Here is a 72,089-nt window from a genome sequence, read left to right on the forward strand (position 1 = left end):
AATAAATAAATAAATTTTACATTCCGATTACGGATTAAACCAAACAAAATTGTTAAATTGTGATTCCGATTCTGATTCCCTATCATTCCGATTCCGATTCCAATTCCGATTCCAAAGTTTAAACCAAACAACCCCTAAAGTCAAAGGATGACCGTTGTCATATCTAAATCAGTTTAAGGTAAAAATTGAGAATGAACACAACGATAAATCAAGGTTATAATATAAACTTAATAAATGAATGAATTAGTTTATATTGGACCGAGTTTAGTTTATTTATATTATGATCGAACTGTAGAAGATAACTAGCAGTTTAGGAGCAGGGTATGCGCCTAGATATCGGGACCTAATATTTTTTAAGTCCTCTAGATTCATGATTCATGAGGTCGGACGTGATTGATGTAACATGTGGATCATTGATTAAGTCTTTTGAGCCTTCCCAAACCAATGCCTTCAATATGAAGTCGTATTGATCAGTTTTGTTATGGTGGCAGCACATGTTATCTTTCCTCGGGCGATTCGGGTTTTGTAAGGGCTGCGTGATAAGTTTATATTCGCCTGATATCAGATGTCCCATCGGGTCTAATTTATCGTTTTGTAGGATGAGAAACTATTGGCTTCAGAAAGCATTGTACTTGTTGATTCCTGATAAGTTGAAGGAGCGGGATTGATATTTGATATTTTAGATTTTTCTGAGAAATGATTGACTGATAATGAGGTTATGCAGGCCCCTAATGGTTGATTTGTTTGTCGCATAGTTTGCTTATAAATGCAACTGTCAGAGCATTTTTATTTTGTGCTTCTGGACATCTTTTGAGTTGATGGCAATTCGACTTTGTTTGCCACGTCTCGTAGTTTCGCCTTTTTCTAGGGCACGCACCAAGGGTTGTTAATGATCTTCAATCATTACTTGTTAATAATGATGGTGCATGTCGATTCATTTATAGTGTAGAAGGAGGAGGGTGTTAGTTGCATTTGTTTGCCTACTTCACCATCTTGTTATTTCTTATTCTTCTTTATGGTGATTTCGCAAGTAATTTTGATTCTTCTAAGGAGCAATCTTTCATATTGATCTCAAGGAGATCGCGGTTATTTCTTGATGATGGGTGTGCATCTCCTCCCTTCCTCTCATTGCCAAGTGAACATTGTTCATCGTGGTTCGTTGGGTATTTATGCCCAACATGTTGAGTTAAAGTGGTGGTTTCCTCTTATGAGTAATGTTATGGATATTCTAGGGAATTTTTCACTTTGTCTATCCTATGCCTTTTCTAGTTCTTTGGTAGAGCTTTTGGCGTTTTCGAAGATTATCCCTTATATGCGTTTTGGAATGAGTGGGGTCGTCTTCCGTTGTTTATGGAAGTCCAAACTAAGGAGTGGGTGGAGGCAAGGAAGGGAGCTGATTGAAGTTGTGCGAGGGATGGTGGCTCAATTTGTTGAGTTTGATCCTGAATGAGAGTGTGCGGGTAAGTTTGGAAAACTAGCCTCCCTTGATCCCATTCGCTTACCATGTCTATAATGACGTCCTTTCCTTCTAACTCTCTTCATGCATCGTGTGCATGATCGAGAGTGAATCTTTGTTGGCGTTCCTTTTGTGTTCTTCTTGTGTCTTTAGCTTTATTTTGTTTGTTCTTTGCTAATGTAAAGAAGTTTTATACTTTGATGAATATAAAGTAGTTGATTCAGTTGTTTCTCTTACCAATTTTTGACTGAACATTCCAAGTTTTTGCTTCGATCTTTGTATTATGATTTTTAATCGAATAAACATAGATGCGAGCTTCAAAGGGTTCAAAGTCATTTTATATGCCTAAGATGGTTTTTGTTAGAGTCTTTTCGATGAAATCCTTGTAGCATGCATATAATTCACCTTTAATATAATGTAAGCGAACTTTAACAACCACACTAAAGCCGAAAGCGAAGATAAAGAAATGATGCAAATTTTACAAATTGTTTTTACTATCTTTGTAGATATGAAGTTGAAATAACAACTTGGAGAGCGTGGACGGTTTTGAGAAGGGCCTTTATTGGTAGAACTTTCTAAATGCATTGGCGTTTTAGGTATGGGAGACTGGCGTGCCATCCAACTCTTTCATCTTATATGTGTGAAAGTTTACACATTCTAGTAATTGGTACGAGCCTTCCCGCCGTGCTCCTAGTTTGTTGTTGCCTTTTTTTTAGATTGTGATGCCCCGATGCTACACATCATGAGGTTTTGCAAGAAGGATTATTATGGTATAGCTTTCTTATCATAGGCGGACTTGATGTTTTTCATGTATGCCTCCATGCGTATGCGTGCTCTTTCTCTCATTTTCTTCAAGGAGATCCAACTCATGCCTCATGTTGGTTTCTTTATTTGCTTTAGAGTAGAAAGTTTGGCTAGGACTACCCGCTCTTATCTCAACTAGGACAAAGGCTTCGGTCCCGTATATGAGTGAGAAAGGCATTTCACCCGCAGTTGTTCAATGTATTATCCTATAGGCCCATAACAATGTGTATAACTGTTTAAGCTAGTATGAGTCGATCCTTTCTAGTATTTTCTTGAGGCATTGTACGATGGTTCGATTTGTGACCTCGGTCATCTGTTTCGTCTAGGGGTGTGAGATAGAGGAAAAATGGACTCTAATCTGTAGGTTCTGAAAACCATACAATCTAATTGTTTACCATTTTCCATGATTATGGTGCGGGGGATGTCGAATCTGAGTCAAAGTAATGTTGGAAGCTGGCTCTAGTTCCACCCATTTGGTAAAATTGTCTATTGTGAAGATTAAATACTTTCTTTAGTGAGATACTTGGACTAGGGCTCCCACTATGTCAATCCTTCATGTGACGAATGACCAAACTAGTTGGATAAGTTTTGTGACTAAGGCCGGGGACCTAGTAACTGGTGCGTAACTTTGGTAGGGCCGCATTTCTTTATGAAATTGGCTGCGTATTGGACCATTTGAGGCTAGTAAAATCCTTAGAGTTTGGCTTTCCTTACTAGGGAATCGCTACCCTCATGGGCTCTAAATATCCCTTCACGGATCTCGTGGATATTGACTCGACTTGTGGATTGCCTTTATCTTCTCGTTACAATCTTCTAGAAGTATGTCTAGGGAGAGATATTGGTATAAAGGGTAGAACCATTTGTTAGTTATGTCAATAACCATAACTTTGGTTTTGTCGATGTTAGGTTGGATTATTTCCTCTATATAGTGGGGCCATTTTTTGAGCCCTCTTCCAATGATGATGCCTTGTCCAGCTTGTCTACTTCAGATTTTTCCTCTGTAGGAATCCTTCATACCTGCAGGTTACGACCTTCTTGCTTTACAAGAGCGATGAGCTCTTTTACCAGCAAAAGCTATTGCTTCATGAAGTGCCCTTTGGCCTTGTAACTGTTTGTTAATTGACTGACTACCAATTTTGAGCCTCTTTTCAGGATAACCTGATCGGGCTTGATAACATTGGTGATCCTTATGCCCAGGAGCAGTGCCTCATATCCGACTACATTATTTGATGCTGGGAAATTAAGCGAAGAAGCGTACCTTAACTTTATTTCGTCGATTCCCTTTACAAAGACCCTAATGCATGCTCCTTCTCGCCCTGAGCTCCCATCTGTGTGTACTTCCTAGATGTCCCCTGGTGTTGGGCCTTCCTTATCGCTTGGAATTTTGACTAGAAAATCTGCCAATGTTTGGCTTTGAAAGCTTTTTATGGCTCATACTAGATGTTGAACTCTATCAATTTTAAGGCACATTATTCCAATCTTCTAGATGGTTATGGTCTTTGCAACACCCTTTGGAGTTGAGAGTCCGTTCGGACGATGATTGCATGACATTGGAAGTAGTGTCTGAGTTTCTGCAATGCTACTACCACTCCATATACCATCTATTCTAATTTGGGATACCTAGTTTTGGTGTCTTAGAGGACTCATCTGGTCTTGTAAACCAAGAATTGTTCCGTACCTTCCTCCAATATGAGGACCATGCCAAATGACTCATCTACCACACATATGTAGAGGTAGAGCATTTCTCTTAGTACTAGGCGGTTGAATAAGTGAGGTGATACCGGGAACTCTTTCAACTTCTCAAAGGATGTTTGGCATTTGATCATCCAGTTCAACTCCTTCGCCTATTTCGGACTTTTGTAAAATGACATGCATCATCACTAAATAGGAAATTAATCACCCTAGGGCGTTTATTTTCCCGTTTAGCTTTTGGATGTCATTTCCCTTCCGAGGAGGTTCCATGTTAATTATTTTTTTTGATTTTTAGGGAGGTTGCCTCTAATCCACTTTGGGAGATTATGAACCCCAAGAACTTCCTAAAGCAAACACTGAATGTACACTGTTTTGGGTTGAGTTTTAAGTCATCCTCTTTCAGAGTTTGGAAGACCATCTCTAGGTTTGCAGCGTGTTGTTCGACTGTTTTTCTCTTTACGATCATGTTGTCAATATAAATTTTAATTTTTTCCCTGATCATGCCCTCAAAAATCATGTTGGCGAGCCTCTAATATGTTGCACCGAGGTTTTTCAGTTTGAAGGGTATAACCTTGTAGTAGTATGTGTATTTGTTGGTTATAAAACTCATTCTTTCCTTATCGATGGGGTTTATAGGTATTTGGTTATACCCTGATGTAGTGTCTAATATAGAGTAGATGACAAACCCCACCGTGGAGTATATGAGCATGTTAATGTAGGGGAACAAGTAGGACTCCTTTGGATAGGCTTTGTTTAAGTGTGTGAAGTCGATGTATAGACTCCATTTTCCTTTCGCCTTCTTGACGAGGACCACATTTGTGAGCTAAGGTGGGTAGATGATTTCCTCGATGTTCCTTCTATCCTGCAACTTCTTTACATCGTCCTAGATTATCACCTGCCTTGGCTTCTGGGTCAATGTTCAGAGAATGAAGCATTACCTTGGGGATATCCCAACTACATCTATTGGGAACTAGGCGAACAAAATGATATTGTCCTTTAATGTTTAGACAATCTCTTCCTTGGTAAGGGAGGAGATTTCTGTCGAGATCTGCATCGACTTGCCTTCTAACAGATAAACATATTTTAGAGTCTCACCATCTATGCCCTTTCTCACTCTTCCTCGATGGGTTTGGCTTTCGATGGATTCATTTCGAGTGAGGCTATGCATGTTTGTTGGGCTATCGATTGATTTCCTTAGGCGATGGCCATACCATCAGCGTGGGGATTTGCCATGCCAAGTGTCAAATGGACCTGAATTAGATAGAAAAGGTCGGCCTACTACCATATTGTATGGTAGATCATCATCTATAACCAAGACCTCATCTTCCTACTTCTAGGTGGGCTGATCATCCCTAATCTTATTTTTCATCACCACACTTCCTAATAGGGGGACTGAGTGTCTGTTGGTTCCTATTAAGGGGGATTTCATAGGGTTAAACAAATTAATTCGAGGCGAAGTGCCTCATATGCCTTCTTCATGATGATGTTGGTTGAGCTTCCAATATCCATTAATGCTCTACGGACCCTGAAGTCCTCGATTCAAACTTCGATTACCAGTGCATCATCGTGTGCCATTTTAGAGGTATTCAGCATCCTACCAAATGAGAAGTCTAACGACGTGTTCGGTTTATCCTTTTCATGAGGCCGTCCTCTTTTAGCTAATGGCCTCAAGTCGGGTTCTCTAGGGATGACATTGATAACACTTCGGGCGGATTTTTCCTTGTTGCTTCTCTCACTTTTACCAGGTGTTGAGTCTCATCCAATTTCTTAAAAAAATGGTCTAGCTTTCCCTGGGTAGATAACTTCTCTACTCCACAATGAGCTTCCTATAATCTTCTATGTCATGCCCTTCACCTTTGCAGAAGTTGCAGCATGCCCTATTATTTTGCGAGGGTGATTTCTTCATCTTGGTAGGATAGGTGATGCATACCATATTCCTCTCTACCCAATACAAGACTTCTTCCCTAGGAGCATGCAGGGAGATCATTGATCTCTTTGAGTGTTATTGTGGCTTTATTTTGTATCGATCTTTATCATTTTAGGTTGTCTGTACGTGCTGGTGGAGACGGCCTTATCTTTCTATAGAGGATTTATTCCATGGGCTTCCCATCTGTAGAAATCCCTTGCCCAAGTCATCAAGTCTTTGAAGGTTCAGAGCATGTTGGTGGTTCACTCTCGGGATAACTCTTTGTAGAGGCAGTTGGCATCCATGATGTCGGCCACTCCTTCCATATTTAGTAGTCTTTCCACGTAGATCTTGAAGGTTTTTTTTTGTGTTGGACCAAGTATTTGAGATCTTGCATGGTTTTCTCTCGGGGATGGACTTTACGAACTGGTCGGTGAAGAGTCTCGACATCTGCTTAAAGCTGGTGATCCTTTCAGTGCCCATCTATTCATATCAGGAGGCAACACCTTTTAGGATGATAGGGAATAGGCAGAACATCACATCGTTCGTTAAGTTGTTAGTATCCATAGCTCCCCTAATTTTTTTTTATGTGAGTAGTTGGGTCTATTGTCCCATCATAATCTTTTAGCAGGAAATATTTAAACCCTTTTGACATGGGCTTGGTTATAATCATACTAAACACTGGTATTTCTACATCTATTATGTCAGAATGTTTCGAGTCAAACCCTACTTCAGTGATTCTACTTTTAAGTTTATCCAATTTTTTTTGGGTTGCCATAACATTGGCCTTGGAATCCTCACATTTTACCAAGAGGTCCTTTCATTAGGAGCCCATCGATCTCGAGTCCATGGTTCAACTACCCTTTCCTCTGTGACAAATCGAGACTCGATAGATCTATATCAGGTTCTTCTTCAGTTTGTATTTAGGGTCCTTATGTTCAGGGTGGGTCGTTTTTTTCTTTTCTTACCCAAGTTCATCTTTCAGAGACTGGTCGCTGGCATTTTTTACCTTTTGTACATGAGGCGTTCAGTTCTGCATCATCTTATAGGGGAGTTTTCTTTTCCCCTTAACTAGCGCATGAATTCCTTATTTGATATCTTGCTGATCCATCTCACTAACGATAGAAACTTCGAACATAGTGGTATCCGACTGAGAAGTTAATAATATTGGGTTTATTCATATAAGTTTCCTTGTAACATATGTCAAAAAAATCAAGGCAAAAAGAATTTTCCATATACTTTGAGTGAGAATGTATATAGTCAATGTTTTGATCTAGTCCACATATGGGGTCTAGTAAGGGACTTTTTACAGAACATTATTATTTTCTCACTATTCTTGATGATTGTAGTAGATGTGTTGGATCTCATTAATGAAAGTTAAGTATGAGGCTAGACCATTGTTTCAAAAGTATTGTTCATATGTGAAAACACAGTTTGAGAAACAAATCAAAGTAGTCAGATCTGATAATCATCTAGAGTTCCATATCCCTGATTTCTATGCAACTTTTGGTGTGCAACAACAAACCACATGTCCTGAAACATCTCAAAAAAATGGGTGGGTAGAAATAAAACATCAGGACATTATGAACATTACCAGAGCTTTACTTTTGTAGATCTCAATGTTAAAGGACTATTAGCTTGCTGCAGTTCCTCAAGCAATTTACCAAATGAACAAAATGTCTACCATTATCCTAAATAACCAAACACCTTACTAGAAGCTACACAATCACAAACCTAAACTCACTCATCTAAAAGTTTTTGGGTGTCTTGCATCACCTTAGACAAAAGAAAAAACAAGTTCACAAATAGAGCTATCAAGTGTGCATTTTTGGGATACCAAACTGGGATAAAGGAATACAAGCTCCTAAATTTGTCTAATAACACTGTATTCTTTTAGTATAAATGATGTGTTCTATGAAACCAATTTTCCTTTTCAAACTACCAACCCACATCAACTATACCCTTTTATAGTGAGGAAGCCCTAGATAGTGTTCTGAATACATTCCTAATCTGTTATCCAAATTAAAGAAATCTTTGTATGGATTAAGACATGCAAGATGAAAATGGAACCTAAAGCTGAGTAGAAGCAAGTAAGATTCAAAAAATCAATGGCAGACCCCTCTTTATTTATCAAAAGCCAAGGAGATACAATTACTACATTTCTCATATGTGTAGATGATGTAATTGTTGTAGGTAATTCAAATGAAAGCATATAAGAGATAAGTCATACTTACATAAGTTGTTCATCATAAAGGACATGGGTGCTCTACATTACTTCTTGGATTTTGGATTTTCTATAGCTGCATCTAATCTTCATATGTGCCAGTGTAATTATATCCTAGAGTTGTTGAGTGATATTGGATACCTTGGCAGTAAACCATCTAAAATACCAGCCATCCTCATTTCAGACCATAACCTTCAGCTCAACCTCCTCTTGACATATCTTCCTATAAGAGACTAATTGGAAGACTATTATATGTTCACACACCTGGTCAGAAATGTTGAAACACCTTTCCACATGATTTTGATTTGACAAAATTATTTAAGTAATGATAAATATATTCTAACACATTAAATTTAAATGCTTTGATTTATTCAACTAATGTGTTTGTTCAATATTGAGTTTAATTGTTTACAAGACATTAAGATTAAAAAGCCCAAAGGTCCATAAAGTGGAAGTCAAGCCCAAGTCAGCACATCAAGACCATTCGGCCCAAGAGTTCAAAACGAAGCCGTATCAAGTAAAACGACGACTCAGCGAAAGAAGGATCGAGAAGCCTTCGAAGCCAAAGCTTCAAGAGGAAGATGCTGAGTTGGACGACAATGCAGTCTAGACAGCTGATGCGTCCCCACCTAAGGTTAGAGATGAGGACTCACTAAGGGATAAGTGTACCCCGTCGTTATCAAGTAATAAATTTCTGGTTTAAGTCCAGGTTATCGTCCACAAGATTTATTTCTGCAAGTACCGAGCTACTCGATCTCGGATGTTATCTAGGCTTAGGGGTTTTTGAGTTGGTTTGTTTATATTAATCTACTCCTAGGTTGAATTATACTAATCCTAGCTAAGTTATCTAATTCTAACTAGGTTATCTAATTCTAGCTAAGTTATTCTACGCCTAACTAAGTTACTCTACCCCTAATTGATCTTTTACCAATGCAATTAATCGAATGAGCATGAAGGGATACGATGATAATGAAAATAGGATATTTAAACAATTGAATTGAAACTAAGTCACTTGTGTCCAAGGCGATTAACCCGACCTATCCTCCTAAAGTCCCTAGTTCGTGATTCCCTTGTAAGGCCGAAACTAGCTCTAAGGCTCAGTAATTTGGGCTTAATCTTCTATAGGGTTGTCAATCCTATAGGCACTGACTAGGTCAGATTCAGCTCGCAATATGTGCCAACCTAATTTTGGGATTATCGAATGAGTTAAACCAATCAGACAAAGCGTAAGACAAAGATTGAAACATCAAAACAATTGAATGAACAAGAACTATAATATATATATCAAAGATGGAAACATTGTCACGAAGTTACAATAAACCTAGAATTCATAGCATGTATCAGAGGCTAGACAGAATGTAAAAGAAGAAAAATCCCTTTCAGGGAACCTGTCTACCAATGCAGGCTTCTTTCTAGGATTTAAGGATGGAGCTTGAGCAATCCTCGGTGAACGGTGCTCCGAAGGTATCTTCAATGGAGGTTTGAAGGATATGGAGGAGGTAGAGAGGATTTCTCAAGGTGGAAGCTAAACTAATTACAAAAGTAAAAGATATTGAATTACAATTAAAAAACCCTATTTATAGATGCATCTCGGGACTCGTTTTGACCTATTTTCGTGTCCTAGTTGGTGTAGGAAGACGTGGGGCCGAGCATGGCTTCGTGGGGGCGGAATTGGTCTTTTTGACCAATTCCCACAGGGCTGCTCGCACCGAGCAGCCCCCTGCTCGCCGAGCAGGCGCCTGGTGGCCTGCTCGGCGAGCAGAAATGGCCCGTAGGGCCCTGCTCGCCGAGCGTTTTCGCCCGAAGCGCGCTCGATCCAAGCTCGATGAGTTTCGCGACCTTTTTCGTCCGACTTCACACCTGCACACGCATAAAAACTCCGGAAAACATTAGTCCAAAAGCCAAATTGATCCGTCAATCGCTTATTTTGAGCAAACGCTTCGTTTGGTGCGACTTTTGACGGACCAATTAGCTTCAAAAGATAACGGAATTCTAATACGCATGCTATTTCGGCCGTATTTGCCTAAATTGATTACAAAACAAGCCTAAACGATGAAAAGTAAATAGAATGTTCTCAATTCCTAACTTACTCACACAAAAGCATTTAAATGCGAGAATTGCTCGCTTATTAGCCAAATAACCCTAAAAACCGTCCTAAAACCGTACCCAAAGATAGGGGTTTTTGACCCCTATCAAACCTCCTCGCACTTAAAACTTTACTTGTCCCCAAGTAAACTAAAAAAACTAAACCCGCCATCACAAGCAAGCTAGAAAACTTCCCAGTTTGACTAGGTGCTTGACATAATTTCGAGCATCTGTAATTACATGCATTCGGAAGTACAAAGTAGAGACACGATATCCAAAAGCCGCATTTCAATTATCATGGGTTATAGTTTTAAGCAAATGGACACATGTTCAATTAAACGAGCTTGAGGGGATCGCTAAGTAAAACACCTCACCATAGGTAGTTCACTCATTCACACAATTTTTGGTGGCTAAGGTATTTACTCTCGGCTTATGTTCTTGCTTAGGATTACGTTGATTTTGCACGTTCATCCGAGTTCCTCTACTATGCTATATGACTCCGATGATATCAAAAACAGCCTCTAATTGGGGTTGTAATGTGGTTAGAGGGTTAAAGGTACAACAAGGGTTAAATGTTCTAGCGCTACAAAAACGGAGTTAAAATGGCTTTAGCAATCATGAAGTGACTGAGCTTTTTATTCATCCCTTATTATTTTTGTTTTTGGGATGCTCTCTTGAGACGTTTTTTTTTATTTTTAGGAACTGGGGAATGGAGTTCTTCCCTTTTGTTCGTCTCTTTTCTTTTCTTTTTCTGTTTTTCTTTTCCCCCTTTTTTTTTCTTTTTTCTTTCTGGGATAGTAATGCTCATTCACTTCTTAGCCTTTTGGCTTGCTACTGTAATGCCATAAACAAAGATAAAGTGCTAGAAGAAAACAAAGGCTCAGTTCGAGCTTTGCAAAAACAAGGGTTAAGTGGCGAACCAAGTTGTGGTTCGCAAAAACGGGTTAGAACGAAAGAAAAATCTACAAACTACAAAAATGTCGGCTCAAAGGGGCTTCCTAGAGTGGATGAAAAAGAAAAACAAGGTAAAGAAAAGAGTTAATTCTAATGAGGCTGATTCATCGTTTATCATCTCAAATCATTGCATGTAGGTTCAACACAGTATTAGGTGCAAAATCTGTAATCTTCCACAAGTCAAAGCATTCACACAAAAAATGTCAAGAAAAAGAGCTTTTTGATGTTCGCTCTTAGGCTCAAATTCAGCTCACAATTCTTTGGGTTTCAATTTTGTGTTTACTAGTTTTCCCCAAACTCAAGTTTAATATCACATGCCTTCAATTCTTAAGTTATCTACCTAAGTAATGATTTTAGCATTTCTTCAAAAGTAGGGTCTAAATGCAAACTGTAGCTCATGCTTTTACAAATACAAGAGTTGTGTCTTACGCCTAAACTAGTTGTCATGCAATTTTAGATTCGGTTTTCAGCCCTCAAAGACAAATAACGAAGTTTAAATTCGAAGGAGGTTCACGGTTTTAGGTCCTAAACATGCAAAAACATAAATAAAGCAAAAATAAAACACCGAAACGCAAACCTAAACTAGACACGACGCCACAAAAATTTAAAAATTTATACAATTTTTGTAAGTTTGTCTACCCCTCCTCCTCACACTAAAAATATGCAATAAGTTCCAATATTGCATCATAAATCATGAAGTACGGGTGTAAAAAGTTAGGGTGGAGAAGACAACTTACTGATCGGCCGGGGGATATGGCCAAGGCATGTTGTAGCACTCGCAGTAGTCAGCCGCTACGTATTCAAGACCCGAAAGCCTTCGGTCCATATTCTGTTCAAAGTTGGTGAACCGTTGGTCCATCTGTTGAACGGTGTTAAAGGTCCGTAGGTTCAGATCCCGCATTTCTGCATCATGGTGTTGATGGCTTGGAACTGGGCCTCCGTCCCCGACGCTTGGTGTTCCCTTTGGTCTCCTGCCGTCGCAGGTTCTTCTTCCTCAGGTTCTTCATCCCTTCTTTGTTGTGGAACTCGTGCTCTTTTTCTTCCTCCTCCGCTGGAGCTTGCTCCTCCAGTTGGGTTCCTGTTTAAAACTTCTTGAAAAGTAGATTTCCCCAAAAACTTGGAGTTTAGCAGAGTAGGATAAATAGCAATTTCAGGATTATCTAAATTCTTGAATTGGCTCTCAAGTAGGTTGGTAACTAGGTGTCCAAGACCTAGGGAACCACGTTTTCTACTTGTTTGGCTTGAGAAGCCTTCAAATATGGCCTTGATATTGTCCACGGGTTTGTGGTTGGCCACACACCATAATATGAGCAATTCCGTCTTTGAGACTTTATTGCTCTCATTTTTTCCCAATAAGTTGTGGGCCACAAATTTGTGGACAAGATTGAGAAGTGGGTCTAGGAGAGCGATTGGGCTAGCAGTCTGGGAGTTAAAGTCTGATATGCCTGTGAGTTGTTCCCAAGCTATATCTTTTGTTATAGGCTTCTCAAAGTCTGAGATCGCCCCTGGGTGATTATAAACTCCCATTAGGGCTGCTAGTGTGGTAGCATCAAGGCGGTAAGGTTTACCGTTTAGCCTAAAGGAATGCTTCCCACCGCCCAAGGGTAGCTCCTTTTTCCAAGTTGTCAAGAATTCTATGGTAAAATTGTGATAAACCGGAGTCTGGGTTGTGACTAGTCTATACCAGCCGTGGAATTTGAGGATTTCATTGAAATCCTTTTTTAACCCTAGACTCGATAAATAGGCTTGATCGACAATTACATATGTGGCAAGGTCTTGTTTGGAAAACCTATCATACAAAAGTCCCTCACGTTCATCAATAAGGCCAAAGGGTGGATCATACTTAGCTTGGAAGCTCTCGTCGAATTCGACCTCCGATTCGGCTTCGTTCTCGACGACGATCTTAGCTTTTCCTTTCCGACCCATATTTCCTGAGGAATAGACCAAAAATGGAAGAGTTAGAAATTATTTACAAGCTTCAACATAAACCCTCAATAAATCATTCATAGGCACAATCATAGCTTTAGGCACTTATGGACTAAATCATAAGCATTTGGTCCCTAAGTGTTTTACCCGAAATTCACAAAGTTCATGCAAAATTGAAGATACCCAATGACTAAAACATAAAAAGAATGCAATTCACAACCTTTTTTACAAGCTTCTAACTATAAATTGAATAGTTGAACTTTGAGCTAAAATGGGGATTTTGCCCAAATTGAGCAATTTCTCCAAATATTCACAAATTTAGAATAGAAATCACACCCAAACTATAAATTAATCATTATGTTAACACAAATTGCAAGGAAATCAAGAATTTAGAAGCAAACAAGACACTAATTTGAGAAAAGGGGAAAAACCCAAAACTTAGGTTTTTCTCGAACCTCAAAAATTATCACCCTAAGCTAAAATCTAAGCCTATAAACATGTTAGAAATCAAAAATAGGTAAAGATTCATACCTTATATCTTGAATTTGGGTTGGAATGAAGAATTTGGGGGGTTAGGTTTTGAAGAAGCAAAAGAGAAGGAGAGGGGAAGAATGAAGAAAAATGTGATAAAAAGAAAAGAAAGAAGAGAGAAGGGAAGAAGAAGGTGGGGAAGGGGATGATGAGTCATCCCCCCCCCTTTTTTTTTCTTTTCTCACTCTTTTCTTTCTTTTATTTTATTAATTTCCCTTTTTTTTTTAAATCCCGAACAGCCCTTGTCGGCTGAGCCGACTGGCTCGGCCGACCAGCCCGGCGAGTTAGGCAGTGCCCAGCTCGCCTGGGTTGGGCGAAATTCTTTTTTTTTTTTTAATAGAGTGCGGGGGAACAAAGTTTGACAGTAAAAACAAACGAGATCAAAATTCAATTAACCAAAATAATAAAAGGAAATGAAAGCAACAATAAAAACAAAAAGGAAAGAAAATGCAGAATCAAATTGTTCAAACTTTGGATTAAAAACCGAGGAGAACCCGATTTCTCCCCCTTACTCAATCATTTCTTAGAATCTTTGGGTTCTTCTCCGTTGTGCTAGGGAGAGAACCATGTGGCCTTTCCTGCCTGTCCCTATTAATCTGAGCCACCTGATTGCTCAAGTCCTTACAGAAGGCTTCGTTGTTGGCAAGCCTAGCTGAGATCTCGTTCAGAAGAGTGATCACTTCGTCAGATTCCTTAGGGTGTTGCACTGGCCCTTGATTTTGCTGTTGGTATGGGGGCATGCCAAGCCCCTTCTCTCTATGCTCTTGAACAAATCCGCTAGGAGGTCGGAGCACATTCTGATTTGAATTCTCGTAAGAGAGGTTCGGGTGCTGAGGCCTCCTGTAGTTGCCATTGTTGTTGTAGGAGTTGTAATTGTTGGGGTTACCGTTGTTGTAGTTCTGATTGTATCTTGGCTGCCCCCCAACGTAATTGACCATCTCCACCCCATCTCTAGCGAAAGGGCTACCTGCTTGACAATCCTTTCCATTGTGGTCGCCGCCATAGTGCACGCAGGTGGGAGGTCGGCTAAGCGTAGCCAACAGTACATCCATCTTGCTACTCAAATCTGCAACAGCTGGATTTTGTTCCTGTTCTTCCACAGCAAATACCCGCTGCCTAGTGGGGCCGGCGAGCTTCTGTTCTTGCCACTGTACGCTCTTTCTGGCCAGCTCATTAATCATGTCATATGCCTCTGCTGCTGTCTTTCTAAACAAATCTCCACCCGCTGCGGAGTCGACAATGGCTCTGTTTGTGGGTGTCAGTCCGTGATAGAATACGCTCACTAACTGATGCTTAGGTATGTCATGATGAGGGCACATGCGCAGCATTTTTCTGAATCGAGTCCAAGATGTGTGGAGCGCCTCATGCTCGGGTTGGTGGAAGGATGTGATCTCACCCCTGAGCATTGCTGTCTTCGAGGGAGGGAAGTAGTAGGATAAGAATTCCTTCTCCAACCCTGCCCATGTTGTGATTGAACCAGGCTCCAGTGTTCTCAGCCATTCCAAAGCTTGCCCCGTCAGAGAGAATGGGAAAAGTTTCAGTCTAGCAGCATCTTGGGGGACCCCGTTGGTCCTTGTAGTGTCTGCGCACATTAGGAAGCGATCCAGATGATCATTCGGGCTTTTATGTGCTTCTCCTCCAAACAATCCAGTCTGTTGGATCAAGTGAATTATACCAGACTTGATTTCGTATGTGTTTGCCGGAATGTTTGGAGCAGCAATGCCTGACAGATGCTGATGTCGGTGGGGTGCCAAGATCTCACTCATCAGACGAGTGTCGCTCTCTGGTCCGGTGTTCTCATTGTTCCGTTCATTGTCAGTCATCTTGACGGGCTCGATAGGCTCGATGATCTCGTCTTGCTTCAGCTTTCTGATCTGTTTGCTCCTGCGAAGAGTACGTTCAAGTTCAGGGTTAAGAGGGACAACCAGTATTTTCGTTGATCTCGTAGGCATACGCTGAGAAAAGATAAATACATAAATAAATGAAAGCTGAAGGGGAATCATACAAATCATACAGTTTTGTACAAGTATAAGAATGGTATGGGTAAACATATACAGACACGTATAGGTGAAGTTGATAGCTACATGTTCGTACAAACGAATACACACAAGCGTAAGCATAAACAAGGATGGTTATCATAAATGAGTATATATAAATAAGTGTATATGAACAAGTATAAATGGTATAGATACGTAAAAAAAAGAATCATGATTATAAACAAGTATATATGATATTAACAAGGAAAGTATTCACAAAGAATGCCTAAACTAACAAGTCGACCTTTGGTTCGATATTGCAGAAGAAATAAATCCCCGGCAACGGCGCCAAAAACTTGATGCGTCCCCACCTAAGGTTAGAGATGAGGACTCACTAAGGGATAAGTGTACTCCGTCGTTATCAAGTAATAAATTTCTGGTTTAAGTCCAGGTTATCGTCCACAGGATTTATTTCTGCAAGTACCGAGCTACTCGATCTCGGATGTTATCTAGGCTTAGGGGGTTTTGAGTTGGTTTGTTTATATTAATCTACTCCTAGGTTGAATTATACTAATCCTAGCTAAGTTATCTAATTCTAACTAGGTTATCTAACTCTAGCTAAGTTATTCTACGCCTAACTAAGTTACTCTACCCCTAATTGATCTTTTACCAATGCAATTAACCGAATGAGCATGAAGGGGTACGATGATAATGAAAATAGGATATTTAAACAATTGAATTGAAACTAAGTCACTTGTGTCCAAGGCGATTAACCCGACCTATCCTCCTAAAGTCCCTAGTTCGTGATTCCCTTGTAAGGCCGAAACTAGCTCTAAGGCTCAGTAAGTTGGGCTTAATCTTCTATAGGGTTGTCAATCCTATAGGCACTGACTAGGTCAGATTCAGCTCGCAATATGTGCCAACCTAATTTTGGGATTATCGAATGAGTTAAACCAATCAGACAAAGCGTAAGACAAAGATTGAAACATCAAAACAATTGAATGAGCAAGAACTATAATATATATATCAAAGATGGAAACATTGTCACGAAGTTACAATAAACCTAGAATTCATAGCATGTATCAGAGGCTAGACAGAATGTAAAAGAAGAAAAATCCCTTTCAGGGAACCTGTCTACCAATGCAGGTGTCTTTCTAGGATTTAAGGATGGAGCTTGAGCAATCCTCGGTGAACGGAGCTCCGAAGGTATCTTCAATGGAGGTTTGAAGGATATGGAGGAGGTGGAGAGGATTTCTCAAGGTGGAAGCTAAACTAATTACAAAAGTAAAAGATATTGAATTACAATTGAAAAACCCTATTTATAGATGCGTCTCGGGACTCGTTTTGACCTATTTTCGTGTCCTAGTTGGTGTAGGAAGACGTGGGGCCGAGCGTGGCTTTGTGGGGGCGGAATTGGTCTTTTTTACCAATTCCCGCAGGGCTGCTCGCTGAGCAGGAAAGGCTGCTCGGCGAGCAGGGCTGCTCGCACCGAGCAGGCGCCTGGTGGCCTGCTCGGCGAGCAGGCTCCTGCTCGGCGATCAGAAATGGCCCATAGGGCCCTGCTCGCCGAGCGTTTTCGCCCGAAGCGCGCTCGATCCAAGCTCGATGAGTTCCGCGACCTTTTTCGTCCGACTTCACACCTGCACACGCATAAAAACTCCGGAAAACATTAGTCCAAAAGCCAAATTGATCCGTCAATCGCTTATTTTGAGCAAACGCTTCGTTTGATGCGACTTTTGACGGACCAATTAGCTTCAAAAGATAACGGAATTCTAATACGCATGCTATTTCGGCCGTATTTGCCTAAATTGATTACAAAACAAGCCTAAACGACGAAAAGTAAATAGAATGTTCTCAATTCCTAACTTACTCACACAAAAGCATTTAAATGCGAGAATTGCTCGCTTATTAGCCAAATAACCCTAAAAACCGTCCTAAAACCGTACCCAAAGATAGGGGTTTTTGACCCCTATCAACAGCGGCAGACAATGTTCAACTTCTAGACAAAGTATTTCTACTTTGGGAAAAGTTCAGAAGGCGCAGGAAGCTGTCTCGTGGACTTTTCCTTAAATGTCGAAACATTATGTCAAGGACTGACGAAGACAGAAAATGCAAGAATCCTATTGGCCAACGACGCTGAGCACGCCTAGAGTGACAACGACAGGAAGCCGTTTCCCTCCAACGGTTATTTCGAAATTCAAAATGACCAGGTGCCTCAAGTGTCACTATATAAAGGCCATCCATTTGCTTCAATCGATGCAGACCTTCAATTAGTCGAAGCGCTGACCAAATTCATACTTGAAGTTTTTGTGAGAAAAGCAAAGCACATACCTTACACCAATTTCTATATTATTGTGTAAAAGTCTAGAGTGATTTTCAATCATCTAAAGTGTCTTAACAATTGTTGTTTAGGGCAAACACTTTATCATTTCTAGAAGAATAGAAAGGAGAGGCTGAGTACTCGGTTATAGTACTCAGCGTAGATATAGGAGTGAGTAGAGGTATAGAGGAAGGTACTCTTGTTATACTCAGCTTCTATCTGTAAAAGGTTTCGTGCTCTACCTTTAAAGAGCTCAGTAGAGAATTCGAAAAGCTCGGAACGAGTTCCGGGGACTGGACGTAGGCGGAGAGGCTGAACCAGGATAACTCTGCTGAGTAATATCTTTCTAACCCTTAAACTCCTTTAATATATATTGCTTGCTATAAAACTGACTAAGTAAAGAACTCACGCTGAGTTAAGTTTACTAAGAAGCTGAGTTCAGGAATAGACTCTAAGTGCTATTTCCTGACTCAAGTAAAGAAGCAGACTTAGTCACAAGTTGACTAAGCTTGTGTCTTGAATCTACTTAGTGACGCTGTGTAAACCTTTTCATAAGAAAAGAAGTCAGCCTCAACGGACAAATTTTTAAATAGTTCCTATCCCCTCCCTTTGGAACTAACTTGTCACGTTAAAAGGGACCAACAAGAAATCCCATACACTGTTAATACACTTTCACAACACTTAACAAATCCTATCATTGATGACATATCTCAAGCATACAAAGTGCTAAGATATCTAAAAAGCTCACCCGGTTGGGCTTATGCTTCCCCTCAGATACTAAATTCACCCTACAAGCTTTCTTTGATTCACCGTGGGCATACTGCCCCGACTCAAGGTATCAATAACTAGCTATGGAATCTTTCTTAGCTTCGGTCTAATCTCATGGCGCTCGAAGAAACAAAACACAATTCCTTGTTTCTCCTCAAAAGCAGAATACATAGCTATTACCTTCACTTCTTGTGTATTACAATGGAGTTTCTTTATTAAAGTATCTTCATATCCATGGCCTTACATCAGCTTTACTCTTACATATGCACTTCATATTCCTTAAAATCTAGTCCTCCATAAGCGCACTAAGCACATCGAAATCGATTGCCATGTTATTCGAGAAAGAGTGGTCTCTGATCTAATTCGATTGATGCATACCTCCTTGATTTTTCAAACACTAACCTATTCATGAAGGTGCATCATCATCCCTAATTTCTCACTCAAATTGTCAAACTTGGCTTGTTCGATCCATACAATCCAAGTTTGAAGTGGGCGCTCATAACTATACTCAAACTACTCAGTGTTGGAGTTTAGTGTCCTAAAGAGAATTGTTTTAGGATATAAATATTAATGAATAAATTATTTATTTAATCATTTGTTTAATCAGATATATAACACTAAAATGTAACTATATATAAAGGCACAAATCTTTCATTAAGAAAGTAATCCTAAGTTTATTTAAGTAGTTATAAAGTGTTCATACAAGCATGAAGTGAGACTATACTTTATAATAGACCAATAGACTTAAAACCAACCCAAGTTAAGTAATATGTTATAGGGGTTGGCATATTACTGTTGAGACTTGCATGTAACAGTGTTTTCTGTCGAGACACAAAGCTGATCTCACAAGCTTTAGATATTTAGATATCTAAACAGTTACATGGATCCGGTGAAGGAGTTCATTCGGATTGGGACCCGACTTAAGATAACAACATGGATTAATTTATCTAAAAGTGTCAACTGTTCATCTCATTTGTATTAATAGGTATAACTAATTCTCAGACTCAAACATTCGTTAATTAGTGATTCTGGATTATGGAGTCTGGTACTTTGATTCTGTGCGAGCACGATCCAACAGGTGAGAGCCTGGGGTGTGTGAGAGCAGGGTTGTGTATCACACAAAGTAATTGCAGAATAGTTAATGTCAGATTGAGCATTCATCACTCCTGATAAATGGGAGATATATCCATATGGCCGCTTGTGGTGAATTAACTGAAATCCTTGCAAGGTGATAGAGTTAAGAGTAGAAATAGAATTTTCACTTAACTTATCTTTCAGAGTGAATTCAACCTGTACAAGTAAAACGGACTCTTCGCTATATGTAACCTTGACACGTTCCATGGTTATAAGGAATTGACCAACATGATATAGTTGATGAAGGATCGTATTATACTGCACCTAATGCTGAAAAGTTAACGTTAGTTATCAACCTAACTTCTTAATTGCTCTGGAGGAATATCATATGTTCTGCTAGTAACAACTCGCGACGGTATTCTGTTATATACATGTTGGAATTAATCAGGATGAATTAATTTCAAAGGATATATACGGCTAGTGGCAATAAAGAACCTAATGGGTCGCATATGAGACTTGGAACCAGAGGACGAAACTGTAATTAGCGGGATACACTACATGGGCCGAAATTTAGAGTATTAATTAGGGATATTTAATTTGGTTAATAATTATAATTAGATTATAGTTATAAATTAAATTAAAAGATTATCTGATAATATTAATTAGAGATTTTAATGTGATTGAATCTCTAATTAATTATCCCTAACAATAATTAAATTATTAATTTGATTAATAATATTATCTGGATATAATTAGTTATTATTTAGATAATAAAAGGTGTTTATTTAATTATCTAATTAGTAATCCTATTCCGAATAAGATTCTAATTAATTAATTACCTAACACAACTGGGATTAGGGTTTTGAGAAGTCTATAAATAGACTCCCTAACCCCAATATTTCGACACACTCGTCTAAAGGGCAAGAGGAACCGTTTCGTCTCGGCTAATTTACATTATTTCTTACTCTCTCTTTGATCTCGTATCGATTTCTGTTAGAGGCAATCATTGCGATTGCTATTATTAAGGTTGATTACCAATTAGTTATTGTTTTCTGTGTTGAACAAAAATGTTCGTTGCTCACGGATTGAATATAAGAAGTTGTGGGCACTACGTTTGCAACTGTATATAGTTCTTCACAAAGGTATTACATTCTATCCCTCTTTATATAAAATAACAATTAACAGATCTTGGAAAAAGGAAAATAGATAAAATTTTATTATTCTGTTGCGCCTAGGCTTATTTTCCACACTCAGCACAAACACAAAATACAGCAAACACCCCATCTCTAAAAATGAGTTGTTGCGACTTCAGCTTTGTCAGCGCATGAATCTATTTGACACTAATGGTGCAATCACAACTTTCAGATTCATCAACAAAGAAGTGATGAAATTTGTTATTGTTTGCTTTTCTCCAATACCCTGTAACATGTCATTATCTTTCCTAGCTTACCCTTTTCATTTCTTCTAGGTTTCCAATTGTAGCCCTTTCTCACTTAGCTCAAATAACAGACAGTATGCACAAATGAAATCATTGAGAATGTGTTGTATTCTCTTTCAATCTAAGTTCATTCCATTTTTTAATACAATGAACTATTTCTTATGGTCATGGTTTCATCAATTTGCAAGCAAAGAAACGTGATTTTTTTTTTTTTTTTACAAAATAGGGTATGTATTTTACATAATTATTAAAAAAATGTGACTAAAGATATTATCTTCAATAACGTGACATATTGACTCTAATAGTGTGCCATGTTGACTTGCTAACTTTACTGATGTGGCACAATGAAATATTGACGTTTGATGATGTGACATGTTAACTTAATGATGTATATGTTGATTAGATGATGTTCCTTTTTTGCTAACTTTGTAAAACACATGCCTTCTTTTGTAAATAAAAGTATCACATTTGTCTACTTACAAATCGATGAAACAACATGATTTTTATTTATTTTTTACTTTTCTCTTTTTTTTAATAAGATGTTGTGTCAGCTATTAATATGAAGTTGACCTTTAACTATCAGCTTGAGCTTTTAGCTAAAACGGTTTCATGACATGGTATCAGAGCCAGTGTGACCAAGTGATCTTGGGTTCGATTCCTGGTAGTCCCATTTGTTGAGTTATTTGCATTACATGGTAATATGGGCATGTGTTGTCACGCTTCAAGCCCAAATATGTTTTCGCATGTGGAGGTGTGTCAACTATTAATATGAAGTTGACTTTAACTATCAACTTGAGTTTTTAGCTAAAAGGGTTTCATGACATGTTGAATGTATATAATGATAATTGATAAAACACTTTAATGTGTCAAGTTAAGTGTAACAATTCAGTTCGGTGTGGAGTGGATAGTGTCGAAGTAGAAAGGTTTGAGCAATGAATTGTTGTAAGAGATGGTGATGGGTAGGAATAAAATGATGCCATGTCAAAATTGGAGAGAATGTTGAAGTATATTAACAAGTGGAGTGAAAGACAAGTTTGCATATCTAATATATATATATATTCCTGATGATTGATCACCAATAGTTATCAAACCATTTGTTAGGAAAAAGAAAAGAATAATATTATGTTAAAGGCAATGGTAGAGCGGGCACAAGAAATGTTGAGAGTGTTGTTGTTAGCAATATTGTCAAGGGTGGGTTTATTGCTTAAGCTGGCGGTTGGCTGTGGAGGCTAACAATGTTTGTGGATGGCGGACTGTCCCGACACGACACAATGCCTAGGGTATGTCGAAGGTTACATGAGGGGCGGGCAGTACAAGTTTGATGTTGAATTGGTTATTAATGAAATTACGAGTTTTGCTAAAGGAATTGTTGTTTCTGATGATGGATTGGATGCTTGGATTCTTGATGTTGATGATACTTGCATCTCTAATCTCTTCTACTATAAGACCAAACGATATGGGTATGCATCTCATTCTTCTCTCTTTTTCTTTTTTTTCTCGAAAAAAGGCATGTCATTCTTGTCTTCTCTTTTATTCTCCTATATAGATGTGATCCATACGATCCAGAAGGTTTTAAAACATGGGCTATGAAAGGAGAGTGTCCAGCTATTCCTCCAGTGTTAAGACTGTTTCAAGAGTTGATTACTAATGGTTTTAAGGTATTCCTTCTCACTGAGAGAGACAAAGATACTCTTGGACTCACTACTCTTCATAATTTGTATAATCAAGGTTTTCTTGGCTATCATCGACTCATTATGAGGTATTAATTGCATTTCTTTCTTTTCCAACATTCATTACTCAATATTATTCTCACTAACTACTTAACAATATATAGAAATTGCCCCTCTTACTTAATTTTCTATACTTTGCATATAAATATGTGACGGGTGGTGTCGGAGTAGAAGGCATGGTTTTAAGATATATCAATAAATTAAATCTCACGTTTGAAAATGGAGGGTAAGTAATTAGAGTTTATTAATAAAATGAATTTTTAATTTATGTAGTTACAAAGAATTTATCTTGAACCAAAACGTAGAAACATGTTACATGTTAATGTAAAGAGATTTTCAGATAATTCCTCACTTTTAGATACCTTACCATTGCCATTGCCCAAGGCATTCATTTTATATTTATTAAAGCCACATCTAAAGAGATTTTGGAACCTAAAACTAAGACACACCTCAACCTCACCACACCAATAATTCTATAAATGTCCAAAAATAGTATTAAATAATTCTATCATTTTTTTTGTATGAAATAGTAAATACTAAATCATATCCATAATCCTTATCTTAAATTTATATTAATTATTAACTCTTCCATAATTATAATTTACAATAAAAAATTAAGATTTAATTTCAATCAAATACTAAGCTAATTAATTAATGTTCTAACTTATCAAGACTAAAATCCTCACTGATTTTTGATATTTCTAAACTCTTCAAAAGGAGCAATGTTTTTTATGTTGTTATTTGCCATATTTTTAACATCCATTTTTTTTTCAATTTACTTATTTTAATTTAATTTCATTTGTAAATCATATAAACTGGAAACAACTTCGGGGTAAGGGAAAAAGAATCAAGAAAGAGAAACTAAAGGAAAGGAAAAGAATAAACATTCATACCCCTATGTGTTTGGATATGTTTAGGAAAGGGAATGCAATTCCATCACATTCCCTTTGTGGATGTTTGGTTCAAATAGGAATCAAAACTATTTTTTTTAACTTCATATATCATAATAAAAAAAATCAACTCTTTTACTATAGTTTCCATAAAACATGAAATAACTTCATATATAATCCCAAACAATCCAAAACGTCACTCACTTGCTACCCTTATTGATAATAATATAAAGTTCATAAAAGTTAAAATTTAAACTTAACAAAGTTCATACATATTAAAAAAAAAACAAAAACAAAAGCCAATAGTCTTCTAAGCATAATATTTCATCACCGAAAAGAGTTTAAGCATCTTCATTGTCCTTTTCACCAAGAAAATCTTTGACAACAATTTTTATACATACATGTGCCTCTATTAATAAAAATATAAGAATTAAAATCAAAAGATAATGAAATAGAGGAAACTGAAATAAAATTAATCAAAAAAAATGCATAAACATTATATTTAAAAAGAAAATAATTATTTTAAAATAATTAAAAATAAATATTAAAACTGAATAATATGATAAAAGAAAAAATTTGGTCAAAATTATTTTTCAGGGTAAAAAGGTAAAAATAAATAAGTATAAGAATCAAAAGTGAAATTAATCTAGTGATAAAAAAATATAAATAAAAAATATAAGGATTAAAAAAAATAAAAAAAAAGTAACATTTAGTAAAAAATATTTTTTGAGTAAAAAAATTAAAAATATATAACGAAAATGAAATTAATCTAAAGATAAAGAAATGTAAAAATAAAAAAGGGTTAAGGTGTAAAAATACCCCTAACGTTTTAGGCCATGAGCAATTTTACCTCTAACGTCTAAAATGGTGCAATTTTACCCCTAACGTTGGAAGCCAGGAGCAATTTTACCCATAACGTTAATAAATTGGGTCAATTTGAGAAATAATTCATCAAACTGTCTTCTCGGTCATGGATCTTGTCATCTACACTTCATACGTGTGTTTTTATCAGTAACAAATCATAAAATATACGTTGGGATGTGAAAATAAATAAATAAATAAATAATATATTGTCTTTTTGTACGAATTAGACAAAATAAATTCAAAAAATTCACCAAATTTATAAATATTAATCTCAAATTCTATTATTAAATTATAAAAAATATGAAATCCTTTTTTCAGAACGAATTGTTATGCAATTGACGCTGAATAACGAATAAAAATATCTGTGTTTTATAATAGTGTCTGAAATTGACCCAATTTATTAACGTTAGGGGTAAAATTGCTCCTGGCTTCCAACGTTAGGGTAAAATTGCACCATTTTAGACGTTAGGGGTAAAATTGCTCCTGGTCTAAAACGTTAGGGGTATTTTTGCACCTTAACCCAATAAAAAAATATAGATACCAAAATAAAAATAAAAAATAAAATAGAGAGTAAAGTAGAATTTTATAAGGAGTGTAGAAGTTTAAGTTAGAAAGAGAGGAGAAAGAGAATAGAAAACCTTAGGGGGAAGTGGGGAATGGGTTAAAGGAGTTATGAGTAAACCAAAACTAAAAAAGGGCAAAGGGAATCATTGAATTATCAAAACAAACACCAACAAAGAGAATGAAGCCTCCCATTTTCCTTACCCTTTCCTGAAACCCCCAAACCAAACGCCCCCTTAAAAAATACTAAAGAATACTTTATAGCTTCTAATTTGAGTCTCGACACGCCTTCGACAAGACGCTATGCTAACTCAAAAGGACACAGTTAGATGTGCGCTTATTGAGTAGACCCTGTCTTTTGGCTTATTGTAAGACATGTCTAGAGCCTAATGCCTTTTGCACTTGATTTTCGATTTTTATATTTATGAATCGAGATCATTATAGATTTTTTTAAGTAATTTTTCTTATAATTACACTCCAATTTGAGAAATGCAAGGTTAATTATTATTTTTTTTTTCCAAAAATAACCTCATTTTTATATTTTATTTCTACAATTTTAATGCACTCTATCCCAAACAAAATCAAAGCCCTCTCTTTTTCTGCTACCTTCATAATATTAAGTACTCCAAAATGAGAGTTCTTATATAAGTACCTTAACAAAGTGAAAAATCATGGTGAATTAGGTGTTTGCTTAAGAGCTTAATTGTTCCAACCGAAAAGGATGCGACTGACTGTGAAAAGCGACGGCAAAAGCGAGGGCGATGACAAATGGAGAACTGTCGTTCTGGGAAAATAAAAGGGTAGGGACCGCATAAAATAGTGTTTCCATTTCCAATTCTTCCAAACCCTTTAGAGAGTGAGGTAAAGAAAGTGTTTCCATTTCCTGATTTCAGAATGATTCCTTGCTTCATGTATGATGTACATCTGCTCCTTCTCTACTTCACTCAGCCTCAGTCGCATCCTCGATATCTCAAGTTTAAGTTGTCGATTTTCCCTTCTTAACTATCCCGAGGAGACATTGCTGCACTGCTCATTCTCTTCGACTGCGATACACTATTTCCTCCTGACAAGGAATTCTTCATCCGAATTTGTTCCAAGTAGAGTACTCCAACACTCATCTCAACTGGAAGTCTGTCATTCTGAGCTGCATGAGCATGATTGCTTGCTTCTTCTGATAACTTTTCACACTCTATCAACTTGCACACTTTCCTACACTCTTGCTCGGTTAATTTTGGATGAGCCTGCACAATAAACAATTAAGTTTCTGTTCTCAACATGCTAAAACAAAACATTTTTCCATTTTATTACAGGATTTTATTTTATTTTATACCTTCAAGTATATGTCAATAGCCCTATAAAGTCCATCATCGATCACACGAGCATAATCAGGCACGATCTCAATCATGTCAATGAATTTCTGCAGACTCAAGTTTGGATCAGCTGCAATTTCTGCTAGATATGCATCAATGAGCCTTCCTACTTTTAACAATGAACCCTGCCCTGAAGATCCTACACCTTCCGAACAATCTTCTTCTTCTTCTACTTCAACCCGCTGCACGAAATTGAGTATTATCCTATGGACAGTATCCACGTCGAACAATGAATCGCCAGTGCGAACAGAAGGCATGAGAAGATCATCAAGGGAAACCATTTCTAAACGAAAAGCAATTCTTCGTTCAAGCTCTAGTCTACACGCAACGTGATCGCCATTCTTAACATTCCAAACAGAAAACTCTGTGGAATGGAACACTTATTTTGTGCAGGCAAAAGACTCACAATAACTTCAATGATCATTTTGGGGCATGCCAGGACTTGGTTTGATCTTTGCTGGATTCAATGATGTCTGAGCATAATGTATTAAAGAAGAAGTAATGGTCTCTGCTGGAAGGCCTACCTTTCCCATGGCACAAATAACTCTTTGATAATACTCAATCTTTAGGACAGAAAGATCTTGAATCCACCACTCAACACAAGCATCGGGGTTGAGTTGAGGTGATTGGTGATTGGCATGGCAATCTAGGCGAGACAATCCAGATACTAAGTGCTCTTTGCAAGCATTGATGGCAATAGCTTCAACACACCTAGTTGGAATTTCAACCTCCTCTGCTATCGAAGGAAGCAGCTCACAAGTGGATAGTACTTGTAAGGAGTATTGGAGGCTTTGAAGCACAGCCTCAGCGACATAAATCTCAGTACGTTGAATGAGGTTTTCTTCTGTCATTTCCAAATAGTCGGCAGCACAACGCAGATGCACAACATTGGAAGTCGTGATCTCAAAGTTGATGCCGTAACAAAATTTCATTCCAAGTTCAAATTGTGAAGCTCCAATTTAGAAATATTTGATTCATGATCATGATGTGCAACCATAACCATTTTTCGAATCTTGCCACTTCGAGAGACAAGGGGAAACTGAAGGAAGCAAGAATAAATAAATAAATGAATGAGTCAATTGGAGAAATAAAGTGGAATGAAGTTAAGTTACCTTATGCAGTAGAAATGATTCCCCATCCACAACAATTGTAATGTCCCCTGATGAAGCCCATTCACCAAATGGACCACTAAAGAAAAACAAGCCCAGAGTTGTTATGAAAGACACTGAACCAGCCCACAAAGTCTGAGTCACCAAGGATAAGATGCTGCAATTGTTTGTGTATGTACAATGGTACAATGCTGTTATTTTTTTTGTTTTATTGATAGCTGTCATTACTTTTCTTGATGAGCACACATTGATCCTGTGTATATAACAAATAGTGCTGTAAGTTTTCTTTTGAGATAGAAATACAATTTCTAATTTCCAAACACCTCTTCTATGATGGTATCAGAGAAATTAAAACCCTGACTTTTATTTTGCAAGCTTTAAAGCTTTTACATAGCCTACAATGGCAAACATTACACATACCAGTCCTCACTTCATAGCTTCAAATGAAAGCCCTTCTCTAGTCCTTGTTCCCACAATACTCAATGGGGATAATTATCACCAATGGGCTAGGACAATGAAAATGGCTCTCATGGCGAAAAACAAGTATGGCTTGGTCGATGGGTCTCTCACTATGCCTGGGCCAGGGCCAGAAGATAATCTGCACCAAGCCTGGAACAGATGCAACACCATGGTCATGTCCTGGATTCAACAGTCGGTTTCACCTCAGATTGGAAAAAGCATAGTGTGGATTGACACAGCTAGCACGGTGTGGATTGATCTGCAAGACCGGTTTTCACAGGGAGATAATATCAGAATCTCAGAATTGCAAAAGGAGATACAAACATTCAAACAAGGTTCACTCTCTATCTCAGATTACTATACTCAGATGAAAATCATGTGGGATGAGCTGCTAAACTTTAGACCTCTACCAAAATGTTCATGTGAGCCTGCTTGTGCATGTAATGCCATTAAGGATTTTCGAAAATATCTTGACCAAAAACCTCTGGTAAAATGCCCGCCCGTAACCCAATAAAAGATCAAGTTATCACCTACCTAAGAGGCCTTAACAACAACTATTCTACTGTCTGCTCCCATATCCTCTTAATGGACCCATTGCCATCCCTGAATCGAGTTTTTAACCTCACCATTCAACATGAAAGACAGACAAACCCAATGCATTCCTTGTCAAATACACTCCCTAACCCAGAACCAGCAGCCTTTGTGGCAAATTTCAATCAAAATCGACCCCAACAGAAAAGCAGCAATTGCAATGGGAGATACAACAACAATCAAAAGAGGAATGCTACCAATCATCTACCCATATGTACTTACTGCGATAAAGAAGGGCACACTGAAGATATCTACTACAGAAAACATGGGTTTCCACCAGGGTATGGAAACAGAGCCAAGAACAACAATCAAAGGAATGCAAAGGCAAATCAGGGTTCAGTCAAACCTCACAAATGGATCTAACGAAGAGCACAACCATACAGGCACATATCCAGACCCTGAGCAGTACACATTAACAAAAGCTCAGTATGAACAAATCATGAACTTAATACCACCTCAGAAACAGGACATGGCAGAGGCATCGAATGGAAACAATCACTTTGTGGCTACCACTAACAGCAATCAGAGAGCTTCTTCTTCGTATTCTGGTATAATTTCTTCCTCTACTCGATCTATTTTGCATCAAAATAGCTGGATTATTGACTCGGGGGCCACAGACCACATTGTGTGCAATTTAGCTTATTTTCAAAAATATAGAGCAGTGAATAATTGCTCTGTGCAATTGCCAAACAATTTATTTGTCCCTGTCACACATATAGGAGAAGTTCACCTACACCCTAACCTTGTCTTGCATAATGCACTGTATGTTCCTAAGTTCAAGTACAACTTGATCTCTAGCAGCACACTCACATCACAATCAAATATTTGTCTATTTTTCTCCTCAAATCACTGTGTCATACAGGATCAGACCAGCTCCCAGAGGATTGGTTATGCTAGAGTCAAAGAAGGGCTATACCACCTAGAGCATCCTCTTCCCAAATTTTTCACAGTCATTGCAAATTCCGCACAAGTCAATTCCAATTCCAACCTATGGCACTTGAGATTAGGACATCCTTCACCTCAAAGAAGCCAGCTACTATCCAATTTTATTCCTACCTTGGTTAATCACAATTGTCAATTTCCTTGTGATGTTTGTCATTTTGCAAAACAGAAAAAGAATAGCTACCCTATTAGTTGTATTAGGAGTAATGAATGTTTCGACTTATTACACATGGATATTTGGGGGCCTTTAAAGCACTCGTTTAATGGGAAACATTACTTTTTGACAATTGTCGATGATTATAGCAGATATGTGTGGTTATATTTGATGCAATTTAAATCTGAGACTAGAGAAGCAATTCATACTTTTAACCAATATGTTTTGACTCATTTTGGCAAGCAAATTAAAAGTATCAGGTCTGATAATGGGGCTGAGTTTCTCATGCCTAGCTTTTATGCTAAACATGGAATTTTGCATCAAACAAGTTGCCCCGAGACCCCTCAACAGAATGGCATTGTAGAACGCAAACACCAGGACATTTTGAATGTCACAAGAGCACTACTCTATCAGAGTAAAGTACCTAATACATTCTGGCCTGAAGCTGCATCTCACGCAGTATTCCTCATCAACAGACTGCCTACAAATGCTACAAAGCATTGCATTCCCTACATGCTACTTCACAACGAGAAACCAATGTGGGATGACCTCAAGGTCTTTGGCAGCCTCTGTTACGCATCCACTTTAGATCGTGACAAGACCAAATTAAGTCCTAGAGCAATGAAGTGTGTGTTTTTGGGCTACAAAAGTGGGGTTAAAGGTTATAAGGTCATGGACTTGCATACCAACAAGATATTTATCTCAAGAAATGTCAAGTTTTATGAAACTGTTTTCCCTTATACCACTAAAGAAACAACCATTCCTACAATTGCAAATAACCTTGTCCCACACACCACTACAGATATTACTACATTGGATGGAGAATCAGACATTGACGAACACACAGATGATCCTAATCAAGCAGACATAACCAATCAGATAGCAAGCAACACTACAAATCCTCCAATTAGAAAGTCCACAAGACAAAGACAAATTCCACATTACCTCCAAGACTATCACCATGGTCTAACGGAACAAACAGAAGAGGTGCCCCAGGCTAATACTCCCCATTCATTGTCGAGTTGCATTTCCTACAATGCCTTGTCTCCCAGCCACAAAGCCTTCTCCATTAACATTTCCTGCACACAAGAGCCCACAACATACGAAGAAGCCATAAAGTCAGAACAATGGAAGGAAGCAATCAACAAAGAACTACAAGCATTATCAATCAATCATACGTGGGACGTCACAAATTTACCAAAAGGGATGAAACCTATCAGATGCAGATGGCTATTTAAGGTGAAATACAGGGCAGACGGAACAGTAGAACGGTATAAAGCCAGACTTGTGGCAAAGGGGTTCACACAGAGAGAAGGTTTGGACTTCACAGACACATTTACTCCGGTAGCCAGAATCACAACAATCCGCATGTTCATAGCTATATCAAGCCTACAAGGGTGGTTCCTGGAATAGTTAGATATAAACAATGCGTATCTACATGGTGAAATTGAGGAGGAAGTTTACATGACATTACCTCAGGGATGCCAGGCACCAATTTCTCTGACTAGACCCGTATGCAGATTGAGGAAAGCACTGTACGGGCTGAGGCAAGCGGGCCGACAATGGAATCAAAAACTTAAAGCCACTCTGTTCAATTTTGGTTTCCATCAAGCTCCATCTGACCCTTCTTTGTTCATAAAAGTAATAGGTACAAAGTTTCTTGCACTCCTTGTTTATGTTGATGATGTGCTAGTGGCAAGCAACTGTTGCAAGGAAGTGGCTTCGATCAAAGCCTACCTTCATCGATTGTTTAAGATCAAAGATCTTGGCCCACTTAAATTTTTTCTGGGATTTGAGGTAGCACGAACTTCTGCTGGGATACACTTCTGCCAGCGAAAATATTGTCTTGAATTGCTCCAAGAACAGGGGTTTCTAGCCTCTAAGCCAGTCAATACCCCAGCCACACCTAATTTCAAATTTCCTGATAAGTTAACCCCACTCTCTGATATCTCGTCCTATCGTCAATTAATTGGAAAGTTACTTTACCTCACTCACTCCAGGCCAGAAATTTGCTATATTGTTAATCAATTGTCTCAACATTTAAACCAGCCCACTGTCACTGATCTTCAGAGAGCTCATCGTGTCTTACGTTACTTAAAACAATCCCCTGGCCAAGGCATCTTTTACCCCTCCTCCGGTCGTATACAATTTCGTGCTTTTACTGATGCAGACTGGGCATCTTGCATCGATACGAGGCGATCCCTAACTGGATTCTGCGTGTTTCTGGGAAATAGCCTCATCTCATGGAGATCGAAAAAGCAATCAACCGTTTCTCGTAGCTCCTCCGAGGCAGAATATAGGGCGATGGACACCTCTGTGTGTGAATTGCAATGGCTTCTATATATGCTTCGTGATTTCAGGCTCTCTCACCAAGGACCGGCAATTCTCTTCTGTGACAATCAAGCAGCTTTCCACATCGCACATAACCCGGTGTTCCATGAACGCACGAAGCACATTGACATTGACTGTCATATCGTGCGTGAAAAGGTGCAGCAAAACATTGTCCACCTTCTTCCAATTCGATCTGAGCACCAAATTGCAGATCTCTTCACAAAGGCTCAACATCTTCCCACCTTTATCAAATTCAAATCCAAACTTGGACTGTTGAATATCTACACTCCACGTTTGAGGGGGGCTGATGAAGCCCATTCACCAAATGGACCACTAAAGAAAAACAAGCCCAGAGTTGTTATGAAAGACACTGAACCAGCCCACAAAGTCTGAGTCACCAAGGATAAGATGCTGCAATTGTTTGTGTATCTTTTAGTACAATGGTACAATGCTGTTATTTTTTTTGTTTTATTGATAGCTGTCATTACTTTTCTTGATGAGCACACATTGATCCTGTGTATATAACAAATAGTGCTGTAAGTTTTCTTTTGAGATAGAAATACAATTTCTAATTTCCAAACACCTCTTCTATGATCCCCTGCCACATCTGAAAATATACTAGCAAAGAAAAACAACATAATTAGGATAGCATAGCATATATAAAACAGGACAAGTAGGAGATCTCCATATAATATAGTGAGAAATGCATAAAGAAGAGAAGAAGGAGATACCGACCGGGTGGTGAAGGAATTGGACAAGTTAGGGGAGCGTTTATTCATATCGGAAGAAGAAGAAAGACAAGTCTCAGAAACCATTCTTTCAAAATGTCACTCTCAGATGGAACAGCTGGGTACCTTACCAAATTAGCCTCTTCATTTACCAGGACAAAAGTCTAGTCTTCCCTTCTAGCTCTTCTTTTAACGTAAGAAAAGAAATGTAGATCATAATCGTGTTTGGCTTTTCAAAGTGTCTTTCCACTTTAAAAATCTTATCTTTAATACCTTTATGCACATTATACAAACAATTATCTACTCTTTATACATCACAACTATAGCTCAAACCGATAACAATTTTGCGTTTATAGATACTAGCTAATTCTAACGAAATTATTTGAACCTTATATAAAAAGGTTTAGAGTACAAATGAGATTGAAAAAAAAAATACTCGGATATGGAATAGGAATAAAAATAAGAATATTCCTTAAAATCTCGGCTATCAATGGTCTACATTTACAAAAGTTGTTATCCAAAAACGAAGTATAACAACCCTTGAAACCACTGAGCCATTATATGCAACATGACAAATGAAGAGTAAATTACACCAATGGTACCTGAACTTTACCTTAATTCACACTTTGGTACCTAGATTACATTTTGTTTCAAAAATATATCCGAAATAACGATGACCGGACAATTAAGTATATTTTACCGGTTAATGGCCGGTCAATGCGATTTTGACGAGTAAATTACACTGATGGTACCTGAACTTTAACTGAATTCACATTTTGATACCTAGATTTCATTTTGTCCAAAAAATACACTTCAAGTAAAGATAACTCAATATTTTAGTATATTTGACCAATCAGTGATTGATCAACCCGAGTTTCACCATTTTAAATTAAAAATTGAGACCAATCATAAACTCAATTAACATAAAATTATAATACTGTCATTTAGCTCATAAATGACAATATTATAATTTTATGTTAATTGAGTGTATGGTGAGTCCCAATGTTTAGTTCATGTTACCCGGTTACTAACCGATCAAATGAACTAAACCTTTCAGTCACCTTTACTTGTGTTATGTTTTTAGGATAAAATAAAATCCAGGTACCGAAGTGTGAATTATGGTAAAGTTCGGATACCATTAATGTAATTAACTCATGAAACTCGCGTTGACTGATCATAACCGGTAAAAATATACTAAATTGTCCGGTCATCGTTACTTCAGGTATATTTTTGGGACAAAATGTAATTTAGGTACCAAAGTGTAAACTATGTAAAGTTCAGGTACCATTGGTGTAGTTTACCCGACAAATGAACAATATAATGATAATTTCATAGTTGCCTAATGCGGTCTTCCAATCTATTAGTCAAATTATAATTGGTTGGACAAAACCTATGTTGTCTTGCAAGATCTCCATGACAGATTCTCACAAGAGAATTCAATATGAATCTAGATCTAAAGAGAGAAATTTAGAGTTTCAAGCAAGGTGAACTCAATGTCACTAAGTATTACACAAAGTTGAAAATACTTCATGATGAATTATCCAATCACATGCCATTGCCAAATTGTAATTGTGATCCTACATGTGGATTGGTGTATTCAACACTTTCAAAAATCAACCAGATGTAGATAAGGTAATCACCTTCCTCTAAGGTCTAAATGAACAATATTCAATTGTTTGCTAATAGATTTTGTTAATGGAACCACTACCTGTTGGGGTTTAGTGTCCTATAGACAATTGTTCTAGGATACAAACTTAATGTAAATGAAGTGTTCTTTACATCATTTGTTTTAATGAGATATATGTTTTATAACTATATAAATGCAATCCCTTTTAAGCACTAAATAAAGTCTAATAAAAGGAAATCCGTAAGTTTGTTTTAAAGTGATTATAAAGTGTTCATACAAGCATGAAGTGAGACAAAACTTTATAATAAACTAATAAACTTAAAACCACCCCAAGTCAAGTAATATGTTTAGGATTGACATATCACTGCTGAGACTTGCATGTAACAATGTCTTCTGTCCGACAGAAAGCTGATCTCACAAGCTTCATATATATAGATATCTGGACAGTTACATGGATCCGATGAAAAGTAGTTCATTAGGATTGGGGACCCGACTTGAGATAACAGGATGGGTAGATTCATCCTTGTCACATGTTCATCTCATTAGTATTAATAGGTATAAATAATCCTCAGACTCAAAGGAATGTTAATTGGTATTCTGGATTACGGAATGTGACGCTTTGATCATGTTGTAACACGATCCTTAACAGAGATGACTCTGAGGTGTGAACAGCAGAGGTTGGGTATCACAGGAAGTGATTGCGGGATCGTTATATATTGGATTGAACATTTATCACTCCCGATAAATGGGAGATATGTCCATGGATCGCTTGTGGAAGTCTTGACTCTAAATCCTTGCAAGGTGATAGCTTAAGAATGAAATTAGATTTCTCTTAACCTATCTAATTGGAGTTGACTCGGCCAAGAACAAGTAAAACGAACGTCTCGCTATATATGACTTGACATTACCCATAGTCATAAGATTCAGTTCAAGGACGTAGTTGATAAAGGATCGAATTATACCGTAACTAATACTGAAAGGTCAACGACAGAATCAACCTGTCTTCTTATAGCTCTAGGGGAATGATTACGGACTTCCTAATCACATACTCTGTACATCATTCCGTTATGCAAAGATTAAAATATAATTCTTTGAAAATTAATTTTAATAAGTTGTATACGGCTAGAAGCAATAAGAACCTAATGGGTCACACATAAGACTTGGAACCCAAAAGAGAGACAGATGTTAATTAATTGATGGAAGCCCAATTGAGCCCAATAAGGCCCAGTGACTGTAGGGGTCGAAATTTATGTATAATAAATACATAAATAATTAATTTGATTTTATCTATTCTAATTAGATTAGGATTATGAATTAAATTAATTAAAGGATAACTAAGTTAGGAGTTTTAATTAGATTAAATTACTCCCATTATTATCCAATAAGGTTATTGTTATTATCTTTTATATTTAGATATATTAATAGATAATAATTAAGAGTTCTATTCCGAATTGAATTCTTATTCAATAACCTAATTCTATCTAACTAAGGATTAGATACAAGGAAGATTATAAATACCCCTAAGGGATTTTTCGAAATCCCCCTGCTTGAGAATTTTGAATTCCACATTAAGAGAGAGAGAGAGAATTTCGAACCCCCTAGCCCGAGGACGAGATTTTCTACCACTTTCTTCCGTTCAATTGATTTTCATCTTTCTTTCTTTATCCTTGATCTTGTGTTGATTAATTAGAGGCAATCTATTTTGGTTGCTACTCAACGGTTGATTCTAACTTGATCTTATATTTGTTTTGTTCTGTGCTTGGGAACTCGAAGTAAGAGTTGTGGGCACTTCGTTTGCAACGGTAGATAGAACATCTAAAAGGTATTTCTTCTTCTCCCTCTTTATATGAAATAACGGTTAACGGATCTTGTGGTTTATGGAAATAGGTTAAAATTTTTATATTTTCGCTGCTATACGTTAGCCTATTTTTCCAACATTGGTATCAGAGACATCGTCAAATCCGTTATTTCATATATGAAAATTTAGAAGTTTTTCAATCAGATTGAATAAATATTTATAGTTAGGTTAATTAACAAAACTGTTTTGATTAATTAGTTCTAAAAGATAAATAAGTTTTAATTAATTGTTAATTAAAATAAATTGTGCACATGTTCCTAATAATTTTGGTTGATAATCATTATAACAAAATCTATTAGTTTTATGGTTAGATGAATAAAATCAGTTTTATTTATTCTAAAAGATAAAACGGAAAATCTATGATAGTTTTTCCTATTTTCTGAAAATCGTTTTAAAACGGTTTTAAAACTGATATATATATATATGTATATTTTATAAATAAAAAAAATAGCAGCGCGACCCGACTACTGTTGCGCGGTTGCTGCCGCGCTGCAGAAACCGCGTGCGGCGTCTGGCTGCCGCTGTCGCAAGGCAGCGGGATGTCTGACGCCTAGGGCTGCTGCCAAACGGCAGCAGCCCGACCTCGGGCCCGGCCCGATTCCCACCTAGTTTTAAATTGTTTAAAACTATTTTTTTAAATATATATATATATATATATATATGTATGTTTCAGAAATTAATAGTTTTCTGTTTTGATTATCGAATGAAAATTTATTTAAAAGTTTGTTTTACCTATTTGTAAATCAAAGTTTTAAATGAATTAAAATCAAAATAATTGGGACGTGCATAATTAAAGTTTTGTGTAGTTAAGATAACATAAAAGACACGAAACTGTTAGAAGTAAAATTGGATGAAAGTTAAATGATGCGTTAATGTGATTAACCCAAATATTACATAAAATAGTTATGTAATCAACCAATTAAATTTATTTAATTGAGTCTATGCATGTTTGGAGTTATGCACATATTTGGACCCTCTTTAGTCTTTTGGTATTTTTTGAAATAGGGCCTGCGAGTCCTGCCTTTCTACTATCTATTGTAATTTCTCCTCTCATCTAATTCCCTTCAATTTAATTGAAGTTTTCTTTAGTAGTATAGAAATTAATTTGTAATTTCAAGGCGCCAAGAGAAATATGTAATAGTTAGTATTTCCCTAGGTTTGGCCTTTTTATTCCGTCTCTGGCTCGACGGAATAATTTAGATGATATGTCCATAACGCCAATGTATGTGTCTGATGTATGCTAAAGCAAATCAAGACTAAGTTAGATTATGAGACCTAAAATAAAATCCCTCATTAAAAAGTTAAGTAAATAAGCAAGTTATTAAAATCGGTTGTCCCTCCCTAATATTATAATTCAGTCGCCAGTACTGAGGGCCTTTGGGTTGTTGGGTAAACTCAAGCTCGGGGTCTTACGGTAACACCTGAATTATCGAAAATCACTTTTCATGAATATGGGGTAATACTTAAATTAGATTATGATAATTGGATGGGTAAACTCATGTTTTCATAAACTAATGGACAATACGGTTGGGATTAATATGAATAGCATATTAGTTACTAATGTGGTTAGTAACCCAATAACCTAGGAATCACATTTAAGATGTGATTGATTACATGAATCTACCTAACGAATGAGACTAGCTTGTTGGGTAAACTCAAGGCGAAATCTCAGGAGTTAGGATCCTAGCTCACTAAAGGATTTGTGAAATTCTTCGAATTAATATGGAGGGCTATTAATTTGGCAAAATAGTGGGAGCAATCTAAAATAAACAAAAGGCCTATAATTTTAGATTGACATACTTTAAAGCAAATGAATAACATACGTTTACTCTTTCTCACTCTCAGGTTTATATAATCACTCTTAAAATCATGACTAAAACCAATCTGTAAAACATTCTTACCGATAACAAATTGAATGGTTCAAACTTCACCGACTGGTTTCGGAACCTCAAAATTGTTTTGAAGTTCGATAAGATAGGGTATGTACTTGATACAATGATACCCCCTATCCCTGCTGATGATGCCCCCATTGAGGAAATTGATGCTTACCAGAAGCACAAGGCTGATGATGATCATGCCGGATGCATCATACTTGCATCGATGACACCGGAATTACAAAGGCAATATGAGGAAATGGATGGCTATTCCATCATCATGCACCTTAAAGAGCTGTTTGGGAAACAGACTAGGTGCGAACGCTACGAGATATCCAAGTTGTTATATCATTGCAGGACGCAAGAGGGCACATCTATCATGACACATTGTGTCAAAATGATTGGCTATATTACCAAACTTTCAAGTATTGGATTCGCGATGGATAACGAACTAAGCATAGACTTAATTCTTCAATCCCTCCCAGAGAGTTATTCACAGTTCATCATGAACTACCAAATGAATGACTTGCAAACCTCTCTTGAAGAGCTTGCAAATATGCTCAAGTCAGTTGAGCCCAATATGAAGAAAGACAAGGCAATACCAGCTCTTGTCATAGATGGATCAAAGAAGAGGAAATGGAATTTTCCCAATCCTAAATATCCCAAGAAAGGCAAGAGGGCCATGCCCACTGGAGCTAAAGGAAAGGAAGTAAAGAAGCCCAAAGGAGAGTGCCACTTCTGTGGTAAAGACGGGCATTGGAGAAGGAACTGCAAGGAGTATCTAGCCACCCTCAAGAAGGGAAAAGACGGTGCTTCAACATCTGGTATGTTTTATATTGAAATAAATACGATTTCACAGTCTGAATCTTGGGTACTTGATACTGGATGCGGATCTCATATTTGTACAAATATGCAGGAACTAAATCAGACTAAGGAATTGAAGAAAGGAAGCATAAACTTGCGAGTGGGAAATGGAGCAAGAGTTGCCGCCCTCGCAATCGGAGATTATGTTTTAAATTTTCCCTCTGGGATTGTAATAGAATTAAGGAACTGTTTATACGTTCCGCAAATGTCTCGTAACAATATTTCTATTAGCCGTTTTCATATTTCAATAAAAGACAAACGTTGCGATTTTTATAGAGATTCGATTTTCTATTTTTCAGGAATATCACAAAATGGGATTTATGTGTTAGATGACAAAATTTCTGTTTTCGCAATTGATACCAAAAGACATAAGCTAGATAATTCAACTTACTTGTGACATTGTCGTTTAGGCCATATAAACAAAAGACGCATGCTTAAGCTACATCAAGATGGGCTTATAAATTCAATTGATCCTGAATCATTGGAAACGTGCGAACCATGTTTAAAAGGCAAAATGATAAAGACACCCTTTAGCAATAAAGGTGAATGTGTATCAGACACTCTAGGACTCATTCATTCAGATGTATGCGGTCCTATGTCAGTCCAAGCAAGAGGAGGATTCAGATACTTCATTAGCTTCATAGACGACCATACCCGATATGGTTATATCTACTTGATGAAGCACAAATCCGAAGCTTTTGAGAAATTCAAATTCTTCAAGAATGAAGTGGAAAATCAACTAGAAAAGAAAATAAAGACACTTCGATCCGATCGAGGTGGCGAATATCTTTCAGATGATTTTCTGAATTATCTAACTGAATGTGGGATTTGCTCACAATGGACACCTCCCTATACACCACAACATAATGGTGTATCCGAGAGGAGGAACCGTACCCTACTAGATATGGTACGATCCATGATGAGCATAGCATTACTTCCAAAGACATTCTGGGGCTATGCCTTGGAAACCGCCCTTTTCACCCTAAATCGAGTACCAACTAAATCCGATAGTTCCACACCATATGAATTGTTCGTTGGTAGGAAACCCGTATTCTCATTCATGAGAGTATGGGGTTGTTCAGCATTTGTCAAACGCATTGCGTCTGACAAACTAGATTCTAAATCTGATAAATGTTTCTTCATTGGATACCCTAAGGAAACTATGGAATATTACTTCTATCATCCAGATGATCAGAAAGTGATAGTATCCAAGTACGCAACCTTCTTAGAGAAAGAGTTTCTCGAAGACAAAGAAAATGGAAGCATGATTGAACTTGATGAAGTTCATGAACAAGAAACACCAACTGAAACAACAGAAGCGATTGAGGAACCCGATGCAGTCCCATTAGATGAGACTCAAGTGCCACCCCTTTGTAGATCACAAAGAGTTCGTGAACTCCCTATTAGATATGGTTTTCTAGTGGGAGATGATGATGAGGTTCCCGTGTTAGACGACGAACCCGAAAACTACGAAGAGGCTCTTACTAGTCCAGATTCTAAAGCGTGGCTCGAGGCCATGGATTCTGAAATGGATTCCATGTACACCAACCAAGTGTGGACTTTGGTTGATCCACCCGAAGGGATAAAACCCATTGGGTGTAGATGGATCTTCAAAAAGAAGACAGGCATGGATGGAAAGGTTAGCACCTACAAAGCTAGGTTAGTAGCGAAAGGATATCGTCAGAAGCAAGGAATTGATTATGACGAAACTTTCTCTCCTGTGGCTATGTCCAAATCAATCAGAATAATGCTTGCTATTGCCGCTCACTACGATTACGAGATTTGGCAAATGGATGTGAAAACAGCTTTCCTAAACGGAATGTGCTTGAGGATGTATATATGATGCAACCTGGAGGTTTCATATCAAAGGATGCAAACAAGGTTTGCAAACTTCAGAGATCCATTTATGGACTCAAGCAAGCATCTAGAAGCTGGAACAAGCATTTTGACGAAACCATAAAGCAATTTGGTTTCGAACAAAATTGCGAAGAAGCTTGCATTTACAAGAAAGCAAGTGGGAGCTCTGTAGCATTTCTAATATTATACGTGGACGATATATTACTAATGGGAAATGACATAGCTCTGCTACAGTCGGTAAAAGTATGGTTATCTGGTAACTTCTCAATGAAAGACCTTGGTGAAGCAGCTTATATACTTGGTATAAAGATCTACAGAGATAGATCAAGAAGACTGCTCGGTCTTTCACAGGCTACATACATCGAAAAGGTGCTAAAGCGATTTAGCATGCTTGAATCGAAACGAGGTAACTTACCCATGCTACATGGAGTAAAGTTAAACAATCATCAATGTCCTAAAACCGATGATGATAAGAAGCGCATGGATGTAGTCCCGTACGCCAGCACAATCGGTTCGATTATGTATGCTATGCTATGCACTAGACCTGACGTAGCGTTCGCGTTATCTATAACGAGTCGTTACCAAGGAAATCCGGGAGACGAGCACTAGATTGCCGTCAAAAACATTCTTAAGTACTTGAGAAGAACTAAAGACATGTTTCTAGTGTACGGAGAAGGAGATCTGAAAATAGAAGGATTTTCAGACGCAAGTCATCTCACAGATGAGAACGATTTTAAATCCCAATCAAGATACCTGTTTATCTTGAATGGGGGCACGGTCAGCTGGAAGAGTACCAAGCAAGGAAGCGTAGCTTTCTCTACGACCGAGTCAGAGTATATCACTGCTGCGGAAGCAGCAAAGGAAGCAGTTTGGATTAGGAAGTTCATTACTGAACTTGCTATGGTGCCTGACATTGTAAATCCCATTACACTGTATTGTGATAACAATGGAGCCATTGCGCAAGCAAAGGAACCACGGTCTCATAATGCGTCCAAGCATTACCTTAAGCGATACCACATTATAAGAGAAATTGTGGCAAGAGGAGATGTGAGAATAGAAAGAGTACCTACAGAGGACAACGTTGCAGATCCGTTGACAAAGCCCTTAACCCAGAAAGTACATGATCGTCATCTAACTTCTACTGGGATAAGTTATAGAAACAATTGACTTTAGTCCAAGTGGGAGTATGTTGGGGTTTAGTGTCCTATAGACAATTGTTTTAGGATACAAACTTAATGTAAATGAAGTGTTCTTTACATCATTTGTTTTAATGAGATATATGTTTTATAACTATATAAAGGCAATCCCTTTTAAGCACTAAATAAAGTCTAATAAAAGGAAATCCGTAAGTTTGTTTTAAAGTGATTATAAAGTGTTCATACAAGCATGAAGTGAGACAAAACTTGCTAAAAAAACTAATAAACTTAAAACCCCCTAGCTTTAAACTAATAAACTACCATCTTTAAATAGATTTTTTTCTTTATCTGTGCGACATGAGAGAAAAATTAATCAATCCATTAGTCCAATTCATAACCTTGAGAGTGAACTTTTAGTTGGTTTCACAAACACTCAAGCCATATTTTAAGACAACAAGCCTAATTCCAAATATAATATTTCTCCTCGAAAGTTTTACAATACCAAAAATCCTCCAATGTACAGCATATAGATCAGTATATAGAAATAAGTTTAAAAACAACACAAAACCAGCATCAAATGCAAATTATGTTTCACAACAACAACTTTTTCATCAGAATAAATATGATTTAGAGGAGGAAGCTCCAATTCATGGTTATATAACACAGACTCAAAACATATTAGATCAGTATGTTCTCACAAAAGGCCAGTATCAACAACTGCTGACCTTGCTTCCTTCAACATCCACAACAACAAACAATAGTAGTGTAGATATAGAAATGTGAAAGACAAAGATATAGAGATTGAAACGATTATATTTTTTATTGAATAATGAGTTCAAATATTTATACAGCATATAACAAACTAATTTTGCATAAAATCTTCTATATCAAATCACAAACTATCTTCCTAAAAATAAGCATAAAGATCTGGTCAACAACTAACTAAAGCCTGACTTATTCAACACAGAATCAATAATAGTTTAGAGTCATATAATTCAACACTCCTCCTTGACTCTAACACTACGGACACCAATTTTTTTCTTGAGAAATTCAAACCTTGCTTTAGGAAGTGCTTTTGTTAGAATATCAGCACTCTGAACTTCTGTGTTGCAATGAATTAAACACACTTCTCATTGTTGTTGTATTTCTCTAAGAAAATAAAACTTTATCTTGAAATGCTTTGTTTTGTCGTGAAATACTGGATCCTTTGCAATTGAAATTGCAGCTTGGTTATCCACAAATATTTGTGTACTTTCCTTTTGCTCCATCTGCAAGTCCGTCATGAGTTATCTTAGCAAAAAAGCTTGATTTGCAGCTAATACAGCAGCTACCTATTCAGCTTCTACTGTTGACTGTGCTATTAACTCTTGTTTCTTTGAGCGCCATGAAAAAATTCCAGAACCAAAGCTGAAACAATAACCAGATGTACTTCTCACATCTTCTTCACTTCCAACAAAATCACTATCAAAATAACCATGAAGATTCGGATTTTTTACTTGCTGAAATCTCATTCCATAGTCAGCAGTGCCCTTCACATATCTGAGAATTTTTTTTGCTGTCTGAAAGTGAATTTCACTTGCACAATGCATGAATCTTGACAGCAAACTTACAGCGTGCATAATGTCTGGCCTAGTTGCAGTTAAGTACATTAGGCAGCCTATAAAGCTTCTATACAACACTTCATCAATTTTTTCAGCTCCATCATTTTTTGTAAATTTCTCTCTCTGATTCATTGGAGTTTTGCAGTAGGCTTGCAATCCTCCATTTTGAATTTTTTAGGATCTCCATCGCATATTTGGTCTGACTTATGAATACACCACTTTGATTTTATTGTACCTGCATGCCAAGAAAAAATGACATCCTCCTAAGATCAGTCATCTCAAAAGCAGCTTTCATTTCTTCTTTGAACTTGTTAATGAGCTCCATATTACTTCTTGTGACAAGTAAATCATCAATATATAGGGATATGACAAGTATCTCTTCATCAACCTTTTTTTATATAGAGAGTAATTTCACTTAGACTGTTTTTAAAGTCCAAGCTTAACAAGTGTGCATCAATTCTATTGTACCATGACCTTGGGGCTTGTTTTAAATCGTACAAGGCTTTCTTCAGTCGATATACCTTCTCTTATTGCCCTTGAATTACAAAACCATCTGGTTGCTCTATAAAAATTTCCTCCTCCAAGTATGCATTCAAAAAGGCTGACTTGACATCAATTTGATGTATAGTTCATCCCATTTGTGCAGCAAGAGCGAACATCATCCTTATTGTATCCAACCTAGCAACTAGAGCAAATTTTTTAGAGAAATCTACCCCAAACATCTGAGGACAAGCCTTGCTTTGTACTTGTTCACTGAACCGTCGGGATTGAGCTTCATTCTAAACACCCATTTGACTTCTATAGCCTTTTTGTGTTCAGGTATGTCCACCAACTCCCATGTTTGATTTTTCTCAATCATATTGATCTCCTTCTGCATTGCAACTACCCATTTATTATCAGTTGCAGCTTCATCATATACAGTAGGTTCCATCAAGGCAACATTGCATCTCTGATAAATTTCAGAGAGTAATCTGGTTCCTCTAACAGATTGATCATCCATGTTATCATCATTCTCCTCTATGTTGTCATCAGTTTGATCCTCGAAATCCAATTGCTTTTCATTATTCCAGCTCCAAGTTTTTTATTCAAAAATCTTTACCTCTCGACTAACAATCAATTTGTGGCTTTGAGGCAGATAAATTCTGTAAGCTTTTGATATTAAGTTGTATCCTACAAAGATTCTAGATTCTACTTTCTTATCAAGCTTGCCTCTCTTAACCTGTGGAATGTAAGAGAAACATAAGCAACCAAAAGTTTTCAGATTCAACAGTTTTGGTTTGAAACCATACCAAGCTTGGAATGGAGTTTTCTCTTGAAGAGCTTTAGACGGCAATCTGTTGAACAAAAAAACTGCAGTACTTGCAGCCTCGGCCTAGAAATTCTTTGGCAAATTTTTGTCATGAAGCAAGCATCTTGTCATCTCCATTATTGTTCGATTTTTGCGATCTACAACCCCATTTTGTTGTGGGGTGTAAGGTGTTGTCAGCTGGTGTTCAATGCCTGCATTTTCACAAAACTTATTGAATTTTTTAGATGTATATTCGGTTTCATTACCTGACCTTATCATCTGAAGTTTTTTTCCACTTTGAGTCTCCACCCAATTCTTAAACTTGTGAAATATATCAGCAGCCTCTATTTTGTTCTTCATAAAATAAATCCAACACATTCTTGTATGATCATCAATAAAGGCAATATAGTACTTACTACCATTTAAATATGGTGTTTTCAGAGGTCCTCCCACATCCGTGTGCACTAGTTGTAGCTTGTTTGTTGCTCTCCAAGCATTGCCTTTTGGGAAGGGCAGCCTCGTTTGTTTGCCGTATTGACAGGAAGCACATGGAGGCAATTCTTCATCTAATTCTGGCAGCCCCTCCATAAGATCATTCTTTTTTACGTAAAGCAAGGCATCATGATGAAAGTGACCTAGCCGTTTATGCCAAAGCATTGTATTGGGTTCTTCTTTATGCATCACAGTTTGCCCTTCTTCTATCAAATTCAAAGCAAAACTTTTGCATTTCATTTGAATTCTAAACAGTTCTGTGTCTTTCGCATCTTTGATTTTTCAGGTTTTGTATTCAAATAGGACTTTGTAGCCCTTCTCTAGTAGCTGGCCAACACTTAATAGGTTTTGATCAATTTCAGGAACATATAAAACATCAGAGATTTGTTTCACACCTTGGCAGCCTTCAATTGCAACTGTTCCTTTGCCTTTTACAGCTACAAATGCTCCATTTCCAATTCTAACTTTGGAGAGATATACGGTATCAAGTTCCTTGAATAGCTCTTGATCGTAAGTCATGTGGTTTGCACAACCACTATCAATCAACCAACTTTCTATGTAGTTTGTAGTTGTAAAACAAGTTGCTAAAAAAAGTTGTTCTTCGTGCGGTTGTTCAATGGCAGCTATTGCTTTTCCTTGTTGAAACTTACAAACCCTCTCCAAATGCCCTAATTGACCATACTTATTACACTTTGCATTATCTCTCCACCAACACCTCTCCTGTGGATGATTAGTTTTTTTTGCAAAAAGGGCATATAGAGAAATTCTGAGAGTTGTTGCTGCTGTTTGAACTCCGTACTTGACTGTTCTTCTTGCTTCTGCCTCCATAATTATTTTGAAATTTAGCCAAGAGAGGTCCTTCCACAATGCCTTCTTGTCTCATGAGTCGTCTTTGTTCTTGAGCTTGTAATGCATTCAGTAATTCTACCAAGGTGATACTTGACAGATCTTTTGAGTTTTCCAAAGAAGTGACTGTAGCTTCAAATTTTTCTGGAATTGTTATAAGGAATTTTTGAACAATTCTAGAATCGGAAAAAATCAGAACCAATGAGCTTTATTTTATTGGCAATACTGAGTAGCATGTCTGCATAGTCCTTAATTGTTTCCGAATCTTTCATCCTTTGTATTTCGAATTCTCGAACTAAATTCAATACTTGCATTCTTTTGATCTTTGCACTTCGTTCATACTCCTGCTTCAAGAAATTCCAGATTTCATGTGCTGTTTTCACTATCATGATTCTATTGAAAATGATAGAGGAGACTGCAGTGAACAAAATTGATCTAGCTTTGGACTTCCGTAGCCTCCGTTCTTTGTGATTTTTCATTTGTGCAATGGTAGGATTGTCTGGCAAATGTTGAATTGCATAATCATTTTCAATAGCTTCCTAAAAACTATTAGCATCGAGATATGCTTCCATTTTGACGGCCCACATTTGATAGTTTGTGCCGTCAAATGTTGAAGGTGGAAGAGAGGTGAAAGAAGAAGAATCAGATTCCATTTGGGCTTGTTCTAGGGTTTTGTATTTGTGAAGAAAAGATGATTATTTGGTGGTTGTATATATGTGTTTGGAAAGTTGTGTGTGTTCTTTAAAAATCTCACAGATCCCTAAAGAAATTGCTTTGATACCAATTTGTAGATATAGAAATGTGAAAGACAGAGATATAAAGATTGAAACGATTATATTTTTTATTGAATAATGAGTTCAAATATTTATATAGCAAATAACAAACTAATTTTGCATAAAATCTGCTATATCAAATCACAAACTATCTTCCTAAAAATAAGCATAAAGATCTGGTCAACAACTAACTAAAGTCTGACTTATTCAAAATAGAATCAACAACAGTTTAGAGTCATATAATTCAACAAGTAGCACAAATGGCAGTATAATAATTAATTACTCTAGTATAATTATAAGCACTCCTTGGATGAAAATGCTAAAGAAGCATGAAATATGGATACATGTGCTACTAACCATGTTATTTGTGGCAATAGATTTTTTAGCTCCTACACATCTACACTTAACTATAGTGTGAAGCTACCAAATGGTGACTCCATTTCAGATGCTGATATTGGAGCAGTTATATTGAGTCCATAGTTATATTGCTTCGAAACTCAATATGGTCCTCCAAACTTTAAAAGATTACAATCTTAAACTCAATCCGAAAAAATGCATTTTCAGTATAAGATGTGGCAAGTTCTTAGGTTTTATGATTCCTAAAGAGTAATTAAGGTGAATCCCAATAAAATCCAGGCGATTATCGACATGTTTGCCCCAAAGAAAATCAACAACGTCAAGAATCAACACCTTAGGACGCTTTATCTCTTGCTCAACTAAAAGGTGTATGCCTTTTTTACAAAAGTCTAAAGGGGGGCAAGGACTTTAATTGGACCGTGAAGTGTCAGACATCGTTCAAGTGATTGAAAGCATTCATATCCCCCCCTTTGAGTCGTTCGATGTTAGGAGAAACACTCTACCTCTACATCAATGTGACTGAAGAACCAGTAGAATCATCCTGATAATGGAAGAGGGAATAGAGCAGTTTCTCGAATATTAATTACGCCAACAAAGTTCTTAAGGATGAAGAAATGTGGTACCCAAAGTTATAAAAATTAGCTTATAGAGTGGTCATCACCTCCTAAAAGCCTTAGCACTACTTTCAAAACCATCCAATTATAGTAGGGACAAACACACCACTAAGAAAAATACTTCAACATTGAGAAGCATCAATCAGGCTAGCAGGATGGGCTCTAAGATTAACATATTTTGATGTAAAATTTGAGTCTCAGCTTTCAAGGAACAGGCACTGGCCAACTTCCTAATAGAAATCCCAGAGTCCAAGTTAAAGGCTCAGGCAACGTCGAATCTGTGGGAAGTGTTCGTAAACGTCATCTCCATCAAAGATGGGGCAAGCATATGAGTATACGCTAAGGGAACATATGAAATGTAATTCCAATACATGGCTATGTAGCCTTCCTCACCTCCAATAACCACTAGTGGAAAAGGGCAATATCGATGCATTTTACACGTTGCTAATGCCACCTTCGCGCGTTTTGAGCAAGCGTCATATTTACAAGGTCAATAGTGATGTTTCTTAACATATGTCGCTATTGACATTGATGCTCCTTTAAAAAACATGTTATTAACAAGGTCAATAGTGATGCTCCTTACATAAGAGCCTCGCTATTGAGTAGGTCAATAGCGACACACAATTTGAATGCGCGTCGCAATTGATTTTTTTAATTACAGAAATTATTTTTAATGCAAAACACATGTTAAACATTTTTTCAAATGTTCTAACAAAAATATGATAAAATATACCATGTAAAACGGACCACCCTGTATAAAAATAGGCTTATAATATCAATTCACAATGAAGGAAATCCCTTAATATTGAGACGTAGTAGTATTTTTCTCCAATTCATCACAAGATATTGCATTTATTTTGAATCACTAATTATTGTTATCATTAATGCTTTAAAAACATGTACACTACTAATAGATTTTGCTTACAATATATTCTGCCACTAGATTGCGCGCCTCACTCATCTCCTACACCGAATAAGGTGTTTTTGAATTTGGAAAATCCCGAAAAGTGTCAATATTTCAAGAATGCCAAACCTCATAATAAAGTTAAATATAACAAATTCTTGATCAACACTTATATATGATATATACGTACTCTCATGGTGATTTTCCACTATTTCCAACATATATCGCATCACAAAGTAGCCACACTCTATTTGTCCCCATTGTATAGCGCACTAAATGTTTTGGAGTTTTCACTCTTTTTTGGAATGCTTATCTAATTACCAATTAAGTAGATATATTAGTACTCAATCCATAAATGTATAGGATTACATTATTAATATATTATATTGATAAGTTAGTTACCTCATCATCATTGGGAAGGATAATGACCAAATCTTTTGGCTATTATGTGAAAGAACCTCCAGCTTCACCGAGTTGTGTAATAAAACTAACAAGAACTAGAAGAGGTTTATCTTCATGGCATGTCAAAAATTAACCAAGGGACACTTTCACGTGTCTAGGACACAAAGGATCATAATGATTTAGGTGCAATTCGGGGTGCATGGTACCTTCTACAATAGCGCCTTTCTTAGAGCCGACCATCAATGTTAGGTGGCATTTCTACATCTATAGATGGAGCAAAAAAAATACATATCAAAGTCAATACACATTGAGTTAAATAAAAATCGAATGAAAGCCTCTCCGCTTGTGAAGCCACACGGCATGTCACATTTGTGACACGCCATGTGGAATCACATATGTGGGCAAAACATTTTCTGCACATCCCACACATCGTGTGAAGTTTCAACTCGGCATGTGGGATGTGTAGAAAACTTTATGCCCATATATGTGATTCCAAACGGCGTATCATAAATGTGACATGATGGGTGTGGCCTGTTTCACAAATAGAGAGGCTTTAATTCACACACTAGCCAATTGAAAACTTATCAAGAAATGCAATTAATCCCCAATACAATAAAACACAGTAAAATCATTATAAAATGCAATTAACCCCCCAATACAATAAAACCATCATTAAACACAATCATCATATACAATAAAACCCAACAAATATAAATTATCGGTGTACCTTGTTGAAACACCTTTCCACATGATTTTGATTTAACAAAACTATTTGAGTAAATCTCCATGATAAAAATATTCCAACACAATTAAGTTTAATTGCTTTGATTTAATTATACTAATGAGTTTGTTCAATGTTGAGTAAGTTGATTAATAAGAACATGAATTAAATATCTATAAGAGAAAGACAAAACATAGTCAGCAGATGCAAATCACACAGCCGGAGCTGAGTAAAAAGCAACTCAGCTTTGAGAAAGAAAATGTCTTCTTCAGAAAAGCTTGAAGGCGAAGCTGCTGTGTCAAACTGAGTGGTCGTCAGGTCAGCATCAATTATCGATCAACTTGAAAAACAAAGTCTGTCCATTTTCAGAGATATTCAGAAGCCACAGAAATCTGTCTTGAAGACTTTTCGAAAAGGAGCATGGACCATCTGACATCTACAAGAAGACAAACCTGGCGTCTGACGAAGACAGAAGACAGGATTGGCCTGCGGCACTGAGTGCTGATCAAGTGATGATGAAAGAAGAACGTTTCCCCACAATGTGTCATTACAGATGTGCCCTCCTGCATCTTGCATCTATATAACTGCTTTGTTATCTCGTAGCATTCGCACCGAGTTTGATTCCCAAACAACTCTTTCAGGTGCGCGACCATGGAATAGGCATCCATTTCCTCATGTTGCCTTTTCAATTCCGGTGTCATTGATGCAAGTATGATGCATCCCGTGTGATCGTCATCAGCCTTATGCTTCAGGTAAGCATTGATCTCTTCGATGGGAGCATCATAAGCCGGGGTAGGGGGTATCGATGTATCAAGTACATACCCTATCTTATCGAACTTCAAAATGATTTTGAGGTTGCGATACCAGTCGGTGAAGTTTGAACCGTTCAACTTGTTATCGGTAAGTATATTTTGCAGATTGGTTTTAGTCATGATTTTAGGAGTGTTTTAATTTAACCTGAGAGTGAGAAAGAGTAAACGTATGTTATTCATTTGCCTTAAAGTACATCAATCTAAAATTATAGGTCTTTTAATTCATTTTAAATTGCTCCCACTATTTTGCCAAATTAATAGTGTTAACTTGAGGAAAAATCCTTGATCAGAGCACTTCCCTGTGAGGTGCCGTTGGGATCGGCCGGGGACACTCCGATGCCAAAGTCAGTAAGAGGGATCAAGGAAACCAACGGAATTGACAAGAATGGTGAGAATGTGTGTGTACCTTGATAACCTAGGGGATCAGGCTATATATAGCTGGGAAGTTGTAACCTTCAGGTAACTAGAAAGTCTCCATTAATGCCTCATTAATGGCGGTTACGGGGTATTCTGAACCTGGCGGATTAGCTAATTAATAACTCATTAATGATCTTTTATGGCCGAGTCAGCGGCCAGCCGTTATAGAGGCGAAGGGAGAGATTCACCCTATAGGTCCGCCAGCGGATCTCTCTGAGCTGATCTGGGGAGATCCGCCAACCAGCTTCCTTTTGGAGACCGCCACGCGGCGTACTTTGAGGTGAATATCCCTTTTGGTCCTTAGGATAATATCTCAATGTTATCAGAAGCCCCCCCCCCCCCCCCAAAATGTCCTTAAAGTCCTTTAGGGCTTTTGAACTTCCACGCGCCGTCGTAAACACTTGCATTAATGAGCACATTGTTCAATGCCATTAGATGATTGACACGTGTAGTGGACACACTGTCCCAGGAAGAAGAAAACTTCTTTCTTCTTCATTTCCCCATTTTTCTCCTGCGCTCGAAGCTTTTCTGGGATTTCTTCTGGGTTTTGCACCAAGCTTCCGATTTCTCATGTAAGTTTATTTTCTTTTCGCTTTAACTTTTCCTGGATGTTTAGAAGTTCGTCTTCATCTTCTAGATCAACTTCAGAACTTTTTAATTCCTCTCCTCCCCCTGAAATTGAAGTAGATTTTAGCTGGACTACCTCGTCATCGGAGAAACTCCCATTCTTCCGAGGACACGGTTAATTCCGATTTAGCTGAGTTTGATAACTCGGCGCGTAATCATTACCAGACTCGTTCCACTAGGAATCCCTCTCTTTTTACTTCTATCTCCGGTGCTGCTCCGGCCGGTGACCCTAGGTGGTTCCGGGGATCAATGGCCTCTTCTTCGATTCCTCCCAAGAAAAAAAATCCCCGAGCGGAGTCTACTCCGTCTCGCATGAATGCCGCGGATCTAGCGAATCTGGCGGATCGCTTTCCCTGGATCAAAAATTATGAGACCCAGCTCGCCGTATCTCATCAACGTCCTTCCTGTCCGCCTAGCGGCTTCCTCACAGTGTATAGTAGTCATGTGGAGAGAGGGTTCCGACTTCCTCTTCCTAAGATGATGGCAGACATCCTCTCTTACTTTGACATCACAGTCAGCCAGCTACATCCTAACTGCTGGTTGGACATTGCTTTAGACTGCTACCTTGCCTCGAATTTAGGAGTTGTATACACGGGCCGTATCTTTAGAGCTTTTCACAAACCCTCAAAAAGGAAGTCCGAATCTTATATCACGTTCGCCAAGTTCGGAGCTTATTCGCCTTTTAGCGAAAAAATGTCTAATGTTCATTGCTGGGATGAGAAATTCTTCTACGTGAAGATAAAGGATGGCGAACCATTGGGCTTTCCTTCAGTCTGGAATCCCAGGCCGCTACATATGGCGGGTGATATGCGAATTTTAACAAACAGTGATGAGGAGGTGGCGGAGCTCATGAAGCAGATTAAGGCGGATGCATGGACTTATGCAGATGCCTTAGCTTTCATGATGAGTGATATCCCATTGATCCGCCGGGAAGAGGATAAATTTATTTACTCAAAGATTGCGCAATTTGACCAAGGTACCCTTCATTTCTTCGTGAACTTTGATTACTTTAATGTTTTCTTTGGCAGGGGTGTATCTAAGGCCAATCACGCTCTTGCAGAGACACGCAGGAAGTTTTTGGAGGCTGAAGCACGTAAGAAAGGTCAAGCGGTGAATCCTCAAGCTGATACTGGTAAACGTCCCGCAGAGAAGGTGGTTGATCCGCCACTAAAGAGGAGGAAGCCCAACACCACTGGGGGTCTTAAGCTTCTGGCGGACGCCATGAGGTCCGCCAAACCTGCTGAGGAGTTTGCACAGGTAGTCTACCTTTTGATTTCCTTTCGTTCATCAAGTTTCGGACCAGAGTATGACTCTTTCATGTTTGTATAGACGGCGAAACCTGATATTGGTGGATACTGGTCCGCCAAATTGGGAGCCCAAGGTTCTTTCGAGAAAGAATCCATCCTAAATGATCTGGATGAGGCCTTGGGTCAGGTGGGCGAAGTGCAGAGGAACTATGACCAGATTCCTGGTTCAATTCATGCTCAAAAGGGGAAGACGGAGCTCCTTTCGGTGAGTTTCTTTTAGAAAAGATGTAGAAAGTATTAGTTCCTTAGTCCTTTTGCTTTTTGATTGAATCGTTTGTTTTTGACAGTTGTATGCTCGCCTTCGCACCATGGAAAATGAGCTCCTTCAGAATGTGGCGGATAAGGCAACTATTGAGAGGTTAGAGAAAGAGATAGTGGAAGCCAATTCCACTATTGCTTCTATTAATGCAGGTCTTGCTTCTGCGAATGCAAACCTTGCTTCTGCCACAGCCGCCTTAGTTCTCAGGGATGAGGAGATTAAGAGTTTAAAGGCAAAGATTGCATCTGATGCCAAGAGCCACGAAGACGCCCTTGGAGAAGCTGAATACACGGCGGGTGTGCAAGCTTTTTATTACGGCGAGATGCTTATGGCGTACTTCTCCTTGGCGCATCCTGAGGTTAACTTCACAGATCCGCAATTTGCCGTCCCTGAACCGGAAGATGTGGCGAAGTTCAATAAAATGCCAGACGCTAAGGAGTACCTCCGTGATTACGTTCGGAGATGGATGAAGGGACCTATAGAGGAAACCAAACCCTCTACTACGGTCTTGGTGGATGAGCTTGATGAAGTGCCCCTTAAGGCGGATGCAGAACCAATTCCTGACCAGGCTCTTCCACTCGGTCCCGCATCTTTGGTGAATAAGGAGGTATCTCCTGATGGCGTATCTGCGAATGTGGAGAAGGAGGATCCCCAAGCAACCACCGTGGGCGAAGAAAGCGCAAAGGAGGATGCTCCTATTGTTGTTTAGCTTGCTTTTATTTGGGGTATTGTAAAAACATTTCTAAGTACAATTTGTTTTGATCCTTTATGGAAACTATGTTATTTTACCTTTACGTTTGCGTAAGGAAATATATAGACACCTAGGATTTGGAGTAGGTGGCCAGCCATACTCCACTGTATGAACCTTTGTGAAGGTTTGAAAGCTGTTCTATTCCTTCTAGAGGAAGTAAAGCTGCCCAAGGGATCGACTTGCTACCTATCTTTGAGGTGAAATGATCCGCCTGTAGGACTTGTGAATTCCTTTCTGGGAAGGATAAGAGAGTGTAAAGACCTTGCGTCCAAGGATCGTTTTAACTCTATTGGAGATTGGGATCCGCCTAGAGGCGGATCCGCCCATAAGATTGATCCTCTTATGTTTTTAAGGGCATCGAGGACGTATCTCTAAGATAGCGATACATTGCAAATGTGGAGAGCGTTGGATCCCCCCCCCCCTCTTTTTAAGACTGGAATATTGATATTGCTGCCGTAAACAATAAAAAGAACATAGATAATAGAACAAATGATGTTTATTAATGGGAGAAACCTTATTACAGCAAGTAGGTCTTATAAGTGAGCCTCGTTAAAACCTTTAATAAGAAAAACCACATGGGAAAAAGCTTATTAAAGGAAAAAGAGTACTCAAGACCGTGTATACACTTCATTTTCTGACAAAGTATTTGCGGAGATTTTGGAGGTTCCACGTGCGTGGTAGTGTATTGCCCTCCATGTCTTGTATTTTAAATGTGGCTGGTCCAATCTTGTCCACTATCTGATATGGACCCATCCAGTTAAGTCCTAGCTTGCCCTTGCCTTCTCGAGATTGGACTTTATCAGCTTTACGGAGCACGAGATCTCCCACATTTAGATCCACAAGTTTGGCGTTTTTATCATGGTAAGCTGCAATCCGCTGTTTGTATGCTGCCATGCGTACATAAGATTGATCCCTGCGATCTTCAATCTGATCTAGGTGCTCCCTTAGTCGTTTGTCGTTGTCCTCTTCATAATAAAAGGCCACTCGGTCACTGGGGACCTGTATTTCGACTGGAATAACGGCTTCAACGCCATGAGAAAGGGCGAACGGTGTTTCTCCTGTAACCGTCCTTAGGGTGGTGCGATAAGCCCATAAAACACTTGTTAGTTGATCCGCCCACTTCTTATCATGCTCTCCCAATCTCTTATTTATCCCCTTCACGATCATTCGATTGGTTACTTCGGTCATTCCATTGGACTGGGGATAATAAACGGAGGCGAATCTGTTCAGGATGCCCAACCTCTCACAGAAAGCCTTGAATTCGCCACAGTTGAACTGTGTTCCATTATCGGTGATGATGGTATGTGGAACACCGTATCTTCCTATGATGTTGTCTTTGACGAATTCCACCATTCGTTCTGCAGTAATAGAGGAAACAGCTTCGGCTTCTACCCATTTGGTGAAATGGTCCACTGCCACTACCACGTACCTTCTTTGCCGACGAGTCGGGGGAAATGGGCCGACAATATCTATTCCCTAGAGGGCGAATGGACGTCCTTCTATGATTGGCCTCTGAATGTGTTTGGTAGTATGTGATTCATTCGCATGAATCTGACAATTGTGACAAGATTCTACTAATTTTTGGGCATCCAATTCAGCCGTGGGCCAGTAGAAACCTGCTAACCTGGATTTTTTCAAGATGGCGGCGGATGCTTCATGTGCCCCACATGATCCCTCATGTAGCTCTTTGAGGATCTGTTGCCCTTCTTCCGGTAGAATGCATTTCAACCAAGGATGACTAAAGGACTTTCTGTAAAGGCCATCATTGATCAAGGAGAAATAAGCCGCTCTCCTGACTATCCGCCGTGCCTCTTCCTTGTCTTCAGGTAAGGTTCCATTTAGTAGATATTGGCGAATGACCGATCTCCAATCATCTTCTACCGTTGTGAGTAGGGATACCTCCTCTAAGGCAAATGTTGGAGCTATTTTAACTTCGAAGGGACAATCCGGATCTGTCCAGTTTTCTTCACAAGAGGCCATTTTGGCCAAATGATCAGCCTCTGTGTTGGACTCCCTTGGTACGTGAATCAGCTCCCATTTAGTTTCCTTAGCTTCAAGGTGATCCAGCAACTTTTTGACTTCCGCTACGTATTTGGCCAGAACCTCGTCTTTCACCTCGTAATTCTTGATTACTTGGTTGACCATTAGTTTAGAGTCGCTATAGATTACGATCCGCTCCGGAGTGATTTCTTGGAGTAGGCGTAATCCCAATATCAGAGCTTCATATTCAGCAGCATTATTAGTGGCATGGAAATTTAATTTTGCTGCGTATCGTAATTTTATGTATTGGGGACCTTTGGTCACAACGCCTGCACCCGCTCCATCCGCCGAGGAGGCTCCATCGGTGTACATTGACCATTCCTCTATCGGAGGCTTGGGATGATCTATCCCTTCGTCAGTGAATTCATTCACGAAGTCCGCCAGGACCTGACTCTTTAAAGCTGACCTGCTTTCATACCTCACATCGAATTCGCCAAGGCGAATTGCCCACTCCATCAACCTTCCCGAAGTGTCTGGTTTCTGCAACACCTTTCTCATTGGTATATTTGTTCGAACCACTACAGTATGCGCCTGAAAATATGGCCTAAGGCGGATTGTCGTGGTTACAACAGCCAGTGCCATTTTATCAAGCTTTGAATACCTGGTTTCGGCGTCTTTCAAAACCTTGCTCACGTAATAAATTGGAAACTGCTGGCCATCCTTTTCTCGAATCATGACCGTGCATACGGCTTTGTCTGTGACCGATACATACATGTAGAGATCTTCTCCCTTCAAAGGTCGACTCATCATGGGTGGCTCTGTGAGGAACTGCTTGATTCCTTCGAAGGCTCTTTCACAATCCTCATTCCACTCGAATGCCTTTTGTTTCTTGATGACTTCGTAAAAGGGCTGGCATCTACGAGCTGAACAAGAGATAAACCTGCCCAAGGCTATGATACGCCCGTTAAGGCGCTGTACCTCTCTGATATTCCGTGGCGCTTGCATTTCCAGGACTGCCTTAACTTTGTCAGGATTTGGGCTAACTCCTTTTTCGCTGATCATGAACCCTAAGAATTTTCCATAGGTTGCCCCGAAAGTGCACTTCTCTGGGTTTAACTTAATGTTGTGGCGTCGGAGTACGTCCAGTACCTCCTTTATATCATCTGTATGCTTTTCTATGGTCGTACTTTTGATGATCATATCATCTACATAGACAGAATAATTACCCCTTTTACTATCTGCGAATATCTTGTTCATCATCCTCTGATAAGTTGCACCTGCGTTCTTAAGCCCGAAGGGCATAACTTTAAAACAATAAGTGGCTTGGTGTGTTACGAACGAGGTCTTGATTCTATCTGAGGGCTCCATAGGGATCTGATGATAACTTGACTTCACATCAGTAAAGGAATACATTGCGTGACCGGCGGTTCCATCTATAAGCATGTCAATACATGGCAAAGGATAGTTGTCCTTGGGGCAAGCTTTATTGAGATCTGTAAAGTCAATGCACATACGGTAAGATCCGCCAGCTTTTTTCACCAACATGACGTTCGCCAACCACTGAGTGTAAAGTACCTCCTCGATGGCATCCGCCCTCTGGAGCTTGGCGATCTCTTCCTCAATCACCTTCTGCCTTTCCGGGCCATGATTTCTCCGTTTCTGAGCCACAGGAACTGCATCCTTATCAATGTTGAGTTTGTGAGTGATTACGTCTAGGCTGATTCCGGGGAGAATTTCATCCTTCCATGCAAAGACATCCTCCGCCTCATAGAGCACTTTGGTGATTGCATCTTTAATCTCGCCCTTGAGCCCCTTAGCCATTCGCACCTGCTTTCCATCCGCCATAAGGTACATTTCGGTCTCGCCCAAGGCCATTGTGACGCGCTCCTCTTCATCCTCCTCCTTAGATTGGGGGCGAATCATTAGTGATGTCGAATACGTCTCTTGGGCCACCTTTTGGCTACCTTTGATCATTACACCTCCCTTGGCCGTGGGAATGTAAAGTGTTAAGTGGCGAATGGAGATAAGAGCTGCAACTTCAGAGATAAAAGGTCGTCCGAGGATGATATTGTAAGCTAACTGACCATCCAAGACCGAAAACTCTAAATCTCCCCTTCAAACTTGATCATCGTCTGTAAGCTCACAGTCCAAAGTAACTTGGCCTTTTGTTTGAATAGTATGTCCCGTTACTCCCAAGATATCGACCACGGTTGGCTCTACTTGAACAGGATCAATCCTGAGTTTGGCGAAAGCTCCTCGGGTAATGACATTGCATGAACTTCCAGTATCAATCATTACCCTTTTCATCTCCCAGCCTTCAACCATCATAGTGACGACCAGAGCATCTGCATGGGGTGGTATCTCAGGACCTGCATCTGAAAAGGGGCGATTTAATGACGTCCTGTCAAGGGCAGTAGTCCTTGCCTTTTTCAACGTTGGCTGGTACCCAGGTCCGCCTGCTATGACATTGATGGTACCCTTTCCTTTCTTCTTTGGGTCCTCCTTGGGTCTGTCACCTTCTCCTCTTTTGCCTTCCGTTTGGATGAACCGATCCAATTTGCCCCTTTCTATGAGACGCTCAATTTCTCGAGCTAATTCCCAGCATGCATCAGTGTCATTGCCATTTTTCCTGTGGTACTTACAATAGTTTTTAGGGTTTTTACCATTATTGGTATACTCCCCCCCCCCTTTGGTTCGGGGTATGAAATGCTCCGCTTGTGTTGGCTGTTCTCAATCCACATAAGAACTTCACTCTTAGAAGCATTGAGAGGTGTAAAGGAGGTGACAAACATTGATTTATTCCTAGAATCTCTTCGCTTGCTTCGGGAGGAAGGATCCTGACGCTTGTCTTTGTCCCAATCTCGAAGACGAGATTCGCCCCTGTCTCTTTTTGGCGATGATGGTGAACCTCGGCGAATGTCGTCCACCTCTATAAAATCTTTACAACGCTCCATCAGCTCCGCCATGCTGGTGGGTTTCTTTCGGATGAGATCTTCCTGCAAACTCTTGTAGGTAGTGTTTCTTACGAAACATTCCACAACTACGGAGATATCCACATCAACGATTTGTATACACAATTGGTTGAAAGTGTCCACATACTCCCGAAGGGGTTCATTCGCTTTCTGCTTTAACTCAAAAAGCTTTCCAGATTTCACCACTGCAGGAATACAACCAGCGAATTTAGCACAAAATTCCCTGCTCAATTGATCGAAGCTGTTTATCGAGCCCGGAGGTAGAGATTGAAACCACAAATAGGCTGGGCCCCCCAGCGTGGTGACAAACATTTTGCAGAGCACGGGCTCGGTGGCTCGGTTGAGCCTGGCCAGTATTCGATACTTTCGAACGTGAGCTTCTGGATTATCTTTGCCTGTGTATATTGCGAGATTGGGAATCTTAAAAGCTCTTTCTGTCTCCTCCGCCTCAATCCAAGCTGCAAAAGGCGAATCTCTATTGGCGAACGGGTTGTGCCTGGCATTTTCTTCATTCATACGGAGCACCAGGGCCCTTACCTTATCATCAAAATTTTCCGGATCCGCCCTGGGATGGCCTCTTCATGGCGATCTGCTTGGAGAAGAAGAAGAAGAAGAAGAAGAACTTGAATCAGACGATGGATCTGATGGCGAACGTCTTCCTTCATTACCGCGTCCACTTCCTCCTCCGCCTCCTCCTCCACCACCACCTCTCCCTCCATTTCCTCCACCTGGGGGAGTCGGACCGCTTCCTCCCCCCTGGCCTCCTGACGGGATGTGTCCAACAGTTCCTGAAGGCGGCGGCGGTGGTGGTCCACTTGCATGGGATGCCTTTTCTGGCCTTTTACTTCGCCTACGGCCAGTAGATGGGGGCGATCTGCCACGACGGGAGGATCTTGCTCGTCGGGGCGAAGGTGACCTTATCCGCTTATCCTTCTCTTTTCTATGCTTCTTGCGAGTTGGCCCTTTAGATCCGCCAAGGGATAAATTCGTCCGTGGACGCCTGGGTATATCGGACCCACCAAGATTCAACCCCGGACCCCCAGATCCGCCAGGAAGGGTCGTATCATTTCTTTGACTTCCTTCACTAGGGAATAACTCCCGATTAATTGGTCGCTCGCCACCTGATGTCGTGGAAGTTAACATGGAATCCGTGTTGTGAGCTTGAAGGAACGAGGAGCTATGGGCACCTGGTCCAAGGCCAAAGTTTAACAAAGGCAAAGATGAAACGGTTGAAGTAGACGTCGTGCTCCAACGCGGAGGAAGAGTCATGTATGTTCGGAGGCGATTTCCTATCTCGAGTCCATATCGCGCCTCGATATCTTGTGCACACATATTGATAAAAGCAGCGGTAGGCATGTTATTGTCGACATGCGTTATTGGATCGGTTGTATCGGTGCGACCAGCACTAGATGGTGTCACTAACGGTGTTTCAATCCCGGAGGAGGGATTTTCACCTCCGTTGGTCATTGCATTTTCAGCGTGAACGAAAAAACCCTTTGTTTGATTAAGGATTCCACGTTCACCGCACCAATGTTAACTTGAGGAAAAATCCTTGATCGGAGCACTTCCCTGTGAGGTGCCGTTGGGATCGGCCGGGGACACTCCGATGCCAAAGTCAGTAAGAGGGATCAAGGAAACCAACGGAATTGACAAGAATGGTGAGAATGTGTGTGTACCTTGATAACCTAGGGGATCAGGCTATATATAGCTGGGAAGTTGTAACCTTCAGGTAACTAGAAAGTCTCCATTAATGCCTCATTAATGGCGGTTACGGGTTATTCTGAACCTGGCGGATTAGCTAATTAATAACTCATTAATGATCTTTTATGGCCGAGTCAGCGGCCAGCCGTTATAGAGGCGAAGGGAGAGATTCGCCCTATAGGTCCGCCAACGGATCTCTCTGAGCTGATCTGGGGAGATCCGCCAACCAGCTTCCTTTTGGAGACCACCATGCGGCGTACTTTGAGGTGAATATCCCTTTTGGTCCTTAGGATAATATCTCAATGTTATCAAATAGCCCTCCATATTAATTCGAAGAATTTCACAAATCCTTTAGTGAGCTAGGATCCTAACTCCTGAGATTTCACCTTGAGTTTACTCAATAAGCTAGTCTCATTTGTTAGGTAGATTCATGCAATCAATCACATCAATAATGTGATTCCTAGATTATTGGGTTACTAACCACATTAGTAACTAATATGCTATTCATATTAATCCCAACCATATTGCCCATTAGTTTATGATAACATGAGTTTACCCATCCAATTACCATAATCTAATTTAAGTATTACCCCATATTCATGAAAAACGATTTTTCGATAATTCAGGTGTTACCATAAGACCCCCGAGCTTGAGTTTACTCAACAACCCAAGGGCCCCCAGTACTGCCGGCTGAATTATAATATTAGGGAAGGGCAACCGATTTTAATAACTTGCTTATTTACTTAACTTTTAATTAGTGAGGGATTTTTATTTTAAGTCTCATAATCTAACCTAGTCTTGATTTGCTTTAGCATACATCAGACACATACATTGGCATTATGGACATATTATCTAAATTATTCCGTTGAGCCAGAAACGGAATAAAAGACCAAACCTAGGGAAATACTAACTATTACATATTTCTCTTTAGGTCCTCCGTCTTCTACATGGTGCCTTGAAATTACATATTAATTTCTATACTACTAAAGAAAACTTCAATTAACTTGAAGGGAATTAGATGAGAGGAGAAATTACAATAGATAGTAGATAGGCATGACTCGCAGGCCCTATTTCAAAAATACCAAAAGACTAAATAGAGGGTCCAAATATGTCTATAACTCCAAACATACATAGACTCAATTAAATAAATTTAATTGGTTGATTACATAAAATATTTATGTAATATTTAGATTAATCGCATTAACTTATCAAATTAACTTTCATCCAATTTTAATTCTATCAGTTTCGTATCTTCTATATTAAATCTAATTAAATGTATCAATTACATATTAGATTAATACAACTATACAAAACCTTATTTATGCATATCCCGGGTATTTTGATTTTAATTCATTTAATACTTTTGATTTACAAATAGGTAAAAACAAACTTTTAAATAAATTTTCATTCGATAATCAAAACAGAAAAGTATTAATTTCTGAAACATATATATATATAACTATATTTAAAAATATATTTTAAAACAGTTTTAAAATATACATGTTCCGGGTTGGGCCCCGAACACGTGGCTACTACCGTTTGGCAGCAGCCACGCGTCTGGTCCGCCGCTGCCGCAGATGTTATGCGATTGCTGCCGCGAGGCAGCAATCGCACGACGGCAGTCGGGTTGCGCCGTGAGGCGCAACCCGTACTGCTGTCCTATTTTTTTTAATAAATATGTATATATATTGGTTTTAAAACGATTTTCAGAAAATAAGAAAAAACTTATTAAAGATTTTCCGTTTTATCTTTAGAATTAATAAAACTAACTTTTATCAATCTAACTATAAAACTAATAGTTTTGTTATAATGATTATCAACCAAAAATAATCCGAAACATATGCATAATCTATTTTAATTAACAATTAATTAAAACTTATTTATCTTTAGAATTAATTAATCAAAATGGTTTCGTTAATTAACCTAACTATAAATATTTATTAAATCTAATTGAAAAAACTTTTAATTTTCATATATGAAATAACGAATTTAACGCAGGCTCTGATCCCACTGAATGAAAATAGGCTAACGTTTGGCAGCGGAGGTATAAAAATTTTAACCTTTTTCCATTAACCCAAGATCCGTTAAACGTTATTTCATATAAAGAGGGATAGAAGGAAATACCTTTCGAAGTTCTATCTATCGTTGCAATCGAAGTGCCCACAACTCTTACTCTGAGTTCCCGAGCACAAGACAAAAACACAATTCAAAATCAAGTTAGAACTCAACCGCGTATAAGCAATCAAGAATATATTGCCTCTAATTAATCAACACAAGATCAAGGAATAAGAGAAAGAGATGAAAATCGATCGAATCGGAAGGAAGCGGTGAATGATCTCGTCCTCAACAAGGGGGTCGAAATTCTCTCTCTTCGGTAGACTATGGCTTGGCCGAAATTCCACTATAAGGGGGTATATATACTCTCTTGTATCTAAACCCTAGTTAGATAGAATTAGGTTACTAAATAAGAATTTAATTCGGAATAAAATTCTTATTAGTTATTATGTATAATTATATCTAAATATAAAGATAATAATAATAATAACCTGACAGGATAATAATAGAAGCAATTTAATCTCATTAAACCTCCTAACTTATTTATCCTTTAATTAATTTAATTCACAATTATAATCTAATTAGAATTGTTAAATTCAAATTAATTATTTATGAATTTTACATACATAAAATTGCCCCCACCTCCTTTATGTACTAGGCCTTAGTGGACTCAGTTGGGCTTCCATCAATTAATTAACATCTGTTTCTCTTTTGGGCTCCAAGTCTTATGTGTGACACATTAGGTTCTTATTGTTTCTAGCCGTATGCAACTATTAAATTAATTTTCTCAGAATTATATTTAATCTTTGCATAACGGAATGAGTACGCGAAATGTGATTAGCAAATCCGAAACATTCCCCCAGAGCTATAAGAAGACAAGTTGATTCTATCGTTGACCTTTCCGTATTAGTTACAGTATAATTCGACCCTTCATCAACTACCACCTTGAACTGAATCTTATGACTATGGATAATGTCAGGTCACATATAGCGAGACGTTCGTTTTACTTGTACAGGCCGAGTTGACTCCAATTAGATAGGTTAAGTGAAATCTGCATTTCAAGTCTTAAGCTATCACCTTGCAAGGATTTAGAGCCAAGTCTTCCACAAGCGATCCTTGGACGTATCTCCCATTTATCGGGAGTGACAAATGCTCAATCCAATGTATAATTATCCTGCAATCACTTCATGTGATACCCAACGTCTGCCGTTCACACCCCAGATTCATCTCTGTTATGGATCGTGTTACAACAGGATCAAAGCATCATATTCCATAATCCAGAATCACTAATTAACATTCCTTTGAGTCTTAGGATTACTTATACCTATTAATACCAATGAGATGAACAGGTGACAAGGATGAATCTACCCATCCTGTTATCTCAAGTCGGGCCCCCAATCCTAATGAACTCCCTTTCATTGGATCCATGTAACCGTCCAGATATCTGCATATCTGAAGCTTGTGAGATCAGCTCTCTGTCTCGATAGAAGACATTGTTACATGCAAGTCTCAGCAGTGATATGTCAATCCTATTTCTAAACATATTACTTGACTTGGGGTGGTTTTAATTTTATTAGTTTATCATAAAGTTTCGTCTCACTTCATGCTTGTATGAACACTTTATAATCATTTTAAACAAACTTAGGGATTTCCTTTTATTAGACTTATTTAGTTCTTAAAAGAGGTTGCCTTTATATAGTTATGAAACCATATCTTATTAAAACAAATGATATAAAGAACACTTCATTTATATTAAGTTTATATCCTAGAACAATTGTCTATAGGACACTAAACCCCAACATACTCCCACTTGGACTAAAGCCAATTGTTTCTACAACTTATCCCAGTAGAACTTAGATTACGATCATGTACTTTCTGGGCTAAGGGCTTTGTCAACGGATCTGCAACGTTGTCCTCAGTAGGTACTCTTTCTATTCTCACATCTCCTCTTGCCACAATCTCTCTTACAATGTGGTATCGCTTTAGGTAATGCTTGGATGCATTATGAGACCGTGGTTCCTTTGCTTGTGCAATGGCTCCATTGTTATCACAGTACAGAGTAATGGGATTTACAATGTCAGGCACCATACCAAGTTCTGTAATGAACTTCTTAATCCAAACCGCTTCCTTTGCTGCTTCCGCAGCAGTGATGTACTTTGACTCGGTCATAGAGAAAGCTACGCTTCCCTGCTTGGAACTCTTCCAACTGACCGCGCCCCCATTCAAGATAAACAGGTATCCTGATTGGGATCTAAAATCGTTCTCACCTATGAGATGACTGGCATCTGAAAATCCTTCTATTTTCAGATCCCCTTCTCCGTACACTAGGAACATGTCTTTAGTCCTTCTCAAGTACTTAAGAATGTTCTTGACGGCATTCCAATGCTCGTCTCCCGGATTACCTTGATAACGACTCGTTATACTTAACACGAACGCTACGTCAGGTCTAGTGCAAAGCATAGCATACATAATCAAACCGATTGCGCTGGCGTACGGGATTACAGCAATGCGTTTCTTATCATCTTCAGTTTTAGGACATTGATGACTGCTTAACTTTACTCCATGTACCATGGGTAAGTTACCTCGTTTCGATTCAAGCATGCTAAACCGCTTTAGCACCTTTTCAATGTATGTAGCTTATGAAAGACCAAACAGTCTTCTTGATCTATCTCTGTAGATCTTTATACCAAGTATATAAGCTGCTTCACTAAGGTCTTTCGTGGAGAAGTTACCTGATAACCATACTTTCACCGACTGTAGTAGAGCTATATCATTTCCCATCAATAATATATCGTCCACATATAATATTAGAAATGCAACTGAGCTCCCACTTGCTTTCTTGTAAATGCAGGCATCTTCGCAATTTTGTTCGAAACCAAATTGTTTTATGGTTTCGTCAAAACACTTGTTCCAGCTTCTCGATGCTTTCTTGAGTCCATAAATGGATCTCTGTAGTTTGCAAACCTTGTTTGCATCCTTTGACATGAAACCTTCAGGCTGCATCATATATACATCCTCAAGCAGGTTTCCATTTAGGAAAGTTGTTTTCACATCCATTTGCCAAATCTCGTAATCGTAGTGAGCGGCAATAGCGAGCATTATTCTGATTGATTTGGACATAGCCATAGGAGAGAAAGTTTCGTCATAATCAATTCCTTGTTTCTGACGATATCCTTTCGCTACTAACCTAGCTTTGTAGGTGCTAACCTTTCCATCCATGTCAGTCTTCTTTTTGAAGATCCACCTGCACCCAATGGGTTTTATCCCTTCGGGTGGATCAACCAAAGTCCACACTTGGTTGGTGTACATGGAATCCATTTCAGAATCCATGGCTTCGAGCCATACTTTAGAATCTAGACTAGTAAGAGCCTCTTCGTAGTTTTCGGGTTCGTCGTCTAACACGGGAACCTCATCATCATCTCCCACTAGAAAACCATATCTAACTGGGAGTTCACGAACTCTTTGTGATCTACGAGTAGGTGGCACTTGAGTCTCATCCAATGGGACTGCTTCAGGTTCCTCAACCGCCTCTGTTGTTTCTGTCGGTGTTTCTTCTTCTTGAACTTCATCAAGTTCAATCATGCTTACCTTTTCTGTTTCTTCGAGAAACTCTTTCTCCAAGAAGGTTGCGTGCTTGGATACTATTACTTTCTGATCATCTGGATGATAGAAGTAAAATCCCATAGTTTCCTTAGGGTATCCAATGAAGAAACATTTATCAGATTTAGAATCTAGTTTGTCTGACGCTACGCGTTTGACAAATGTTGAACAACCCCATACTCTCATGAATGAAAATGTGGGTTTCCTACCAACGAACAATTCATATGGTGTGGAACTAGCGGATTTAGTTGGTACTCGATTTAGGGTGAAGAGGGCAGTTTCTAAGGTAGATCCCCAGAATGTCTTTGGAAGTAATGTTATGCTCATCATAGATCGTACCATATCTAGTAAGGTACGGTTCCTCCTTTCAGATACACCATTGTGTTGTGGTGTATAGGGAGGTGTCCATTGTAAGCATATCCCACATTCAGTTAGATAATTCAGAAAATCATCTGAAAGATATTCACCACCTCGATCGGATCGAAGTATCTTTATTTTCTTTCCTAATTGATTTTCTACTTCATTTTTGAAGCATTTGAATTTCTCAAAAGCTTCGGACTTGTGCTTCATCAAGTAAACATAACCATATTTGGTATGGTTGTCTATGAAGCTTATGAAGTATCTGAATCCTCTGCTTGCTTGGACTGACATAGGACCGCATACATTTGTATTAATCCTAGAGTGTCTGATACACGATCACCTTTATTGCTAAAGGGTGTTTTTGTCATTTTACCTTTTAAACATGCTTCGCATGTTTCCAATGATTCAGAATCAATTGAATCTATAAGCCCATCTTGATGTAGCTTAAGCATGCGTCTTTTGTTTATATGGCCTAAATGACAATGCCACAAGTAAGTCGAATTATCTAGCTTATGTCTTTTGGTATCAATTGCGAATACAGAAATTTTGTCATCTATCACATAAATCCCATTTTGTGATATTCCTGAAAAATAGAAAATCCCATCTCTATAAAACTCGCAATGTTTGTCTTTTATTGAAATATGAAAACCGTCGTCAACAAGACGGCTAATAGAAATGATGTTTCTGGACATTTCTGGAACATACAAACAGTTCCTTAATTCTATTACAAGCCCAGAGGGCAAACTCAAAGCATAATCTCCAACAGCGAGGGCGGCAACTCTTGCTCCATTTCCTACTCGCAAGTTTATGATTCCTTTCTTCAATTCCTTAGTCCGTCTGAGTCCCTGAATGTTCATACAAATATGAGATCCACATCTGGTATCTAATACCCAAGATTCAGATAGTGAAATTGTATTTATTTCAATATAAAACATACCAGATGTTGAAGTCCTGGATTTTCCCTTCTTGAGGGTAGCTAGGTACACCAAACAGTTTCTTTTCCAATGCTTGTCTTCACCACAAAAGTGGCACTCTCCTTTGGGCTTCTTCACTTCCTTCCCCTTTATTTCGGTGAGCATGGCTCCATTGCCCTTCTTAGGATAGTTAGGATTGGGAGGGTTCCCTTTCCTCTTCTTTGATCCTTCAATAGCAAGGGCTGGTATTCCCTCGTTTTCTTTCATATTGGGCTCGACTGTCTCGAGCATATTTGCAATCTCTTCAAGAGAGGTTTGCAAGCCATTCACCTGGTAGTTCATGATGAGCTGTGAATAACTCTCGGGGAGGGATTGAGAAGTAAGTCTACACTTAGTTCATGATCCATCGCATCTCCAATACTAGAAAACTTGGTAATAAGGCCAATCATCTTGACACAATGTGTCATTACAGATGTGCCCTCCTGCATCTTGTATCTATATAACTGCTTTGTTATCTCGTAGCGTTCGCACCGAGTTTGATTCCCAAATAACTCTTTCAGGTGTGCGACCATGGAATAGGCATCCATTTCCTCATGTTGCCTTTTCAATTCCGGTGTCATTGATGCATGTATGATGCATCCCGCGTGATCGTCATCAGCCTTATGCTTCAGGTAAGCATTGATCTCTTCGATGGGAGCATCACAAACTGGGGTAGGGGGTATCGATGTATCAAGTACATACCCTATCTTATCGAACTTCAAAATGATTTTGAGGTTGCGATACCAGTCGGTGAAGTTTGAACCGTTCAACTTGTTATCGGTAAGTATATTTTACAGATTGGTTTTAGTCATGATTTTAGGAGTGTTTTAATTTAACCTGAGAGTGAGAAAGAGTAAACGTATGTTATTCATTTGCCTTAAAGTACATCAATCTAAAATTATAGGTCTTTTAATTCATTTTAAATTGCTCCCACTATTTTGCCAAATTAATAGCCCTCCATATTAATTCGAAGAATTTCACAAATCCTTTAGTGAGCTAGGATCCTAACTCCTGAGATTTCACCTTGAGTTTACTCAATAAGCTAGTCTCATTTGTTAGGTAGATTCATGCAATCAATCACATCAATAATGTGATTCCTAGGTTATTGGGTTACTAACCACATTAGTAACTAATATGCTATTCATATTAATCTCAACCATATTGCCCATTAGTTTATGATAACATGAGTTTACCCATCCAATTACCATAATCTAATTTAAGTATTACCCCATATTCATGAAAAACGATTTTTCGATAATTCAGGTGTTACCATAAGACCCCCGAGCTTGAGTTTACTCAACAACCCAAGGGCCCCCAGTACTGCCGGCTGAATTATAATATTAGGAAGAGGCAACCGATTTTAATAACTTGCTTATTTACTTAACTTTTAATTAGTGAGGGATTTTTATTTTAAGTCTCATAATCTAACCTAGTCTTGATTTGCTTTAGCATACATCAGACACATACATTGGCGTTATGGACATATTATCTAAATTATTCCGTTGAGCTAGAAACGGAATAAAAGGCCAAACCTAGGGAAATACTAACTATTACATATTTCTCTTTAGGTCCTCCGTCTTCTCCATGGCGCCTTGAAATTACATATTAATTTCTATACTACTAAAGAAAACTTCAATTAACTTGAAGGGAATTAGATGAGAGGAGAAATTACAATAGATAGTAGATAGGCAGGACTCGCAGGCCCTATTTCAAAAATACCAAAAGACTAAATAGAGGGTCCAAATATGTCTATAACTCCAAACATACATAGACTCAATTAAATAAATTTAATTGGTTGATTACATAAAATATTTCTGTAATATTTAGGTTAATCGCATTAACTTATCAAATTAACTTTCATCCAATTTTAATTCTATCAGTTTCGTATCTTCTATATTAAATCTAATTAAATGTATCAATTACATATTAGATTAATACAACTATACAAAACCTTATTTATGCATATCCCGGGTATTTTGATTTTAATTCATTTAATACTTTTGATTTACAAATAGGTAAAAACAAACTTTTAAATAAATTTTCATTCGATAATCAAAACAGAAAACTATTAATTTCTGAAATATATATATATATATATATAACTATATTTAAAAACATATTTTCAAACAGTTTTAAAATATAAATGTTCAGGGCCGGGCCCCGAACACGTGCCTGCTACCGTTTGGCAGCAGCCACGCGTCTGGTCCGCCGCTGCCTCGCGGCAATGGCGGCTAGACGTTATGCGATTGCTGCCGCGAGGCAGCAATCGCACGATGGCAGTCGGGTTGCGCCGTGAGGCGTAACCCGAACTGATGTCCTATTTTTATATATATATATATTGGTTTTAAAACGGTTTTAAAACGATTTTCAGAAAATAAAAAAAAAACTTATTAAAGATTTTCCGTTTTATCTTTGGAATTAATAAAACTAACTTTTATCAATCTAACTATAAAACTAATAGTTTTATTATAATGATTATCAACCAAAAATAATCCGAAACATATGCATAATCTATTTTAATTAATAATTAATTAAAACTTATTTATCTTTAGAATTAATTAATCAAAACGGTTTCGTTAATTAACCTAACTATAAATATTTATTCAATCTGATTGAAAAACCTTTTAATTTTCATATATGAAATAACGGATTCAACGCAGGCTCTCATACCACTGAAGGAAAATAGGCTATCGTTTGGCAGCGGAAATACAAAAATTTTAACCTTTTTCCATTAACCCAAGATCCGTTAATCGTTATTTCATATAACGAGGGATAGAAGGAAATACCTTTCGAAGTTCTACCTACCGTTGCAATCGAAGTGCCCACAACTCTTACTCCGAGTTCCCGAGCACAAGACAAAAACACAATTCAAAATCAAGTTAGAACTCAACCGTGTATAAGCAATCAAGAATAGATTGCCTCTAATTAATCAACACAAGATCAAGGAATAAAAGAAAGAGATGAAAATCGATCGAATCGGAAGGAAGCAGTAAATGATCTCGTCCTCAACAAGGGGGTCGAAATTCTCTCTCTTCGGTAGACTAGGGCTTGGCCGAAATTCCACTATAAGGGGGTATATATACTCTCTTGTATCTAAACCCTAGTTAGATAGAATTAGGTTACTGAATAAGAATTTAATTCGGAATAAAATTCTTATTAGTTATTATCTATAATTATATCTAAATATAAAGATAATAATAATAACCTGACAGGATAATAATAGAAGCAATTTAATCTCATTAAACCTCCTAACTTATTTATCCTTTAATTAATTTAATTCACAATCATAATCTAATTAGAATTGTTAAAATCCTTTAAACCCCCCACCCCCTTTATGTACTGGGCCTTAGTGGACTCACTTGGTCTTCCATCAATTAATTAACATCCGTTTCTCTTTTGGGCTCCAAGTCTTATGTGTGACCCATTAGGTTCTTATTGCTTCTAGCCGTATGCAACTATCAAATTAATTTTCTCAGAATTATATTTAATCTTTGCATAACGGAATGAGTACGCGAAATGTGATTAGCAAATCCGAAACATTCCCCCAGAGCTATAAGAAGATAGGTTGATTCTGTCGTTGACCTTTCCGTATTAGTTACAGTATGATTCGATCCTTCATCAACTACATCCTTGAACTGAATCTTATGACTATGGATAATAGCAAGTCACATATAGCGAGACGTTCGTTTTACTTGTACAGGCCGAGTTGACTCCAATTAGATAGGTTAAGTGAAATCTGCATTTCAAGTCTAAAGCTATCACCTTGCAAGGATTTAGAGTCAAGTCTTCTGCAAGCGATCCTTGGACGTATCTCCCATTTATCGGGAGTGACAAATGCTCAATCAAATGTATAATTATCCTGCAATCACTTCATGTGATACCCAACGTCTGCCGTTCACACCCCAGAGTCATCTCTGTTGAAACACCTTTCCACATGATTTTGATTTGACAAAATTATTTAAGTAATGATAAAAATATTCTAACACATTAAATTTAAAATGCTTTGATTTATTACACTAATGTGTTTGTTCAATGTTGATTTTAATTGTGTATAAGACATTGAGATTAAAAAACCCAAAGGTCCATAAAGTGGAAGTCAAGCCCAAGTCAACACATTAATACCATTCGGCCTAGGAGTTCAAAACGAAGCCGTATCAACTAAAACGACGACTCAGCAAGAGAAGGATCGAGAAGCCTT

General features: G+C 38.3%; 2 protein-coding genes across 2 annotated transcripts; one reads left to right on the top strand and one right to left on the bottom strand.

The window, feature by feature from the left end:
• The first annotated feature begins 22,103 nt into the window (after positions 1 to 22,103).
• Positions 22,104 to 22,920, top strand: LOC136207359 (acid phosphatase 1). Its single transcript, XM_065998626.1, is given in 4 exon segments — positions 22,104 to 22,113; positions 22,345 to 22,415; positions 22,418 to 22,614; positions 22,701 to 22,920. Coding segments are annotated over 4 exon segments (498 nt in total).
• Positions 22,921 to 25,669: 2,749 nt separating this feature from the next.
• On the bottom strand, positions 25,670 to 32,430 carry LOC136205835 (BTB/POZ domain-containing protein At3g08570-like). The gene is given in 12 exon segments (XM_065996646.1): positions 25,670 to 26,113; positions 26,115 to 26,203; positions 26,206 to 26,440; positions 26,530 to 26,894; positions 26,897 to 26,991; positions 26,993 to 27,515; positions 27,518 to 27,608; positions 27,682 to 27,931; positions 28,099 to 28,396; positions 30,770 to 30,903; positions 31,023 to 31,213; positions 31,299 to 32,430. Coding segments are annotated over 8 exon segments (1,881 nt in total). The 5' UTR covers positions 27,904 to 27,931; positions 28,099 to 28,396; positions 30,770 to 30,903; positions 31,023 to 31,213; positions 31,299 to 32,430; the 3' UTR covers positions 25,670 to 25,852.
• Between the last annotated feature and the right edge of the window lie 39,659 nt (positions 32,431 to 72,089).

The sequence above is a fragment of the Euphorbia lathyris genome, chromosome 9, assembly GCF_963576675.1.
Source record: "Euphorbia lathyris chromosome 9, ddEupLath1.1, whole genome shotgun sequence".
Taxonomy (NCBI): Eukaryota; Viridiplantae; Streptophyta; class Magnoliopsida; order Malpighiales; family Euphorbiaceae; genus Euphorbia; species Euphorbia lathyris.